This window comes from Chelonoidis abingdonii, chromosome 11, assembly GCF_003597395.2.
Source record: "Chelonoidis abingdonii isolate Lonesome George chromosome 11, CheloAbing_2.0, whole genome shotgun sequence".
Lineage (NCBI taxonomy): Eukaryota > Metazoa > Chordata > Testudines > Testudinidae > Chelonoidis > Chelonoidis abingdonii.
In genome coordinates, this window is record NC_133779.1 from 44,828,133 (window position 1) to 44,884,487 (window position 56,355).

The window sequence follows — 56,355 nt, forward strand, 5'->3', positions numbered from 1 at the left end:
CTAAACAGAGACTGGGAATGGTTGGGTCATTACACTAATTGAATCTATTTCCCTATGTTAAGTTCTCCTCACACCTTCTATGGGTCATCTTAATTATCACTTCAAAAGTTTTTTTTCTCCTGCTGATGATAGCTCATCTCAATTGATTAGACTCCTCCTGTTGGTATGGGTACTTCCACCTTTTCATGTTCTCTGTATGTATAAATATCTTCTGTCTGCGTGTTCCATTCTATGCATCCGAAGAAGTGAGCTGTAGCTCACAAAAGCTTATGCTGAAATAAATTTGTTAGTCTCCAAGGTGCCACAAGTACTCTTGTTCTTTTTTCATTGATTAGCTGATACTCGTTGATATAAATGTCTCCATCGCCCAATGCTCTATAGCCCCATAATTCCTAGCACAGATTATTTCAAGGCAGACTGTACATCAGTCCTGCGTGGGAAATAGAGGCGCTGTTGGGTTTTAAGAATAACAAATAAGCACTAAATGAAACAGGATTGTTTCAATTTACAGAATGATCACAAGCAATAAAAACCTGAACCAATCTAGGGCTTGATTCTTCCCTGCCCTGCACCTTGTGGAGTGATTTACACGAGTGCAAAGTGGGTGTGATGTGCTCCATCCACCCCTCTGCCCTGGTCAGAAGAGGAGCAGAACAAGAAGCAATAGTCTCAAGTTGCAGTGGGGGAGGTCTAGGTTGGATAGTAGGAAACACTATTTCACGAGGAGGGTGGTGAAGCACTGGAATGGGTTACCTAGGGAGGTGGTAAAATCCCCATCCTGAGAGGTTTTTAAGGCCCTGCTTGACAAAGCCCTGGCTGGGATGATTTAGTTGGGGTTGGTCCTGCTTTGAGCAGGGGTTGGACTAGATGACCTCCTGAGGTCCCTTCCAACCCTGATATTCTCTGAGTCTATGATTTTACCCCTCACTTGCCAGTGTTGCCAATTCTTGTAATTTTATCATGAGTCACATGATACTTGGTGTCTGTCTCAGATCCCCAGCCCCCAGTCACATGGGAACCTTTGCTTTCATTTTTTATGCCAAGGAAGAGAATCAGTTACATTGGATCTAAAGCACAAGGTCCCGATCCTGCAAAGACCAATGCACCTGCTTAGCTTTACTACTGTGCAGGGTCCCAGATGAAATCAGTGGAACTGCTCCTGGTAGCACAGTTAATGCACATGGAGGTCTTTGCAGCACTGGGGCATCAATGTGTACTTATGAGTTACAAAGTCTAAAAAATTATGGGTTCATTACATTTACATTTCTATATCACTGGTTTTGTTACAGTCAGACCAAGGACACATTTATGACTTGCCCAGAAGGTGCTGACTGCAATATACCAGGAATCACCAAGCAGACCTCCTACAGATAGTCAAACAAGTTCTGTTAATCTGAATGAAAATGCTGTTGGAGCTTAGGAAAATGCTCACTGTTAGCTGTAATGCAATTATTTTTCGAAACTACCAGTAAAGTCTGCTTAGTGCCTTAGGCCCAGTCCTGCAGTGAGCTCCATGCAGAGGATTCCTGAGCAATCCCAGTGTGGGTCCAGCCACACATAATGCAGAACTGCAGCTTTACCTTCTCTGTCTGAATTACCTGTCAGGTGCAACTACTGCCTACCAGTTATCCCCATGCAAACCAACACAAAATGACATGGTGTCAAAAACATTACACTGACCACCTTACCCTTCAGGTGGAAAAAACATTCCTTACACCATTACACTTTCTGCCACTCATACTGTATTCAAAGTAGTTGCTGTCTAGATATTTTGCTCTCCTTGCCAGATGGTAAATTACATACAACTATTTACAGGAAAAAACAACGCAACAGACACGAACAGTCTGTTCTATGCCACTAGTTTTCATACTAATACAATTAAGAAGGGTTTCACCTTATGAGATGGAGAATCCGCAGTATTTGAGGGATTAAGCTGTTTTTTAATCAGGATGGATGAGTCCGCCTCCATGTTCCTAGAAAGTGACTTGGGGAAAAAAACGATGGGGTGATTAGTTTTTGTTTTGTCTTTTTCAAATAGAAATTTTATTAAGAACTGAAAGCAGCAGCAGCAGCAGCTCTTCTCTGCTCAGCGCAGAGGGGGAGCCATAGAAATTAGAGATAGTCCGTGTGGTAAACGTCTGTCTCAGATCTGGACTTTAGCGTCCAAAATCTGGGTGCTTACCTGAACCTCCCCCAAGCTCACTACCAGCTTGGATTTTACTTCGCTGCCACCAGATAAGATTTAGGCTCTTATCAGCCTGGGTTCCCCAAATACTCCTGGGGGACCCCCTCTGTGGCCTCCCCAACTTCCTTTGGGAAGACCCCCCACGACTCAGAAATCTGAGTCTACCGGTAAGGGAAAAATCCCCCTCCCTTCCCTCTCTCCGGCGTCCTGCTCTGAGCCACTGGAGGGAATTGATGCAATCTCCTTTACATCACAATACCAAGAAAACCTTGTCTCCTTTCTCTCCAAAGAGACAGTTTCAAACACAGGGAAACTAAAGTGATTCTTTCTCTCTTTCCCCGTAGCCTGTTTCCGCCCTGGGGACGATAGGAAAATAACCCACAGCCTGGCTTTTCCTTCCCTTTGCCTCACTAGGAAAGAAACTTCCACAAGTGTTAAAAAGAAAACTTTATATAAAAAGAAAGAAAATACAGAACAATAATACTGCATTAAGAGATCAATACAGGCTCTTGCTTATAGGAAAATATGAATAACCAGTCTGATTTAAAAATTAGCCAATTCAAATCAGTCCAGCAAATCAACATTCAGGTCAATACAAATCAAAGCACATCACAGCCGATTACTTTGTTTCCTTTTGTACTCACAGACTTTTAGTAGAATATTTGAGATAAGATGGAGTTAGAAGAAAAGCTTGTTTTCTCACAGCCCTCCAGAGGTTCCCACCCTTACTTTTGAAAAATCCGGTTTCCTGATTGGTCCTCTGGTCAGGTGTTTGGTTCCCTTTGTAAACCCTTTACAGTAAAAGAAAATTAACCCTTACCTTACCTATCTACTTATGACAGTCCGTTAGCACCTTCCCGTAGAATTCTTTGTTGTCACTAACCTAGGGCGTGAGCACCCTTTACTCTTACTGAATCTGACGGCATTCTGCACTTTGCAGACTACTAACAATGCTGGCAATGCAGTGCAAGGTCAGAGGGCCCTTGAATCCAAAACGAGCAACTCAACCAGCTAATTAAAGGGAGAATCCTCCTTAGCTGCCAGCACTTACTACTTTTGCCCTCTCCAGACTGACCATTACACAGCCCTTCCCGTGGAGATGTTGAAGTGGGGTCCCCTTTTCCCTTCTGTAGCAGGTGTCTGGCTAGAAGTTAAAGGCAGTTGAGTATCCACAGAACTTTAATCTTGCTTCTTTGTCTCTTGAGGAATAAGGCAGGTCAGGCCTAGATGCTATTTTCCTCTGGGCTGGCCCTCAATATTAGGATTCACTCAATTCAGCAGTAAATAAAATATTCATGAAAGTGCATTCTTCCTAAAGCTGTCTTGTAGCCAATGTGCACTATTAAATAGAAGCATGCGTGCTACTCACAAGTGAAATGGCCCCTTGCCAAGACGTCTATTTCTTGCCCTAATGGATGACACCTATAAGTAAAACCCACTTATTGTCTAAATGACTCTATTTTAGGAAGAGCTACGCTCTCAGGGATATTGAACATTCCCATGGCCCTCTTCAAAAAACACTCCAGGGATAACCCAGTTTTCCAGTCCAACATTATCACTCTCAGTAAAACAGGCTCCCATAGAGAAGGATGAACCTGAGAGCATCCGCTCTAATACCTAGGGGTATACCTCTAATGCATGAGGCTGGACTGAACCTCATCTCCAGCACTAAATCCAGGGCTGCTCCCTTGTGACCCCTCAGGCTGAGTACAGGCTCAGTTTTAGGCACAGGGAGCTGCCTGCCTACATTTCTCCTGGCTGTTTCATAACATTTGGATGAAACATTATGACACAATGCCCGATCATCAGAATGTACTTTGTGTGATGAGATTCTGAGATCTCATGACACTCTCTCTGAACCCCAGGGCTGGTTCATGAGAAGATGCTGGGCCCCTATCCTCCAGAAAGACATTTATTCATTTCAGCTGCCCCTGAAAAGTCACAGATCCAATGTGTGACTCTCTACATTGGGAGGAGAAGAGATATCAGTCTCACAGAAGAGAAAGGATAGGGAGAGAGGCACATCCAGAACTGGGGCATCTACTGGCAGAAGTTCAGGGAAGAGAGAATGGAAGTTTCCTTTTAAATAGGCACTGGGGAGGGGAATAGACTGCAACATTTCCCAGCCAGGACCTCAATAAAGGCGGAGACATCAGATTACAGAGGCCAGGGGCCAGAGGAGACATAAGTTCCTGTTTTGCAGAACTCTGGATCAGCAGCAAGAAACCACGTAGCAGATAATTAACAAAAATAGTCTGTCCACAGACTTCCTCATAGGCCACGGCAACTGGCTTTTATAGAGTTTAAGGCAGGGGTTCTCAAACTGGGGGTCAGGACCCCTCAGAGGGTCACAAGGTTATTACATGGTGGGTCATGAGCTGTCAGCCTCCACCCCAAACCCCACTTCACCTCCAGCATTTATAATGGTGTTAAATATATAAAAGAGTGTTTTTAATGGGTTGGGGGGGTCACACTCAGAGGCTTGCTGTGTGAAAGGGGTCATCAGTACAAAAGTCTGAGAACCCCTGGTTTAAGGCAAGGGAGGCCCATTATGGTCATGTAGTCTGACCTCTAGGATAACACAGGCCAGAAAAGCCCACTGTGTAACTTACATCCTGCCCCAAGAGGTATTCTATTCCTCATACACATCGATCCTATCTGATGTAAATCTGGGTGTTCTTATTCATACGTCTGATCCCTATCTGCATCCTTAGTGCATTCATTTGTAAGACATATGTCTCTGTTGGCCATTCACTTCTGAGGCTCCAGAAAAAGACCAAGAAACATCTGACAGCTTTAAAAGCTACCGTTAACCTGCCATCAACCTGTCACGTTGCATGGCCCCTGAGGCAGGGGAAGGCTAGTAGCACATCTCTGAGGTATGGGGGAGTGCAACCCCAGGCAGGTTCCAGTTGGGTGGGGGGCAAGCACATTCCCATGGGGGCTGAAGGAGGGTAGCAGAGTGCAGTGGACCGTGGGAGTGAGGAGCATAGGGTTGCTATCCGGGTTTGACTGAGATCATCCCTTTTTGGAAGTGGCTCTCCTGGGAAATCTGTCAGGATGCTCCCTACGCATTCCCAACAGGCCAGTTTTATGGGCTCAGCATCATTGCACATGTTCCTTTTTCTGTACCTCAGAAATGGCACCCAACAGTAGGGTGAAGCCCATCCATCAAAGGATGGGTGTCTCATGAGGTGCAGGGAAAGAGGGGGTATTCTGGGGGGTCTGTTCCTGTGGGGGATCCCTAAGGGAAGGGGAAATATGCCAGTTCCGGGGGGGATCCCTGAGGGGAATGGGGATATTCGGGGGGGTCCCCCTGAAGGGAAGGGGAAATATATCCCAGTTCCAGGGGGATCCCGAGGAGAATGGGGATTTTCGGCGGGTCCCCTGAAGGGAAGGGGAATATCGTTTCCAGGGGAGAGATCCCTGAGGGGAATGGGATAGTTCGGGGGGTCCCGCCTGAAGGGAGGGGAAATATGCCAGTTCCGGGGGATCCCTGAGGGGAAATGGGGATATTTGGGGGGGTTTGGTCCCCTGAAGGGAAGGGAATATATGCAGTTCGGGGGGGATCGCCTGAGGGGAATGGGATAGTATGGGAGGTCCCCCGTGAAGGGAAGGGGAATATGCAGTTCCCGGGTGGGAATCCCTGAGGGGAATGGGATATTTGGGGGGGGTCCCTGAAAGGGAAGGGGAAATATGCCAGTTCGGGGGGATCCCTGAGGGGAATGGGGATAATTCGGCGGGGGTCCCCACTGAAGGGAAGGGGAAATATCCCAGTTCCAGGGGGGATCCCTGAGGAGAAAATGGGGATATTCGGGGGTCCCCCCTGAAGGGAAGGGGGAAAATATGCAGTATCCAGGGGGATCCCTGAGGGGAATGGGGATATTCGGCGGGGGGTCCCCCGAAGGGAAGCGGGAAATATGCCAGTTTCCCGGGCGGGGATCCCTGAGGGGGAATGGGGATATTCAGGGGGGGTCCCCTGAAGCGGAACGGGGAAATATGCCAGTTCCGGGGGGATCCTGAAGGGGAATCGGGGATAGTCATGGGGGTCCACTTAAGGGAGGCGGGATATGGCAGTTTCCGGGGGGGAATCCCTGAGGGGAACTGGGGATATTTGGGGGGGTCCCCCTGAAGGGAAGGGGAAATTATGCAGTTCTGGGCGGGAATCCCTGAGGGGAATGGGGATATTCCGGGGGGGTCCCCCTGAAGGGAAAGGGGAAATATGACCAGGTTCCGGGGGGGATCCCTGAGGGAATGGGGATATTCGCGGGGGTTCCCCCTGAAGGGAAGGGGAATATGCCAGTTCCGGGGGGATCCCTGAGGGAATGGGAATATTCCGCGGGGGGGTCTCCTGAAGGGAAAGGGGAATATGCCAGTTCCGGGGGGATCCCTGAGGGAAGGATATTTCGGGGGCCCTGAAGGGAAAGCGGGGAAATATGCCAGTTTCCGGCGGGAATCCCTGAGGGGACAATGGGGATAATTCGGGGGGGGGTCGCCCCTGAAGGGAAAGGGGAAATATGCAGTTCCGGGGGGATCCTGAGGGGAATGGGGATATTCCGGGGGGGGTCCACCTGAAGGGAAGGGGAAAATGCCAGTTCGGGGGGACCCTGAGGGGAATGGGATATTCGGGGGGTCCCGCTGAAGGGAAGGGGAAGTACCCGCGGGGGGTGGTGGGTCAGTTTGGGGGGGTCCCTGAGAAGAAGGGGAGTATCCTGGGGTTGGAGGGTCCTGTTTGGTCAAGGTCCATGGGAGGAGGAAATGGGTGTCAGGGGGTGTCCAGATGGTGGGGGCCCCTGAGGGAGAAGGGGGCTCCGGACGGGGGGGGGGAGTCCCATGCGGGGCACGAGCGCAGAGCCAACCCGCCCCCTCAGATCAGGCAGGCGCCTGTGGAGTCACGTGGTTTGCCCGCTCCCGCCCTCGTCGCGCTGTGACGCCATCAGCCTGCGCCAGGCACCGCGGCGCTGAGGAGAAGCGGGGTCTCCGGAGGGGGAGGGGAAGAAGGCGCAGGCGAGCCCCGGCGGGCAGCGGCCTCTCCAGCCACTCGGGCCCGAGCCCCAGGGACGGACGCGGCGCAGCGGTGAGTAGGCGCGGGCGGGGGGCCCGACCCGGCGGAGGGGGCTGGGAGGAGAAGCGGGAAGCGCCTCGGGGCAGCGCGTGCGCAGAGTGGGGCGGCATGGCGGGGGCGGCAACATGGCGCGGGTGGCCAGCGAGGGCCACACAATAAGGAGGGGGCTCGTACCGTCCCCCCCCGGCGCCCCGCAGCACGTGCGCGGGGGGGTCAGATCCCTGGCCCTCGGGTTCCAGCGCCCTGAGCAGTAACCGGGGTGGGGGGGCATCATGCTGAGTTCCTTCTGGCCTGCCCCCCGCCGGGGCTGCCTGGCCTGTTCGCGCCGCGGACCCCGGCCCGGACCCGGCGACTGGGGGGAGCAGCGCCCGCGGGGCGCGAGTGTCAGAGCCTTGTGCGCACTGAGCCTGCGCAGCGCGGTCTCGGCGCCCGTCCTGGGCCGGGCCCTGCACCGGGCCTTATTGCTGCGCCGCTTCGCTCCTCGCGGGCGGCTCTGCGCCGCCCCCCCCTGAGGTAGTGAATCCTGCGCCGCCTGGGTGTGAATCCTGCGCTGCTTGGCAGCTCAGACACACACTCACAATCCAAGCTGTGTGTACAGACTTTCCCTAGCCGCTTTCTTCTGAACTTTGCTCCTCGCCGGCTGGCTGTGCGCCGGCCTGGGTGTGAATCCTGCGCCGGCCTGGGTGTGAATCCTGCGCCGGCCTGGGTGTGAATCCTGCGCTGCTGGCAGCTCAGACACACTCACAAGCTGTGTGTACAGACTTTCCCTAGCCGCTTTCTTCTGAACTTCGCTACTTTCCGGCTACTGTAGCTGCTTTTCCTGTGAAAGTGGCGGCTGTTTGGCTAATGTTCCTGTTTCTACCCTCAGCTGTGTTCGCTCTTCGTGCTCACCATTGCTGCAGGCCTGCAATGTCGTCAGAGCTCTCATTTTACTGCAAGTAGTGTTGCCAAACTGTGAAGTTAGATCTGATCATTCTTGGACAGTGGTGGGGAATTTACATTCACTTCTCTAATGGTCCCGTTTCTGCTAAAAGACGGGGTGGGGGTGAATGGCTAAATTCTCCTGGATAAATACTCCCAGGGAATCGTCTGATACCATTAAAAGGTCTTCCTTCTCTGCTAGGAGTGAGGACACTTAAAATGATATTGTGAGATGTCCAAGTCAGATGCTGCCTAGTTCAGAGTGTGACTGTTACATAACCTACCAGGCAGACTTAAATGTTCGACTGCCACACTTTTATACTAACTTTTAGAGGGAGAGGAGGCCTGTCTGCTGGTCAGAATGACTGCCTGAGCGGCCGTATCTGTTGTGATACCTTTTTACACAGTGTAGGAGGATGCTTTTCAGGGGGACTTAGAGGGAGAAAGTGACTTTTTATTTCTCAAAGGTCCCAGCATCTTGAAAGGATGAATGGAAGGCTAGCGATTTTCTCTGTTGGGGGTATACAAGTGAACTTAGCAGGCAAGGGCATTAGTGGATCTCTTGCTTGGTTGGGGTAGAAAGGAAGGCCTGGAGTTTAAAGCCCTGGAAGAGAGTTTGATTTATGAGATGGGAGCAGATGATGTGGTCCATCTTCCTGAATGTACATAACTGTTTTCATTTGTTTGGAGATATTTTGGTTCCATGAATGTAATAGACCTGTAAGTTATGAATGCTGACAGAGTATGGGAAACCTAAAAAGAACTTTGGGGCAGAAGTATTGAACACCTATAGCTCTCACTAACTTTGACTGCTGATGTTGGATGCTGACCATCTCTGGTTGTCATGGAGATTCAGGGCCTGATTTTTAGTGTTATAAAGGTCAGGTAAACCTACATACCCAATTTTACAATATTTTGTTTCATGATCGCCACACAAGCTGCTCAAAGTAGTGCCTTCCTAGGTGAGCAGTAACCACCGGGAAACGTGCTGCCTATCATAGCCCATTGTTCAGATATTTATCTGTAATGGAAACTCGTATACATCAACACAGTTATTTTCATCTGAAAAGACTGGGAGATACTGTCACTTTCTACCTGATGTGGAAGCTTTCAGGAAGCAAGCGCAGTGTTTGGCTGGGAAACCAGGACCTCTCTCTTCAAGTGGCTTTAGTAGACACGGATTAGCTAAGTGTTACCTGTTGCAATGGGATGTGGTCCTTCTAAAGTTCGGGTTTTTTGTTTGTTTTAGACTACAAAATGAACAGATGGTGGCAGTGTAGGACTGATTATATGGCATGTGCTTTTTAAAAGGGCTAAGACATTTTTTCTATCTAGATAGTGTTGTGGCCTCCATCACTCTCATGTTTGTCAGGCGCTCAGATACTGAAGAATTCTCTTCACAACACCTTTGTGAGTCAGCAAAGCATTACTATCCTCAGTAATGATGGCTGGTCTGAAAGAGAAGAGTTCTTTGGTGAATCCATTAGCTTCAGTAGCAAATATGCGTGAAGACAGTTTGTAATTAAAGAGGAACACATTTGCTCATAGTGAGATAATCAGATACTGACTCCTTTCGAGGACGAATATAGATGATATGTTGCTTGAGGCCTAGATCAGCAGTTATTTCCAAGGCTAGTACATGTTGGTGACCACAAGTAGAAGTCGTATGTGTTGTACACTGCACATAATTTGTTACTCATGTAACTTGATCATTCTTAAATTATCAGCTATGTAGAACAAAACACAGAGGGCTTGCTAAAATACATAGCTGATATATTGAGCACTGGTGCTCAGCGTGTCAGAGAACATGCTACAGGAAAACTGCTGCACTGACCCAGGCCTGGTGGTAGGATTGGGGGAAGACAAGATGCGTCTTGATTGTTTGTCCAGCTCTAACTTCTGTATTATGTGCAGCTGCTTTGTGGTAACTAAGATAGATATCTGTAGTGCTGCTTGCCTCCCAAGCTCCACCCTGTTTGTGAAAAACTGGAGCTGGCAGACATACAATTGAAGTGAGAGTAAAAGCAAGCTGGGAAAACAAAAATGACTTTGAACCACAGCTCTAGGAGGCTGAGCTGGACACAGAAGGGGATTTATTCCTGCCCTTTGTAAAGGGCATGTTAAATTGGTTTAGAAACAGTTTGGGAATGGGACAGTGAAATCTGCTGGCTCTTCTGCATTCTCTCTCTTTTGGTCAGAGCCGTAGCCAGCAGCTTTGAGGTTTGTTTCTCCCAGTGATCAACTGAAGAAATCATTTTGTCAGTGAGGATGACGTTTTGGTCTTGACTTAAACAGGGATTTTCCCCAAAGTGTATCTAGCTGGAAGGGCCTGTGTGTCTGTTATGAATAGAGTTTCGGTGACTGGGTAGGGTAGACAGAGGAGACCTATTGCAGGAGGAGTCTTCCAAGTCATGTGGTTCTTATTGATGGGCGCTTCTGACCAATAGCGGATTTGCCATGGTGCCAGGCCCACGAGCTGAAAGGGCCCAGGGCGGCCCCTGCTCTTTAGCGCTGCCAGCGCTGGGCTCCTACTGTGTAGCGGCCCCTCAGCCAGTGCTGTGGCCGATCAGCTGCTCCCAGCAGCAGGAGGAGGAGAGGTGGGGCTCCAGGTGGGGCTCCTGGGAGGAGGAGAGGTGGGGCTGGGCCTTGGGGAAGGAGGAGAATGGGGCTGTGGGGCCCAAGAGCCATCAGCTGTTCAGGGGGAGGGGGGGATCATTGCAGAGCCACCAATCAAGGAAGTTTTTCCGGCTCTGAGTTGCTGAGTAGCCTGTCCGGCAGGAACACCTCCAGTTTTTGGCTGCCCTAGGCGCCCCCGACCTGGGCGGCTGAAGATCTGGTCACCTCCCCCCAATGTTAGCGCAGTGGCCTAATGGGTTGCGCCAGCCCTTCTGGCTGGGCTAGTGGGCAGAGCTGTTTAGGTGTGTTTTGCCCACCAGCCAATCAGCGAGGGGAACTCTGCTCCTGGAGCAGGGGCTGAGCGACCCCCACAGGTGCAGCCTCTCCTCCTCCTACCTGCTTCTCATGGGCAGCTGCTGTCTGTGGCTCTGCTGCTGAGCAGCTCCCAGCCTTGCTCAGCCTCTCAGCCAACTAAAGGCAGCCCGTAGCAGCAGCTGAGATGGTAAGTGTATTTCAAAGGGGGTCTTGGGGTGAGGGTGGCTGGGGGGGCTGAAACCCCTTCCCAGGGGGCTGTGCTGAGAGTTGGCTGCTGGTGGGGTGGCTGTCTGCATGGTGGGGGGCACCAGCTGCCACCCAGCTCTCTGCATTTGGCAGGTGGCTTAGCCAAAGGCATCTCCAAAAACATCCCCTGCACCCCCGCAGCACAGAGAGACTGAGAGTACCAGCCCCTGCTGAGCAGCTGGACCAGGATGGGCATGGTGGGCGGGGGGGGGCAGGGCTTCTCCCCGGTCTGCCCTGCTTGCCCTCCCTGCCCAGGCAGAGACGCCTGCCTCTCAGAGACAGTGGCCATGTCCATGTAGTGCGCTTGGTTCCTCTCCCTGGCATCTGGGTGACTGCCTCTTAGGGGGTGGAAGGGAAGAGGGATGGGGTGGGGGAGGGTAGGAAAGTGAAACTGAGGTTATCAGGGGAAGCCATCCTAGCAGTGCAATCTCTGCCCTGGGGTGTGGATGGAATTGTCTCCCAAGGGAAGGGCTAGTGATCATGGGGGGGGGGGTGGCATTTCTGAGTCCAGGGGCTGAGTAATTCTCTGGTGATGGGCATTGAATTGCTAATTGTCATTCACTTGCTGCACAGTGGCTGGTGATGGTTGTTTAACACCCACCCAGCCATTTGGTCAAGTGTCTTGTTTCTGGGGAGTTGCCTTCTGGGCTACTCCCAAATTTGCCGCATATTTCATTCACACCGTACAGCACAATCTCATAACTTTATACACTTTAGTGATATACATATTTTGACAGAACAGTGGGTTTCAGCAAATGACAGCCTTTCCCATGATATCTTACATGGCCTGCTTTATATGAAATATAAATAATCAATACAAATGATGAATATGGGGCTTGCAATGCACAGCATGCTGCTTCCCCAAGGTATAGAGGAGTGGCTCTCAAACTTTTGTACTGGTGACCCTTTTCACATAGCAAGCCTCTGAGTGTGACTCCCCCTTATAAATTAAAAACACTTTATATATATTTAACACCATTATAAATGCTGGAGGCATTTGGGGTGGAGGTTGACAGCTTGTGACCTCCCAAGTAATAACCTCGTGACCCCCTGAGGGGTCCCAACCCCCAGTTTGAGACCCCCTGGTGTAGAGTGTCACAGCTAGAAACTCCAAGGCTTGGGACTTTTAAAAGGAGACTGGACAAAACATGCATTGGCAGGGAGATGGACTGGGCCAGGACGATCCCAGGGGGCTTTTTCCCCTGTAACTTCTATCACTCCATCCCACTCTTCTGGCAGTACAAATTCTGGTACTAAAGACCTGGTGCCTGGATCCCATATCACTTTGCACTGGGATTGGGAATTAGTGCCCTGATGTGCGGCGACTCCTCTTGGGCCAGTGTAGATCCTGCAATTAGTACAGCTCTTTGCAGGTGCCCTTGTGTTTAGCTGAACCCTTGGACTCAGTCCCTGAGTGTCTTCCTGCTAAACTGACACTACTGCACTATCCTGCTGTGTGGATCCCAGGGGGCTTGTACTGTGAATTTTTGGCATGCACATGTGGCTGTATTTATCTCCTGCTGGTAGTGCTACTTCCTTGGTGTGGTGATGACATTACGCTAAGATGAATCCTGAAAATAGTGTCCTGGTGTGATGGTCACTCTGTGCTGTTCATGTGAATCCTCCATTTTTGTATGCTGTGTTGTAGCCCTGTTGTTCCCAGGAAATTAGAGCAACAGAAGGTGAATGAGGTAATATCTTTTACTGGTGAGAGAGAGAGACCAGCTTTGGAGCTTTCACAGAGTTCTTCCTGAAGAAGAGTTCTGTGAAAGCTCAAAAGCTTGTCCCTCACCCACAGAAGCTGGTCCCAAAAAATATATTACCTCACCCACCTTTTTTCTCTAATGTGTATAAATATGCTGAAAATAGCCTCCCTGCTCGGCTGAGAGGGCGGAGAGGAGCCAGCAGTGGGCCGGGGGTGGGGCCTAGGGAGGGCACCCACCAGCAAAACCAAGTCAGCACCTATGCATCCAGCCCCTTGCTGTGAATACCCCACGACCTGATCCCACACACCCAGCCCCCCCCGCCCACATTCCCACCTCCACCCTGAGCACCAAACGGGAGCTGCCCAGGTAAGCACTCCACATCCCAACCCCGAGCCCCCTCCCTCACTGAGGGCTGGTCTACACTACGGGGGGAAATCGATCTTAGATACACAATATCTAAGATCGGATTACTCACCCGTCCTCACCACACAGGATCGATGTCCACGGCTCCCCCTGTAGATTCCAGAACTCCGTTGGGGTTGGTGGAGTTCCGGAATTGATATAAGCGCGCTCAGGGGTCAATATATCGCGTCTAGATGAGAGACGATATATCGATCCCCGAGCAATTGATTTTAACCCGCTGATACAGCGGGTAGTCTAGATGTAGCCCAACTCTAAATCCATTGCTGGCTATCACATCACTTGGGCTGGGGATACTGTGTCAGCTGAATCCCCCCCCCAGTCTCCAACCCACCTGGGCAGTACAGCAGACATGGCCCTGCCCACTAGCTCCTCTCCACTCCCCAGCCCACCCACGACTTGCTGCCCCCTGCTTAAGGCTTAGCCCTCTCACTTTTACAAATGATTGCTTGCCCCTCCCCTACCCCCAGGCTTTCCTGGCAGCCACTGCAAATGCTGACCATAATGAACGTGTACATTTGCAGCCAGTCTTTCCAAATCTCTTTGTTGTGCTGCGCATTTACCTGACACTACCAGTCTCAAACCACAGTGGTGAAAGGTCTTTTTCACATTTAAAAAGGCTAAAAAGTGCTTTATGTGCTACAGTGGTTCAAGAAAGGCTTAACAGTCTTACTCTGTTATCCATTGAATCTGAGATGGTAAGTTCTATAGACTTCTCTGGATTAATTGAAATGTTTGCTGCAGCAAAGACACATCAAAAAATCTGAATAAAACTTTCAGACGTTTTATTTACAGCATCATACTAGTCTTGCTTCAGATAAGTAATTTGTGTGTTACATAGCAAGCATTAATGTGAGTAACTTACTCAATCAAACCACTTAGTGTAGCTATTGGTAATAAAACCTGTGGAGCTATGTGCTATCTCAGACAATTTCTGTGTTGATCTCCTGTCTTTTACAATCATTCCCCGGGGAGGCCCACAAATATGTTTGGCACCAGGCCCACAAAAAGTTAATCCGGCCCTGGGTCTGACTGTTATGTTCTCCCAGCATCTCTCTCCTTGTTACTAGGAGGAAAAGTCCAGCTCTCCAAGCTGCTGCACCTGAGAGCGGGATGTCCCGCCAGCAGAGCGCTCAGAGCCGCAGCCGGTTTGCATGGACAGGGGCAGGCGGTGCTATGCTGAGCAGGAGAGAGCAGCGACTGCTTCCCCACTTGGCTTCTCCACTCAGTCCTGTGTTTGGGGGGGTGTCGTGTGCATTGCGTGTCATTGCTCCTGGCCAGGGCTCCCTCCACACAAGAGAGGCGGCTTTGCTGGCGGTGGCAGCCAAGGGGGGTAAGGAGGCCGCTGGGGTGGGGGAGGAGCCAAGCTCCTCTAGCCCCATTGTAATCCCAGGATCCACAGGGGGGCATTGGAGCCCCTCCCCCTTGTTCATTCCGCCCCACTCATTCTCCCACCCTGGTGTATGGCACCCCTCCCTCTCGCTCATTCTCCCCCCCCCAGCCCATGGCACCCCTCCCCCTCGCTCATTCTTCTCCCTGCCCCCCGCCCCAGTGCATGGCACCCCTCCCCCTTGCTCATTCTCTTCCCTGGCCCTGGTGCGTGGCACCCCTCTCCCCCAGCCTCTGTGCATGGCACCCCCCGCTTGCTCATTCTCCCCCCGGCCCCAGTGCATGGCACCCCTCCCCCTTGCTCATTCACACACCCCATGCTCATTCTCCCCCATGGTCCCGGTGCATGACCCCCCTGCTCATTCTCCCCCCCTCTGGCCCCGGTGCATGGCACCCCTCCCCTTGCTCGTTTCCCTCTCCCCTCCCACCGCTTTGCGCCCCACCGGGCCCTGAGGGAGCCCACATATACTTACCTGTGAGGGAAGGAGCATGTTCCTGGGTTTTCACACACGCGGCGGGGCGCACAGATCAGTAGAAGTGGCGCAGATACATTTACTGTCACCGGATTGTGCCTAACGTAGCAGGTCAAGTCGTTAAGAACAGTGATGTGGGACCAAGGCTGGGAAAAGGCTTTGATTTGAAGAGCTTCCTGCTCTTTCCTTTTGAAATGCCCCTGAGGGACTGCCATGTGACCACATTCATTCACTAGCACAGCCTCCCTCCTCACCAAACACATCAGCTCAGAGAAAGGATGCTGCAGGAGAGATGAACTGTCCCCCCAGGTTGCTGAGGGACAAGACTGATGTGCACTTGAGCAAGTGGTAGGTTAGCGATTGGCTCAGCCAGCTCTCACAAAGGAGTGGAGTGGAGGTAGATGGAGAGCCCTAGACATCGTCATTCCACTGAAAGAGAGAGCCCCTTTCCTAATCCAGAGGGAAATGTAGCTGCTTTCCACCCCAAGAGTAATTTATAAATGTCTGTTGCAAGGCTTCATGTTTTCACTTAGTTTCTTACCACAAGAACAAGGAGAAATTCAATGCAATTAAAAAGCCACATACCTTACAAATGGTAAAAGAACATCTTTTTTACATCAATATTAAATTGCAGAACTTGCTGGGATAATATTGATTCAGATAGTTTAGCAGGATTAAAACAGGATTAGATGTTTATATAAAAATCAAACACTTAACGTTACACTAACTAAGGTAAAATTTGCAGGGCCATTGATCTTGCTTCAGAGCATAAATTGTGGTCTGGATGAAATTTCAACCCTTGTTTAACCGGGAAGGTTTACTGAGAGCAGGGTTAGGCTGATGTCACACAGGATTCAGAACCAATGGACCAGCGATCTGGTGTGACAGTTCCTATGTGCCTGCGATCTCTCAAGAATTTAGGAGAGCAAATCATCTGCCAGCCTGTGTGCTCACTGGAAGGGAGAAGAATGAATAAATTGTAGAGGGAAAATAAAGTTCCCTCCTCTGCACCCCACAGTTGCCAATAGGGAAGTGATCCCTACACTTTTTACCTCTTGTCCCCCCTTACCCCTGTGCACCCAACCGCCGGGCTCTGGGAGAGGCACGGCGACAGGGGTAAGGGGCCGGGGCAGGACAGGGGCCAAGGCTGGCAGCCACGTGGTGCCCTGGGCGAAGGGCCAGGGCTGGCCCAGGAGCGGAGCTGGGTGGCGCTTCATCCCCGCCCCCCATGGGCCTAGCCCAGGCCCCAGCTGTGCCCCCTCCGAACATTCCTCTGCACCTCCCTAGGGGATAGCGTCTAGGGGCCTCAGCTGAGATCAAAGGCTTGTTGTGCAGACACTGCATGCAGACGGTAAGAGAGCTTAGGGTCCAGACAGACAAGACAGAGGGTAGAAAGGCGGCATAGACAGGGGAAGGGACTTGTCCAGGGTCACACAGCAGGTCATTGGTTCTCCTGACTCACAGCCCAGTGCTCTGCCCACTTGATCCATTGCCTCCCCAACGGAAAGGCTGGCAGAATCCCAGGCTCTTGAAATTGCTGACAATCCAGGCTGAGCATCAGGGATAAGAAGTAGCTTTATAGTGACAAATGGAAGTAGTGGACATAGAGCGTATCCATCAGTGCTGTACAGGTAGACATGCCCTTAAAAACTACCAGTGTAATTAACGCTCTTGATGCTCATGATCTTCAAAGCTTCGTACAAACAATAGATAATGAATTCTCACAACACTTCTGTCAGCTAGGGGAGTCATACAGCCAGGGAGTCTAGCTCTGAGCCCCTCTGTACACTACAATTACTTTGGTGTAATTTATGATGCTCAGGGATGTGAATAATCAAGACCCCTGAGCACCGTAAGTTACACCGAGTCAAGTGTTGGTGTAGACTGTGCTGTGTCGCCGGGGGAGCTTCTCCTGCCCACATAGCTACCGCCTCTTGCGGAGGCAGACGGTATTAAGCCAAGGGCAGAGCTGTCTTCCGTCAGTTTAGAACGTCTTCACCAGAAGTGCCGGAGCAGCGCAGTTGTAAATGATGTAGTGTAGACATACCCTGAGAGAAGCAATTTCCTCAAGGCCACAGAGGAAGTCTGAGGGGTTCAGCCCATAGCATCCCTGCCAGAGGCTAGTCAGCTTCACACCACCATTCCCGAGCCACAGGTGTGAATGTCCTGGGAATGGAGAGAAATGTTCTCAGTAATCAGATTTATGGCTTTAAATTCCTGCAGAACAAAATCTTCCACCAAAGAGCTCTTTTCAAGTCTCATTCCCGCCTCCCCCACTGCTGCCACTTGGAAGCGCAGTGGAGAAATGCACACCCTTCCTCTTGTTAGAAGGCGGTGAAAGGGAAACTAGAACCACCTGTCTTGAGGGCCAGTTCTCGACTGCAGAGTCACTGCCTAGTACAGGGGGTAGCTGGGTTAGTCTGTATCGACAAAAACAACAAGAGCTGCTCAAAGAAATCTGTTAGTCTTTAAGGTGCCCCCTCGTTTTTGTGTAGTTCAGTTCGGTAAGAAGTTTGTAAGCCACCGTTTAAACCAGAGCCAGCTGCAGCAGGAGATGGGTAGAAGGGGGCATATGTGTGGGCACTGCATGAAAGGGTTCCCCATTCTTTCCTGGAGGGCTCCTGGAAAGAGACCCGCCCTGGTGAAACAGGACACCGGGCAACACAGAGAAGTGAGAGTTAGCTGGGAGAAAATGAAAGCGAAACTTAACTTGGAGCCATTTTAAGTTGATCGAGGGGATGATTACATTGTTAGCTCCATGCTGGGCAGAGGGGAAGGGGGGACTAGCCTGTTTCTGGTGTTTGTGAAAAGTACAGAGGTACCAAGCTTTTCTGTCTCTAGGAGCCATTTGTGAGCTCTGTCTTCGGCTGCCGTTGGTGTTTCAGTTGTTCAGCTCCTCCTAGCAGTGTGAGTCTGTGGTTAGAGAGACACGGTGGGGGAGGCGATATCTTTTGTTGGACCAACTTCTGTTGGGGGAGCGAGAGAAGCTTTTGAGTTACAGAGAGCTCTTCTTCAGGTCTGGGAAAGGCAGTGAGCGTGTCACAGCTAAGTACAAGATTGGGGAGAGAGTCAGCATAAGTAATCAGCACCTATTCTAAGGGACCACTCAAGGCCAAGTTGGGAACAGTTCTTTACCTTCTGATCAGTTAAATGAATTGTACTTGTCAGCCTGGGCAAAAACAAGGTAAGAGCAACTTCTAAACCCTCCCTTCCTCCTCCAGGCGTGTTGTGTGTTTGAAGGATTTCGTTTTAAACTTGGCCAGTGGACCAGATCTGAGTGTCCTGGTAACTAATAGGACCGTGATGGCAGGAAAAGAAATACTCACTCCCCTCTGCTAACAAGAAGGAGATGGAGCGCTCCTACCTGCTGCACTCAGAATCCAGAGCACATCACTTGGTGTCAGTGTGGGTTGAACCAGGGAACGTGTTTGGCCATGTCTGTACTAGCTCTTATGTCAACAGTGTTGCTCAGGGTGTGAAACACCACCCCTCCTCCCCCAACAACATAAGTTTTGCTGGCATAAGCAGTCGTGTGGACAGGACTGGTTTTATTGTGTCCATGGGAGCGCTCACTCTCTGTGCCGGTACAGCTGTGCCACTGTAAGCTTGTAAGTGTAGACCTGGCCTTTGATTCTCCACAGTAAGGCTGACGCTAAGTGGCATGGCTGGTGTCTAGGGTACTCTTGAGCTGAGTCCTTTTGCCAGCACTTACTGATTAGCTCACTTGCAGTGTCCTGTTTTTAAGGTGATGTAATTATCGATCCACTTACATCCCCCACATGGTCACTTTCTGTGTCTGGCTGTAAAGAATTAGTTATAGTCCTGCACAGGTTCCCTTAGAAAGATCTGGGGTATAAATGATCCGTTGGGGATATGGTTTCTGTCACTTTATGTTCACATTCGGCTGCTGTCATGCTTGGGTAGGATTAGAGCATCCCAGTCAATAGTGGTGGCTATCTTTTTTTTCTTTCATTTTAAAAAATGAAATGTATCATTGGTTCCAGGCTGATGGCTCAGACCAAAATTCACTTGTAATCAGGTGATGGTGCCACGATTGTGACTGCTGTGAGCTGGATCTGAACTGCAGCCCTAAAAGGCTTTGCATCCTATTACCAACCCTCTGCGCTATCTGGTTCCCGTGTATCTTATCTCTTTAAAACATCGTGAAATGAGAGAATTAGCTGTATAGGTCACACTCCATCAAGGGAGAAAGGGATGTTTGTGTGGACTGAGCCACAAGTTAGATGCTCTGCAGACTCACTGGGTGATGCTTGACAAGCCAGTTGACCTCTCTGGGCCTTAGTTTTCCCATATGTGAAATGGGAGAATTGTGCTTGGAAAGCGCGCTGAGATCCTTAGATGTAGGGGACAACGGAAGGGCAAACTATGATCATGATTGATCCAGCCTGAAATACCCAACAACCAGTGAGAGTGCTGAGTCTTACAAATGAAGTTGTTTCTGATTGTTAGGCTCGTTCAGAATTCCTTTCAGGTCAGTTTTGTGTTTGGGGCAGGGGCTTGGGCAAACGCGCTGTCAGTTTCATTTACCTGGCATGCATGAGTAGCATAGCGACAGGGCTTGTAGGCTGCAGGCAAGGTTAGCCAAGAAGGTGGTTATACATTGTCTTGGAGTGGAGAGGCTGGTCATACTGTAGCCCTGGGCTCCTCTGGGAGTGTAATTGAATTCTGAACCCTTGTTCTTTCCTTTTGGCAGGCCTGTGTGCAGCAATTGTGCGAGTGGAAAGCGAACCACAGCTGCCTCTCTTCTGGTGTGCAAGAGCCCAGATTCACACTTGCATTCCAGCAGCACGCTATGAACACAGGTTTTGGTCGAGGCAAAGGCTCTTATCAGACACCCCCAAAACATATCTACTGCAGTCCTAATCCAGCCTTTTTTAACAACTCTCTTGTCCCACAGGAAAATAATCGTGACAGATTCAGAAACCAGCAGGTACAGTTCCTCTTGGGGCAAATCACTGAAGCTCCCCTGTACCCTTTTTGGGAACAAAGGCCACAAGTAGAGCAGCACATCAGGGGTCCACGAGCTGCTGTACCAATTCCTAGAGGGAGTGGGCACAACAGCTGGGGCACAGCTGGGAGTTTTAGACCCCCCTATATCAGTCAGCAAACGCGAAGTTTATCGTCTTATCCCCCAGCTCAGTACAACTACAGAAAATCAGAAAGGGAATTTGACCATTTCAGCCTGAATTTCCAGAGACTGTCTGTTGCTGAGCAAAACAGGGAGCAAGAAATATTGACAATTTTAGGGCAGCTCAGGCAGGGGGAGTCCTGTACAGGTCGTGAACTCGCCCGTAAACTTAAAACCCAAAAGAAGGAAGTCAATCGTTATCTGTACAAACTTCTCCGGGAAGGTAAATTGCATAAAGAAGGAGAGACCCCCCCTTTCTGGCGGATTGTGGACAAATCTGGCTCTATAGGGGTAGTGTGCGAAGGAAGTGCTACCGCTCACAGGAGTCATTGGAGAGAGAGAGCTTCTGAGAGTCAAGAAACAGAAAGCTCCTCGGTTGACTCAGAAGACGGTACCGAGTCTCCCATCATGGCTGAAGTCAAGGAGAAAATCTGTAATTATTTGTTCAATGTCACAGACTCCACAGCATACAACCTTGCAAAAAACATTGGTTTTTCAAAGGCCAAGGATGTTAACACCACTCTCAGAGCCCTGGAAAATCTGGGAGAAGTCCACAAGGAGAACACAAACCCCCCCAAATGGTCCCTCACTGAAAAGAAACGGGAGAGGATGCAGATCAAGATAAAAGCCAATGAAGTAACAGAAATGCCACCTCCCGCCCCAGAGCCAGAGTTTCCAGCTGCCTGCATAGAGCCGGATCCACAGGAGAGCGTGTTGCCTTTCACAGAAGTAAAGATGGAAGAAGAAGAAAATGTAAAGAATGGACAGCAGGCCTCTGAGCAAACAGAACAGACTGACACCAGTGCTCCTGACCCAGGCCTGCGAGCCCGGAAGTCCAGATACCGCTTCATGAACTATGACAACTCTGAAAATGGCAAGTGGGCCACAGATGACATTCCAGATGACCTGAATGCCATCAATAAGCAGGCAGATGAGTTGAGATGCATCATGGAATCCCCCTCATCTCCCAGTTATGCTGCCCAGTTTGACACTGCGTTCCAGTGTACGCCCTTAGAAAAGCTGATTGCCTGTCAGGAGAAGAATCCGGTCAGCGGCCTCATCGAATATAGCCAGTACACTTACCAGCGCTGTGAATTTGCCCTTTTGGAGCAGAGTGGACCCTCACATGAACCAAGGTAAGAAAGAGAACATGGGTTTCTTTTGCTATTCTTTTCTGCTTAAAGAGATGTACGTAAGCTAAATTATGATTTAATTGGTATCACAGAGCCTTGGTGGGATAAGTCTCATGACTGGAATAGTGGTATAGAAGGGCATTAGCTTGTTCAGAAAGGACAGGCAGGGAGAAAAGGGAGGAGGGGGTTACATTTTACATAAAGGATATAGACACTTGTTCTGAGGCCCAGAAGGAGCTGGGAGGCAGACCAGTTGAGAGTCTCTGAGTAAAGATTAAAGGGTTAAGAAATAGGGGTGATGTCTTAGTCAGGTCTGCTATAGAGCACCCAATCAGGAGCGGAGTGGGTGAGGTATTTCTACAGCAAATAACAGATATATCCAAAACATAGGACCTAGTAGTAACGGGGGACTTCAACTAGGCAGACATCTGTCAGGAATGTAATAGGGCAAAACAGAAAATTTCCAGTACATTCTTGGAGACAAAGAAAGTGAGGACTCCCATTTTAGACTGGCTTCTGACCAACAGGGAGGAATTGGTAGTGAATCTGAAGGTGAAAGGCAGTGTGGGTGACAGTGATTGTGAAATAACAGATTTCATGAGTCTAGGGCAGTGGTCCCCAACGTGGTGCCCGCGGGTGCCATGGCGCCCACCAGGGTATTTATGTGTGCCCACCTGGTGCCCAGCAGGGGAAAGAAGCCATGGCCCTGTGCCTGCCGGGGACAGAGAACTCAGGCTGCAGGCGCAGTGTTCTCGGGACCCGCCTAGTGTCCAGCAGAGGAGAGAATCCGGGGCCCTGCGTCTGCTGGGGACAGAGTACTCCGGGGCTGCAGGCACCAGTGTTCTCTTTCCTTGCAGCTTTTCTCCGGCTTCTCTCTTGATTAATATATTACGTAATATTAAATATGATTTTTTTGTATTATTTAATGTACAAATACAAAATAAGTCTTGAAAAATTGTTGGTGCCCGCCACACTCTTCTGACAACATGAATGTGCTACTGGCCACAAAAAGGTTGGGGATCGCTGGTCTGGGAAAAGGAAGGAGTGAAAGCAGCAGAATAAAGCTACTGGACTTCTGAAAAGCTGACTTTAACAAACTCAGAGAACTGGTAGGTAAGGTCCCATGGGAAGAAAATCTAAGGGAAAAAGGAGTTCAGGAGAGCTGGCAATTCCTCAAGGAGACAGTATTAAAGGCACCACTGCAAACTATTCCAGTGCGAAGGAAAGATGATAAGAGTGGGAGGTCAACATGGCTTCATCAGGAGCTCTTTAATGACCTGGAAAGAAAAAGGAATCCAACAAAAAGTGGAAACATGGTCACATTGGTAAGGAGTACAAAAGAACAGCACAAGTGTGTAGGGACAAAATCAGAAAGGCGAAGGCACAAAATGAGTTCCACCTGACGAGACATAAACGGCAGTAAGTAATAAAAGGCGGTTCTTTAAATACATTAGGAGCAAGAGAAAGGTGAAGGAAAGTGTAGGTCCTCTACTTGGGAAAGGAGAGCTAATAACTGAGGACATCAAGAAAGCTGCGGTGCTGCGTGCCTATTTTGCCTCAGTCTTCACTAAAAAGGTTAATTATGACCAGATACTCAACACAAATAATATTAACAATGGGGGGAGGGAGTGCGAGTCAAAACAGGGAAAGAACGGGTTAAAGAATAATATTTGGATAAGTTAGATGTATTCATGTCATCCTAGAGTAGTTAAGGAACTAGCTGAAGCAATATAATAATTAGCAATTATTGAGAACTCCTGGAGGATGGGAGAGGTTCCAGAAAACTGGAGACGGGGAAAAGTAACACTTTTCTTAAAAAAGGGAAACAAGTAAGACCTGGGGAATTATAGACCAGTCAGCCTGACTTCAGTACCTGGAAAGATACTGGAGCGAATGATTAAGCAATCCATTTGTCAGCACCTAGAGGATAACAGGATTATAAGGAACAGTCAGCGTGGATTTGTCAAGAACAAATCATGCTAAACCACCTTAATTTCCTTCTTTGACAGGGTTACTGGCCTAGTGGATGGGGGAAAGCAGTAGATGTGATATACCTTGTTTTTAGTCAGGCTTTTGACACAGTCCCTCATGACACTCTCATAAGCAGACTAGGAAAATGTGGTGTAGATGACAGTAACGTGGGTGCACAGCTGGTTGAAAGACTGTACTCAAAGAGTCGTTATCAATGGTTTGCTGTCAAATTGGGAGGACATATCTAGGGGGGTTCTGCATTGGTCAGTCCTGGGTCTGATACTAGTCAATATTTTCATTAATGACTTGGATAATGGAGTGGAGAGCATGCTTATCAAATTCACAGATGGCTCCAAGCTGGGAGGGGTTACAAGCACTTTGGAGGGTGGGATTAGAATTCAAAATGACCTTCACAAATTGGAGAATTGGTCTGAGTTCAACATGATGAAATTCAAGTAAGACAAATGCCATGTACTTCACTTAGGAAGGAAAAATCAAATACACAACTATGAAATGGGGAATAACTGTGTGAGTGGTTATATTGCTAGAAAGAATCTGGGGGTTCTAGTGGATCATCCGTGGGATGCAGCTGCAAAAAGGCTAATATGGGTGTATTAACAGGCGTGTGGTAAGACAGACACAGGAGTTGATTGTCCCACTCTGCTTGGCACTGGTGAGGCCCGAGGGGGAGTCCTGTGTCCAGTTTTGGGCACCACAGTTTAAGAAAGATGGGGACAAATTGGAGAGAATCCAGAGGAGAGCACTAAAAATTATCAAAGGTTAAAAAACTGGGCATGTTCAGTCTTGAGAAAAGACGACCAAGGGGGGACTGGTAACATGTTGGAAGATTGTTAAGGGCCTATCATGAGGATGGTGATCAGTTGTTCTCCATGTCCCCTGAAGAGGAGACAAGAAGTCATGGGCTTCATCTTCAAGGGAGACTTAGATTAGATATTAGGAAAATCTTTCTAACTCGAAGAGGAGTTAAACTCTGGAATAGGCTTCAAGGGAGGCCATGGAGTCCCCATCACTGGAAACTTTTAAAAACAAGTTGGACCAACCCCTGTCAGGGATGATCTAGGTTTACTTGGCCCAAGACTTCTCAAGGTCTCTTTCAGCACAACATTTCTGTGATCCTGTTCTGCCTTAATTAACTTCCCATCTAATTGCCTCATCCTAGATTTGCAGGACCAGTGTGTCAATATTTGCTGTGCTTCCTCCTGTGACAGCCAGTTTAATCACCCGCAAGGTTCATGTGCCTCACCCAAAGGACTCAAGATCCCTTAACTAAAACAGAAAAGACCATTTACCAAAACAACCAGCTCTTTCCCTCAGAAACCCCCCAGTGAGCAGGACAGAAAAGGAACACACAGTGCTGTCCTTCCTGCTATTTCGTACTGCTGAATGGTTCAGCTGGAAAGGAAACCGAAAGCAGCCGAGAGTGTAAAGGACCAAATTCTGCTCTCAGTTGCACAGTCTTGAATCCCATTGACTCTAGAGTTGCCTCTGGAAGGACTGGAATAAGAGTAAAATGAGGGGAAGTCAGTAAAGGCAGGGGAAATAGAGGATCATAACCTCTAGAGCAGTGGTTCTCAAGCTATGGTACTGGTGACCCCTTTCACACAGCAAGCCTCTGAATTCAACCCGTTTATATATTTAACACCATTATAAATGCTGGAGGCAAAGCAGGGTTTGGGGTGGAGGCTGACAGCTCGTGCTCCCTCCAGATAATAACCTCACGACCCCCCACAGGGTCCCGACCCCCAGTTTGAGAACCCCTGCTCTAGAGAGAGAGTTCCCCCTGAATATGGATGAACAGCAGCTGATGTCTCTGCCCAGGACTGGGAAATCCTCTGCAGCAACTTACTGGGGCGAGGGGGAGAAATGTCCTTCAGGTTTCCTGTGGTTTCGGGCCCTTAGGTCTCTTTTCTGATCCCAACACCATTTGCACTGCTGGAATTTAACCTCATGGAGCCCCTTGTTAGCAGCTCTGCAGCTCGTCACTCGCTGCAAGCGTCTCATTGGTGTGGCAGTTCGAAGCATCCTCTGTCCCTATGAGCAAAGGCGGAGCACGGCACTTGCAGTCACAGAATGAGATTTTTTTCTGGGCCTTTATGATACTCTGTTGAGGATACTATTTGATATTGTGGCCATTCCTGGGCACGGATGTGACAGTGAAAGGCACCGTTTATGCCACACTGGAATACGTCAATAGGCCCACTAGATGGGAAAGCCGGCCTTCTTCCCAAAGACAAAATCCAAGCTTTCTCTTTAGGGAAAGGTCTGAATGGAGTTAGTCCCAACGGCCTGCCCCTAGATCCAGTTCAACCTGCTTTTTCCTGAGAGGAGTCCACCTCCGCAAAAGGCTGGGTGCCAAAAAGGAATCTAGCTGGCCTAAGCTGTCATTGGGGTCTGCCCCTGAGAGAGAGGCAGGCACATCTGTCAAAGACAAAAGATTTAAACGAGGAAGTGCCCGGCAAAGATGCTGTGCAGAGAGTTGGCAGGCAGCTCAGATCCTGTCTGAGGGACAAAGTGACTAGGCACAGATCTGACAATTCAGACTGCTGCCTGACCGGCTTTCAACCTTCCTTTCCCCTGTGCTGGAGACTGTCTTGGATTTGGACTCTGTGCGGCGAGAACAGCCAATGAGTTAATGACTCATGCGGCCTCTGGACCAAGGAGACTCATTCTGCAGCATTAGGGCTAAACTCACTGGGGTCTATGCCACCACATCTGCTATGGAAGGCTGTGTAAACTTCGAAATGAAGCCTCTGAAGGCCTGCACCAAAGTCTGGCACTTCTGCAGCTGTGACCCGTTTGCTTCCACACCATGGGGACCAGCAGCCCCTTCCCACTAGAGCTCCAAGAGCTAGGCTAGAGGCGTAGTGCAGGAGGGGCAGGCTGGTATCTGGAGTGACCGATCACGTTTGTCCTTGTCTCTTCCTCTACAAAGATTTAAGTTCCAAGCCATGATAAACGGGCGCCGGTTCCCACCAGCGGAAGCAGGTAGCAAAAAACTGGCCAAGCAAGAGGCAGCTGCCAATGCCATGAAAATCCTGATGCGTGAAGCTGAGAACCAAGGGGAGGATGGCATGGAAGGGGAGGAGTCATTTGTCCCAGACAGCTCGGAAGCAGAGTTGGTGAGTCCTACACTGTTTGTTCTGGGTGATCTTCAGGCTGAAATCAGTGCCTTGATGCCTGTGTTCATAGCCCTTCTCTCCCAGAAGAGCTGTCCTCTACTGCTGCTGAGATTTGCCATTCACAGACGCAGTGTCAAGACAGTATTTGGGGCAGGCTGGCCCAGCACTAGCTGTCAGGGGAGGGTGATGTAAAGGAGGTAGAGATTGTCCCTTCCCAAAAGGAAATGTGATTCCAAATTGAGTGTGGGGAAACTGTTTCAAGCCTGTATGAGGGCACCCTGCCTTTCTCTTTCTGGAATTGGCTCTCTCAGGTGCTATTTGGGGATTGCCCAGAATGGCTGGAACGTTCCACCAAAGGCCCCACACTTCTCTTGCTTGTCGCAAAAGTGGCTTTTTTTGAGTACACAAAGGGGTGCGGAAGCAGAACCACAGATGTGAAGCTGCCATGCTCTTGTTGCAGTGTGGTGCGCGTTCTCTTGGCCGGGTTGGCTTTGTCCTGTAGTTAGCATCTCTGAGTTGACAGAAGGTTGCAGCCCCTGGGCTAGTGCCTGACAACAGCAGCCTGTGAGTGGGAGCTCGGCTGAGATCTGTGCTTTAGTCACCTCTCCCTATCTCACCGTAGCCTGCACGCCCAGAACCAGAGCCTCCGTCTGCAGTGGCACAGCTACACTTGTCGTCCGGGAAGAACCCCATCAGCATATTAATGGAATATGGACAGAAATCAGGGAGCACATGTGAATTCCAGCTGCTGTCTCAGGAGGGACCACCCCATGACCCCAAGTATGGCACATAGTGTTAATTGGGGGGGTGGGTAGGGATTCTTCTCTTTATTTCCTCTCCAGTCAGAGGAACCAGCCACATTACCCCATCTCTCCAGGTTCCCATACACTTCACTGTTACCTGAGTGCTCATCTTGCTCAAGGACATCTGGACCTGGCTCCCCCGAGGCCCTGTGTGCCCCAGAGAGAGGTCAAGGAATGCCTTCCTCCTGGGAGGCTGGGCATCTGCAACCCAAGGACAGGTTCGGACTCAGGGGCCAGTCCTGAATACCATGCGTGGCAGTGCCACACCAGTGCTTTTGGAGCATCCAGACATTCTGGTGCTCTTAAACTGCTGATAACTTGGAAATGTTCCTTGTGCATCTTTAGCCCGACTTGACCTGGGAGCTGGTGCAAAGAGCAGACTGAAGCGGCTGCTTTAACATTCTTCTCATGGTGTAACATCCTGCCAGGTTCACATACTGCGTGAAGGTGGGTGAGCAGACATTCCCCGCGGTGGTAGCCAACAGCAAGAAGGGAGCAAAGCAGATGGCAGCTGAGGTTGCTGTGAAGATCCTCCGTGGGGAAGCTGGGGGGCAGTTCTTCCCAGAACAGGTAGAAACACCTTGCACCCTTTACTTCTCCCTCCAGTAGGATTTTACCCCAGGCTGGCTGTGGCAGTTACCCTGCTGTAGTACATACTACTAACTGTTTAACTGGCTCCTCTTGTCTAACTCTTCTTTAGCCCTCCGGAGAGATCCTGAGCGAGCCGTCCCTGGATCCGCCTGTTGCCCAGCCTCTGAATCTGGATGAGTCAAAGGCAGCAAAAGCCAAGGGCGTCGGGGAGCTGATCAAATACCTCAATGCCAATCCCATCAGTGGCCTGCTGGAATACGCCCGTTCCAACGGGTTTGCAGCAGAGTTCAAAATGGTCGATCAGACGGGACCGCCTCACGATCCGAAGTAAGTCACTGTGAATGTCCGTGACAAAACTGGCACCGTCTGTGCCATCCTGAAGTAGGTGCAGACTCCTGCCTAGAATAGCAAATTCCTGGTGAAAGCTGCAGGCAGGTAACAGAGCTAGCTACTGTCAGAGCGTCATCCACCTCCATACAGCTGGCAGGTACAAATAAAAACCACTTGGTTTTTAAACATTGCTCTCCCAGTGACATGCTGCTGCTCCCTCTGCAGGTTTGTCTACCAGGCCAAGGTGGGAGGCCGTTGGTTCCCAGCCGTGACTGCACACAACAAAAAGCAAGGCAAGCAGGAAGCAGCTGATGCAGCACTCAGAGTCCTGATTGGGGAAACGGAGAAGGCTGAGCGCACCGAAGGACCAAGCATCACAGAGGTAATTTCTCTCTCCCTAGAGCTAGGGTGTCACTTGTCCTTCTGTCCCAAAGCTACCCCCTGCCGATCAGCGACTTCTAAAGGTAGGGCCAAGCTGGGTCTGTTATCCTTTCCTGGCAGGTGCTAGACACACACCTACTCTGACCCTGCCTCCTGCCAGCATCTGGTGCTGGACTGAACTAGCCCCAAACTCTGATCCGTGAGCGCTGAAGCATGGTCCTGTGGGTAAGAGCAAGAGCACACAATGTGATTCCGCATTCCAAGTTCAGTCGGCCTTATGCTGCCTTGTGGCACCTTCAGATATCGCACTGCAGCTCCAAAGGGGCTGTGAACAAAACTCTAATTCTGGCAGAATTGCTGTCCCAGTTCTGTGCCATTCTGAGTCCTGCTTTGAGCTCTGCGATCTCCTAAGATGTGTGTTCCCTGCTGCAGAGCTGATCCCGGCAGATGAGATCTTGCCTAATAAAAGCGGATTCAGAGCAGTGCCCGAGAAGGAAGCCAGGTGCGCACCATACACTCTCCCTTCAAGCACCCAGAGGAAGAATTCCTTAGGCACTGGTGACAGAGAAATCCTACCAGCTAAGTCCCAGGGAGCTGGGGCAGAATTGTTTCTTACTGTTCAGTTTTAAACGTTCTCAGTGATGGGGTTTCCACTCCTTCCCTGGGGAGACTGTTCCTCACCCCAGTACACCTTGCTGTCAGGAAGCAAGACTATCCACTGATGCGGGGCTCAGAGCCAAGTGTGGATGCAGCAGAGTTCTCTAAAGAGGTGTCCCCTCCATGCCGTGGTAGTCTCTGTGTTTGCAGCCCAAAACTGCATTGGCCTTTTGTGCTGTTCTAGCCCATGGCAAACTCACCTGCTCTTTCCCTTGGCATTTGTGCGCTCTGGATTCTGCCCTCCCACTGAACAGCTGTCTCTCTGGTTGGCTTCCTTCTCGAGTCTTTATTTACATCAATGAAAAACCTGCTTGTGACCCTTCAGCAGTGCTGGTGTTGTGTGCCCCTTCCAGCTCCCAGTGAGCGGCAGTACCCTGCATGATCAGATAGCGATGCTGAGCCACCAGCGCTTCAACGCCCTCACTGCTCGCATCCAGCACAGCCTGCTCGGACGGAAGATCCTCGCTGCAATCATCATGAGGCGAGGAGAAGAAGGCCTGGGAGTTGTGGTCAGCATTGGCACAGGTATGAGCCACTGCTTCCAGCATGCATTGAACTCAGACTCCCTGGCTAGATATGTTTGTTACTAGAAGTAGGCGCTGGCCATTCCTATGGGCCCCTTCAGGAAGAGTGGGACACGGTCTCCTTTCAACATCCTATAGGGTTAAAGAATGTTCCCACGATGTCACCAGTGATCTAGTTACAAAAGGAGAAAACAAAGCGAATGTGTCTTCAGCGGTATCGCTCGTAATCTTTGCTTGCACTGCTACACGCTAGCCTGTGCATCAGCGCATGGATTTTCCCTCCTGGCGTCAAACAGCACGGGCTCCTAAGGCTTCCCTCAGCTTTAGATTTCTAAATCCCCCTCTCCTTAGGTAGTTGGCACTGCTTTGCCTCCCCTCAGAGGATGGGCAGCTGAGGCCTCCAGGTTTGAAGGGACACTAGCGTTAAGCTGGGTAGATTCTAGATTTGTGCTGCTCATAAAAGGAGGCAAGCGATTTCTGTGTGGAGTAGAATTCTGTCCTGTTCATTTCTAACGGACTTGGCCGGGATAATGATCCCTGGTAACTGGGGCCATGGTGCTCAGGAGCCCAGAGCAGTAAGACTTGGTGAGATCAAACACTGCCTTTTCAAAGGAGCCCACCCGTGCGTTGGCATTGTGAGACTCTTCCTCCCCTCCCCTCTAGGTAATCGCTGCGTGAAGGGGGAGGAGCTGAGCCTGAAGGGAGAGACTGTGAATGACTGCCATGCAGAAATCATTTCCCGACGAGGCTTCGTGAGGTGAGAGATGGGGGAATCTTTGTTCTCTGTTTGGAGGGAGTCTCAGGAGAAAGGCACGAAAGGAAACACCCAGCTGCCTGTATTGTCCCTGGCCTCTGCCTAGCAGGCAAACTCCTCTCCAGGAGCACAGCCAGTGTCAGTTTCTGCAGAGAACACTGGTGCCTAGGAGCCCTGGTTGCCAATATCTATCTGGCTGTGAAGCACAATTACAGTGTCTTACAAGGAAGGGTTTGTGTGACTGTAGCATCCCACGTTCTCCTACAAGTATCCCTCTCCACTGACCTGCGGAGAGTTTGAGCTCTGTTACCTGTTCAGCCCTTGGCTTCTGGGCTGAAACCTCTCCTGGGTTTCCTGCCCTCATGCGCCAAACCGACAGACAGAGCTAATCACATCATGTGTTTCACTGGAGCTCTTTTCCACCTTCGACAGAGACTGCGGTTGGGGCACTGCCTGTCCTGGTCACGTGTGGGGGTTTGAGTGGTTCTGACCTCTGGAACGAGGCCATCTTCTGACCCATCCTGTTTGTTTCCAGATTTCTCTACAGCGAGCTGATGAAGTACAATCCCACCGATCCCTCCTCCGCAGAACAGAGCATATTTGAGTCAGCAGGAGAAAACAGGCTCAAAATAAAAGATGACGTTACCTTTCACCTCTACGTCAGGTCTGCACGGCGCATAGCACTGCTAAGCTTTCCTGGGGCTGCCCCATTAATCTGCCCTGGCTGATCTGGATCTGCTGATGGGCGTGAGCCCCAGGCTGTTCCCTGTGCTTCCCAGTCCCCGTGTACCGATAGGTTTGGGTGCTGGATGGTAGGGGTTGCAGTGCCTTTCTGAGAGGGCTGCATGGTGCACGCTGTCATGGAATGATGCTGATGATACCTCACTCTTCTATAGCATTCAGAAGGCTTTAAATCTGTAATGTATGTGTCCTCCCACACCCCCGGGAGCTCGGGAAGTAAAGGTAAAGCTGCACGTATAGACAGGTCTGGAGTGGCAGTGACTAGAGCAAACCTCAGTAACACACTTCCCTGGTGCAGTAACTGTTGTGCCTAGCCAGCGGAGGAGTCTCGCATAGCCTGCGTTATTTCCAGGTCCTTTGGTTTACACTAACTTGACAGGGGCTGTTGGTTTGTTTCTAGCACGGCGCCGTGTGGAGATGGGGCCCTCTTCGATAAATCCTGCAGTGACCAGGCAAACATGGCGGGGGAGAGCCAGCATCAGCCTCTCTTTGAGAATCCCAAGCAGGGTAAACTGCGCACCAAGGTGGAGAACGGTGAGTCTTGCAAAGCCTCAAGAGCCCTTGTGCCGAGCGTGCTGCAGTGCTGAGAATGCGGGCGTCTGTTATCTTCCAGTCGCTGCGGGAAGTGCTCCCTGCTGATAACCCCTGGCCAGATGGGGGGCGTAGCTCCATTAAGCTCTTCCACATGGTAATGTGATTTGGAGAATGAGAGCCCTGGGGTCAAAGGCTAGGCGGTTCGCAGCTACCTCTGTAGGAGAGGACCAGACCCTCCGCTCTCCTGTGTCAGACAGAGAGCTGCAGGAGAGGGGAGAGGGAAGCTAGTATGGGGAGGGGGTTCGCGTGTATCCCCAGGAGTCTGAGCGCCCACGGGGTTAGGCACCGGAGAGGCCTGCAGGCCTTTCTCCCATTTGTGCTTGTTGCTGCCTGAGGATACAGTGGGTGAAGACCGAGAGGGTTAGAGGATGGGTGAAGTGGGTGGGCAAGGGGCCATGTAGGTGGAAAGTCACGCTCTGCCCTCAGTGCTTTTGTGTGAATCCAGCATCCATGCTCATGTGGCCCTGACCTCCTTTCCAAGCGCGAGCTAATTGGGCTTCAGCCGTGTGAAAACCTGCCTCTCTCTAGTCTACCCAGCTCTCTCTCTCTGCTTGGCATGAGAGCTTGCCCAGCAGAACCTGGCATGCAGGAGCATATCGTCCTCTGTCTGCGTGGGGTCATGGCGTCTCGGAGACGTGCATGTTCACTCCACGGCTCATGGAGCGTGGCCTGCGCCGTTGGTGGCAGGGAGGTTTGTAGCCGTGTGGGCTGGCTGGCTCTTTGCTAATTCACTTTCCTTTCCTCTCCCGCAGGGGAAGGCACCATTCCCGTGGAGTCGAGTGACATTGTGCCTACGTGGGATGGGATCCAGCATGGGGAGAGGCTGCGCACCATGTCCTGCAGTGACAAAATCCTGCGCTGGAATGTGCTTGGCCTGCAAGGGGCGTTGCTGTCGCATTTCATGCAGCCAGTGTACCTCAGCTCCGTTACGCTCGGTAGGAAACCCTGCGCACACTGTGCTCTCAGTGCATTCTGGAGCTGGGCTGCATACGCCAAGTGCCAGCAACCTCCTTACTGCAGTAATGGAAAAGAAATTCAGCAGGGGCGTGGGAACCAAAGGCTAAAATGTTGATTCCAGCAGAGGTGCACCATTAGGAAACTCATGGGACCTTGTGGATTTTAACCAGAGGGATACATGGGGATTTTCTCCTTGGGTCTTGGTTTGGATGTGTGAGGACAAGGGGGAGACCGAAGCTGCCTGTAAATGTTTTATGGCCACAGATGTTGCAATCGGTAAAACTGAACCCTTCACAAATTAATGACCAAGGATGTGTCTAGTCGTAGGAAAATTGCTGTCCTGAACCTTTCCCACCTCAGGCTTTCTGAGCAGAGCGGTGCATCTTCTCAGATTTCTGCCTGCACATTAACAATGCAGCTGCTCTGTTTCCTAATGCTTGCATGTGTCTTTTCCCAGGTTATCTATACAGCCAGGGTCACCTGACACGTGCAATCTGCTGCCGCATGTCGAGAGACGGGAGCACGTTTGAAGCAGGTCTCCAGGCTCCGTATCATGTTAAACATCCCGAGGTACTGTAGGTTGGCAGCTGTTAATGGCTCTGTTCTCTCCTCTTGCACAAGGGTCCAGCCGTCTGCACTGGTGCATTCTGTATTAGTGGGACTCGGTAGACTACCTGCCGGACAGTTAATGCTCAGTGACCTGCCACCTTCCAGCTGTAGCAAGAAAGTTTAACTTCCTTCTGGTATTTGTGGGACCAGAGACCTGGATCAGAACAGACAGATCATAGTGGCTGGTTCTGGGCTTCCCTATCTTTCAGCCCACTGCTACATCTGGCCAGGTGTGAACGGTTAATGAGACCTTTGTGCATACGATGGTGCCTGGGCACGACTCGGGGGACTCTCCGGAGTTCATGCATGCCAGGTCTAACCAGAGCCCCGGTGACCCATCTCTCTCGAGGGGCTGTCGCGGGACGATCTTTGAATTGGGGGTGCATGGCATAGCTGAGATTGAGAAACATCATAAATGCGTTGCCGGTGGGGGGAGCTAGAATGCAAAGCAATTGTCAGGCACTCCAGCTGGCAGGTCGCTAGTGGGGCCACAGGTGAGAGGCTTCAGCTGCATTACCTGCCTGCCAGTGCTGAGAACCGTGCACCCTCCCAGCTGTGTGCATGTGCCACACAGTCTGCTGGGCCAACCCGCGTGTCTCCCTCTGGCCGCCTAGGTGGGGAGAGTTAGCGTGTACGACTCCGCCAGGCAGACGGGCAAGACCAAAGAGTCGAGTGTGAACTGGTGTCTTGCCGACGGAAGCGAGGTGGAAGTCCTGGATGGCACAAAAGGCAAAGTTGACGGGTGAGCTTTGACGCCTTGCCAGAGGCTGGCTCTAGGGGAGCGTGTGAAGGGGCCGGTTCTCCGCGCTGTCCCTGCAGTGTGGGAGGACCTGGGGGACTGGAGCCCCAACCCCAGCTAAAATGGGGATTCATCGCAATCAGAACAGACTCTCCACCAGCTGGTCTCAGTCACTGGGCATGCGGCTCCAATCGCTCCCACGCACGGAGCAGTCCTGCCAGTGGGACCTTCATTTCCCAGCCCCGGTAACCAGAACACTCCGACAAGTCCAGTGGAAGCCATGGCGCGCAAGGGGCGGAGCGCTGTGCTTTCACTGCGGCAGCCGCTCTTTGTTGCTAGAGTGGAAACGTTTAGATAAACAGTTTGGAGGCACATTTTCCCTGTGAAATGTTCTTGTCGGTTGTGGACCAGGCCTATGTAGGGGGCCCAATTGTGCTGAACAGGCACAGAGCAAAAGACAGTCGCTGCCCCAGAGCGCGCCCTGTCTACACATGTGCCTCCTAAGTTCTGTTCCTGACTCTGCTGGTGATCTCTGGTGACCATTACCCTTCTGCCCACGTGCGAGGGTACCCCAGGCACTGCAAGGCGTAGCTGCTGTGTGATCCCGGCTGCTGCATCGCTTCGCTTGTTATTACCCTCAGGTACAGTTACAGCCCAGACTCTCCCTGCCTGGATCCGATGGCAGGACCGTGCCCTACATCCTCAGCAGCTGTTTGCCTCCTTGCCCCAGCTCCAGTCCCTGGGGTTCTCATTCTGTTCGTGTCCTTCCCCTTTCCAGACCAAAGCTCGAGGTGTCCCGCGTGTCCAAGAGGAGCATGTTTGCTCTGTTCCAGCAGCTTTGTGCCAAGGCTGAGCGCAAAGACCTGCAGAGCCTTGCACTGTACTCGGATGCCAAGGAGGCAGCCTCGGCCTACCAGGGAGCCAAGCAGCACTTCTTTACGGCGCTGGAGGAGATGAGCTATGGGAGCTGGATCTGCAAACCCCAGGAAGAGGAGAACTTCTCTCTCACCGAGGCGTAACGAGCTGCCCTCTGTGTGTGTGTCTGTGTGTTCCTTTTGTCTTTTTTTGTTGTTTTTTTAAATGGAGCCAGTAGCGTTGACTAGGATTGTGAATTCCCCGGGGTCTCTCCTCCTTTTGATTATCCTGGCAGCACATGTTGATTCTGCTGGAAGGGACTCCTGCGTTCATATTGCATTCTTTCGACGTGAGTGTACGCTCGGCACATGGTGGTGAGGAGATGCGAGCGTGTGAGTGTGTTTGGACGAGGGAATCCACACTGTCCACGCATCTAAATGAAACCACAGGCGAGCCTGCTCCTGTGTCCCTTCATCACAGCAGCTGGAGGGAACTCAGCTTTTCACTTGTCAAATGCGTTGTCTCAATTGGATCGTTTTAAACAGTATGTGGGTACTTCCCAGCCTCATATCCTCTCCCTCAACACTTCCCTCTGATTTGCAAGATGATTCCTGCAGCTATTGGCAAACACCCCGGGACTTTTTCTTCCCAGCAGTCCTGCTGGGTGGGCACAAATTGGTTTGAAGACAAGGTGATCTCTTGCAACTGCTATTTAATTCTGGGATCTGCCCTAGGGCATAGCACGAGCTGTGAGGAGCTCAGGGCTAGTGGCAGATTGCACGTATGACCTGATCTAGATCTCCACAGTTAGTAGGCATATTCCTGGCTCTGGTGTGGTAGCCTCATCTGAGATACCCTGTTGATTATGAGGGTTGGGTCTTGGTTTCTGGAGTCCTGCTGAGATGGGCCATTCTAAAACCCTGCCGGACACTACTCCCTGTGAGGGGGGCGAGTGGCACCCGAGGGTGGGGTGTCCCAGACTTGCCAGTTAGGGTGGCACCACTTTAAAACACTCATCAGTGAAGCGGAGCTTTTCCTCCTCACCCAAAACGGTCCTTCGGACCAGTTTCTTGACTAGCCCCCGGCTGGTTCGGCTGCAGCACAGCCCCTTTTACTGAAATGAGACCAGGGATCCTTTAGAGCCTGGCCTCTGTTTTTAAACCCTGCCTTGAAACGGTCATGAATTTTATCTTGTCCACAGGCCTCGGGCCCAGCCGGCCTCTCCTCTTGGTTGTTTGAGGAATCTAAGACACCTTCGTGGGTGATGGGATCTAAGGCAGGTTCTGTCTGCGCTGGGAACGCTGATTGGTGGCTGTGCGCCTGCCTGCCCTCTCTGCAGGCCTGTGTCTGGGCAGCCCTGGGGAATGGTGGGCGTGGGGCTGCCTGCCGGCACTGTGCTAGCAGGGCCAGCAAATTTCTTCTTCCTTTTTGGAGGAAGCACAGGCCTCTCAGCTAATGGACCCAGTCCCATCGAGCCTGCCTGGACCTAGAATCCCAGGCCCCGGGCCGTGGGGTCAGCTTGCTCCGGAGGTCGGTTGTGTTTGGCCTGAGCTGGCCTGGGCTTTGTCAGAAGCTAGTCTGGGTTAGCCTGGTCCTGGGGGAAGGGGCGAATGGATTGCTCCGGAACTGAGTGGCGCTGTGAGCGGTCAAGTATGTTGCAGTGCAGGAGACAGGGGGCAGGCCAGGGGGCGGGCTGCCCCTCTGAAGTAATTTAAGAGAGACCCAGATCTGATCTTACTCCACAGTTCTGGCATCTTCTTGTGCTGTCTCCACCTCGCCCCCATTTATTTTATTTGTCAGCGGATCGGAGCAATTCCTGTTGTGCATCATTTGGGGACTGTCTCCTGCAAACTCATCCTACCCTCACCCCCTTTCTTTTCTGTAGTGTCGGATTCCTTCTCTTGTCGCACTGGCTCCGGGGAGCTGAATGGAAACAAATGTAAATTTATTCATGGGAGAACTGTAACCCTCCTTTTTATTTTATTTTAATTTTTGTAAGTCTGCTTTTAAGTGCCCCTTGGTATCGATGATTTGAAGTCCTAACATTCCGCATAAAAATTAAAAAAAATTCTGGATTGTTAGACAGCTCTGCCCTGTGGGTTGTTTAATTCCTGGGACACGAACAGGGGGGCCAAAGCTGGTGTTAAATGGCAGCGAGCATGGAGATGGAGTCGCTCAGAAGAGAAAGAGTGGAGTTATTTGATCGTCAGCTGGACAAGTACTGACGGCTGCACAATGTCCTGCGCTGATTTCATAACCAGGTGGGGCTCTGCCCCTGGACGGCAGGTCTGTGCTGAGCAGCAGCTCTGCCGGGGCAGATTAAATCTCTCTCCCCTCAAAGTTCTCAGGTGAATTCTGAAGTGACGTCGTCCCTGGCCCCAGGCCTGCTCTGCCATCACTGGAGCTAGGGGCACCCTTCTGCCCATCCCTGGGCACTTACTTGCATAGCCCCAGGGAATAACCCCCCCACCCCACCACACACACAGGGGAGACAGTTGGCAATTCATGGATTTAAAGGCCAGACGGGACCATCCAGTCTGACCTCCTGGGTGACACAGGCCAGGCAGTGTCAGTCCAGTGACTCGTGTCTGGCTAATGCATGGCAAGCTGGGTCTGAAGCCCTCAGCAGATCGACTCCACCTCTCCCCTGGTTCCAGTGGCTGATCACCCTCCACGTTAACAATCTGCCCCTAAACTTGCCCGGCTGCCTTGGGGATTGGCTGAGGGGTTGGGCTCCCCCCTCCCGGAGAGGGGGGCGGGGAGTAATTCTCTAACTCCTGGAGCAGTGTCAGAGTGGGCGACCCCAGGGCCCTTGGGGCATGGGGCCTTGTCAGGCAGCCCCCCGGCTAGATGTGAAGGAACTCTGACCGTGTGAGTCGCGCCCTGTGGGTTTCGTCGTGCTGGGAGTGCTGCTAACAGACGTCTCCATGAGGTGCCGCGCGCAGCTGGCCGACCGTCCTGGTAACGGAGAGGCTGGGAGGGCAGCGCCTGCCCCGCATGGCCCCGTAGCACAGGTTGCTGTTACATTTGAGCTCAAGCTTATTTAAGACGGAGACTGTCCTGCCCAAGAACAGTTTTATTACATGTCAGAACAGTTACAGCCTCCCTTCAAAACAGACCCCTTCCTGCAGCACCGCTGGTTCTCGCTTGGCTCGGAGCAGGACGAAGATGCTGGTGACCAGGCGTGCCAGCAATGGACGCTTAGGCCATTTGGAAAACCAAGGAAAACAGCAAAACTGCTGACGCCTGGGGCTCCTGGCCACAGCCAGCTGGAGCAGAAGGGTCACTCGACCCCCTGCAGGGCCCACGGCTATTGCTGTGCAGTAGAGTTTTGCCTCGTGGCCGCCCAGCAGCCACTCTTGTATTTTTAATGGGGTCCCACTGTAACCACTGGGAAACCAGGTGCCTTCAGAGCTAAGCAAGGGGGACTTGAAAATGACTCGGTGAAAACATGATGCAAAGAGGCTAAAGAGACTCCTTCAAAGTGCCCAGTCATTGCACGTGCAGAGTTCACCCTGCTCACCATCCATTGCGTGGTGCTGCTCATGCCATGAAGGGACCCTGTTACATACCTGGTGAGTAAAGGCTTGGCGCTGCACCCTCCCATGTCGGGGGGGTTAGAAGCAGAACCCAAAAGCACGACTGATCAGCAGTTTAAAGCGAAGGGGTGGGAGTAGGCAGAGAACAGGTGCTGGCTTCATGCATCCAGTCTAGCGCACATGCGGGCAGCATCCCACCTGGCTGCCTAGTGCTGCTGCCGTCTTTCCAGGCGCTGTGTGCAATAGCTGTGCTGCACCTGGAGGTGAGGCTGGATTTCCGCCCCTGAATGCTAGGCTGGCATTGCAGGGCTCTGCTCCAGCTGGGCCCCAAGACTTTGGATTCTACCACCTTGCGCAGCAGAACCCTGGGCTGAGCGGTTGGGGGGTGGGACCGTCATCCTGACCGCTCAGTGGGTAGCTGACCAGCAAGGCCAGTGTTTTCCGGCCTGTGGGGGCTCATCTGGCACAGGTGTTTCATATTCAAACATCTTTAGATTTGAAATATCACTAAAATCTAGTCCTGCTCCCCTGGAGAGCAAAGCTGGGTCCAGTGTAAGTGGCAATCTACCAGCGGCCGGCTGTTCGGGAGCAGGCTGGGACCCTCTATGCCTGGCTGGGGGGAAAGCTGAGAAATTACTGGCTGATTGTTTACAGAGGAGCAGCGGGATGTGCTCAGCCTGTCCCCCTGCTCCATGCCCTTCCACGCAGCCTGGAGGATTAGCGCTATTTATAGGAGATGCTTGATTTCAAATTTCCCCCAGGGAGGCTAATTCTTGCCTGCCTAGGGACCGTGGCCAAGCCTTGTATTTCCATATTGCACATGGACTGTTCATCTCCCTCCATCCCACATCAGCTCCAGGGCACCAGCCAAGGGCCTGGACACAGTTTCTAATTGTGCTGCAGCTGTATCTGCTGCCTCTCGCCCCCCAGCAGAGCTGGAACCCGTGAGGGGACGGCCCAAGGGCTCCGTCGGAAGGAGCAGGCAGTGGGATCTTTCACCCACGGACTGACAGTCATACTGAGATCTGACGAGCCACCCTCGGAGTCTTGCAGAACAACCTGGGCCACGTGCAACTCCTGGGTGTGTCTGCAAGGATCCCGATCGAGCTGGCACGTGGCTGTAATGATAACTGTCTCGCTCTATGGAGGTCCCAGTGCATCAGCTAAACCTGGCTCCCCTTTGCCCCATGCGCCGCCTCGCAGCACGATGCACTTTAACACCCTCTGCGACACTGGTGGAATCCAGCTTTGCTGCATGTTCACGCCTGTGTTTCACTGACATCTTCCACCAGCATTGGCACTGATGCCGCAGCCTGGTGCAGCCCGATCACAAGAGCCCTTGCCGGGGGATGGCCAGGTGCAGGGCTCCCATATGTGCTCTAGCTCAGATTTAACTGTGTAAATTGCAACGAGAAAGGGACACTGCTTGGGCCGTGACAGAGGTGCCTGCATAAGCAGGGGTGCAGGAACCACCCTCGCTGGGCTCGGAGATCTTGTGCCTGCAACCAGAATGAGGAGCTGCTGCTCCACTTGGCAATCCCTGGGCCCAGCAACCTGCTGAGCTCTTGCTCCCACCTGACCCAGGATTCTGCCCCCGACTGTTTCCACTGGAACAAGAAGGGGAGGTGCCTGCTCAGCCCCAGGGCAGCCTGGCTCTGTCCCTGCAGGGCTCGCTCCCTGTGTCCACACTGGGCTGTGTCTTTGCCTTTAAGAGGGTCAGATCTCCCCTTTCCCTGTGTTAAAGTTCCCAGCCCGCCTGGAGAACTGCAGCCCTTGTGCCTTCCCAGCCCTGCTTCTCCCCTGCTCCGGGGCGCCCCATGATGAGGGGGCTTAGAAATAAAAGGGGGTCAAATTAAACCAGGTTTTAAACAAATCTCCCCTGCCCCCCAATTCCGTGTGATTATTTATTGGGCTGCGCTGACATTGGAAGCAGAAGCGGACGTCTGAGGCTGCCCAGGGCAGCGTCGCCCCCCCGGCCCCTGAGCTTCCAGGGACACAGTTGGCTGAACACAGCGTCGGGCTCCAGGCTCAGTGCAGAGGACGTGTCTGGGGCCCGTTCAGCCCCAGCTGCTGCCTGCACCCTGCCCTGCTGAGCTGGAGCATCCTCAGCCAGCCCTGCCCCCAGCCGCATGCGACCTGGCAGCAGCTTCACGGCAGAGACCGAGGGCCCCACTCCTCTCACGCCTTGCTACTGTGGGGACTGTTTGGCCTCGCTGATCTCTAGGGGGAAGGGAGCCCTCCTTGCCCCCCAAGCGCAGTTGCTGGAGCAGTCCTGTCCCCCGCCAGGAAGGGCTGGGGCACCTCGAGCTGCACCTGGCCTCAAGTCTGGGGCTAGAGCTGCGGCCGGCCTGTCTCCTCCATTAGCTCCTGGGACTTTGCTCTCAATGGGGCAGACGTGGAGCACCCCACCCCCCCAGCAGCGGGAGCCAGGACACCTTCGGGCGGAGGCAGCACTGAAAACAGCAGCAAGGCCCTGAGACCCCTCTCCCCAGACTCCCCCAGGCCTGCATGCTCCAGCCACACGCACCAGGCCGCTGTCTGCGTGGGGTGATGGCTCTGTGCACACGGGGCAGGGCCACCTGCCTTCCCCAGCCCTATTTGGAGCTAGGCGGGCCGTGGTTGAGCTGCAGCAGGGAGTTGGTGGCGTAGTTCTGGAAGAGTGGCTGGAGGAACATGCCGATGGTCCCGAAGACGCAGACAAAGACGAAGATCCACAGGAAGAGGCGGTCGATCACCATGGCCACGTATTTCCAGTCCTCGCTCACCTGGAAGGAGACAGTGTGTTCAGGATCCGGGACACGACCGCCCCACACACTGGACCTAGGTTCCCTCACCAGCCGTGCAAGCTGCATCAGCTGCTCTGACCCCTGCCCATACGGCAGCATTAGGCCTGGCCAGGCGCTCCTGTCCTGTGCTGCTTTCCCCTCTTGCTATGGGTCTGGGAAAGAGCAATTTCATGCCTGAGTCGTGCTCTCATTTCTATCCTTGGCCAACAACATCGGCTTTGCAGGGAGCCTGGCTGAGACATGACAGATGGGATCTCAGCACAGCTTGGAGCAGGGACAGGCAGGGAATGAATTAGTTCTGCTGCCTAGAGATCACAGCAAGACCCAAAAATCAGCATGTGCTGGAGGCAGGGACACGAGGAGCCCAGTAACCTGCGTTCATCCTTCGCTTCCACCAGGCCCTGGGACCGGCAGCTTCCTCCTCTGGGCTGGATTTGTGCTAAGGGAGGCAGAGCTGCAGGTCCTGGCTAGTGGCGAACCCGGCCCAGGCAGAGGCAGTGCAGCCACATGGCAGGAGCAGGTGGGCTCAGCTCGCTCCTGGCACTGTGTAGCTCTGGCACTGCCACCTCTGCCCTGGACCTGCCACATAACTTCCGGGAAGTGACTTCCCCTGCAGAGGCCTCTTTGTTCCCCTCCGGGCTACTAGGATGATCCGAGGAATGGAAAACCTGCCTTATGAAAGGAGACTCAAAGAGCTTGGCTTGTTTAGCCTGGCCAAAAGAAGGCTCCGGGGGGATATGCTTGCTCTATATAAATATATCAGGGGGATTAACGTTAGGGAGGGAGAGGAATTATTTAAGCTTAGTACTAATGTAGGCACAAGGACAAATGGGTACAAACTGGATATTAGGAAGTTTAGACTTGAAATTAGACGAAGGTTTCTAACCATTAGGGGAGTGAAGTTCTGGAACAGCCTTCCGAGGGAAGTAGTGGGGGCAAAAGACTTATCTGGCTTTAAGACTAAGCTTGATAAGTATATGGAGGGGATGTTATGATGGGATAGTTTAATTTGGGCAATTGATTTTGGATTATCGGCAGATAAGTCTGCTCGATGGTCTGTGAGGGGATGTTGGATGGGATGGGAACTGAGTTACTGCAGAGAATTCTTTCTTGGGTGCTGGCTGGTGAGTCTTGCCCACATGCTCAGGGTTTAGCTGATCGCCATATTTGGGGTCGGGAAGGAATTTTCCTCCAGGGCGGATTGGCAGAGGCCCTGGAGGTTTTTCGCCTTCCTCTGCAGCGTGGGGCATGGGTCGCTTGCTGGTGGATTCTCTGCAGCTTGAGGTCTTCAAATCACAATTTTGAGGATTTCAATAACTCAGTCATGGGTTAGGGGTTGTTATAAATGTGTATGGGTAGGGTTTTGTGGCCTGCCTTGTGCAGGAGGTCAGACTAGATGATCATATTGGTCCCTTCTGACCTATGAGTCTATGAGTAAAGTAGGGATCGTTCCAGGAATGTGGAACTCGACCCATGGGCCACACAGCAAGGGCTGCGCTGGCATCTCCCCCACCGCTCTGCCAAAGCCCCACGCTCCCCACCTGCAGCACACGCACCCCTGGATACCCTCGTACACGCAGCTCTGCTCACGGGCCTGCATCCCCTCCCCCCCCTTGCAAAGCCGCATGTGCCTAGAGCTCCCCTGCCAGGCCAGGGCTGCCCACGTCTCCCCCAAGTCCCAGAATCTCAGACTAGGCATTGTGCTGTCCCAGGGGCTGGTGCCCCTCTGAGCTGGGTCCCTGCCTGGATCTCTCCTGCCCACCCCTCATCCAAAAACTGCAGCACCTGAGCTGCTCTCATGAGAGACGGTTCTGGTTACTACAGCAACTCCTAAATCAAGGCCTGGCCTGCTCCTGGAGTGACTGGCTGGGGCAGGAGCTGACGGTCTGGAGGCCCAGGAGGAAGGGAAGGGGGATTGGGGGCTGGGCCTGCTGGAATCCCGCTGCAAGGTTACCCCGGCACTTGGCATATTTGCATTTCACAAGCCCTCACCCTCTATGTGTTGGCAGAAATCCCACAGCCACAGCCAGCCTCCCTGCCCCCTCCCCTGCCTGCATCTCCCCTGAATATTTCATAGGCTTCCACGGGGGCCCAGCCGAGCAGGAGGAGGATATTGATTTTGGACTTTGCCATTTGCGTTGAGAGCTCAGGGCCGGCGCCTTCCTGCCAGCCCTGCAGGCCGGGCTTGGAGGAGAGGGAAGCTCCTCCTGCCGCCCCTGTTGGGGTCGCCTCCCTCCAGGCCCCCAAGCACAGCACAGCCCCGCAGGGCACCGGGTGTGGGCACGCCTCACGGCTTGTCCCTGCAGGCTCGTGGGAACCTGGCAGTGCTGCTGTGCAAACATGTCGGTGAATTAGGGTCGACCCCCCGTCCCCTGCAGAGGGGTGGTAGGTAGGGGGGTCTCCCCTGCAGTTACACAGGAGCTGGGCCTAAGGGGCTGTACCCCAGGGCAGAGGGTCCACCCGGCTGTTGTACTGAGGGCTGCCAGCAGGGAGTGCAGCACTTTCACCACCTCCCTGGGGGCACCTGGCTGACTCCAGGGATGAAGTTTGCCCATCCCGGCTGGGGAAAGGCCGGTGCAGGGACCTGCTCTGAGCGGGCAGGTTTGCTGCACTGTCTCTGCCCCAGGCGTGGCAGCAAAGGGGGCAGAGGGAGCCCGCGCGTCTGGGGCAGGACTGTTCCATGCTCAGGCCTGAGCCCACCCTCCGTGGCCACGCATTGCCCAGGTAAGACGTCATGCAGCCACAGAGCAGAGCCCCTGGCCAGCAGCAGAGTCAGCAAAAGAAACCAACATGCACAGGGGTGGAGAGGGCAGTGCCAGGGACACACGTGCTTCTGTACACACACACACATACACAGCGGCTTGCACACACAATCCCAGCTGTGTGTGCAGCCACGTCCATGCACGCAACCTGCCATGGGTGATTGTGCACAAGCACAGCCTCACACACAGACGTGTCCATTCCCCCTTGCACACCCTCCCCCCACCTTCCCTCTCTGCCTCCGCCAGCTCCCCCGACTCACGCTCTGGTCATCGTCCTCGCTCCTCATGTGGTCTGCGATGAAGCACACCCCATCTACTGCCTCCTCCACTCCGCAGCAGCACTGCTGGCTGGGTGCCAGGGCCTGCCCCTGCCGCTCCCGGTAGCCATTGGCGCTGTCAGCCGCCTCGGTGAACTGCCGGTCGCCCCCCGTGCCAAACTTCGTGATGGTGGCCTGGTTGGCAAAGCAGGTGCAGGAGCGGGCGCTCTCCCTCAAGAAGCTGCTGCTGGTGTGCTGGTTCTGCCGGCGCTGGCGCAGCCGCTGGCGGGCACAGTTCTGGCGCGGCTGCTTCATGAAAAGGACAGTGGGCAGCTTGTCCAGGAAGACCACCTTGACCCAGGGCGGCATGGTGTGGGTGGTGGGCGAGCGGTGGTGCACGTTGAGCACACACACGCTGGTGACAATGGAGAAGGTCACCAGCACCATGGTGAACATCAGGTACTTGCCCACCAGCGGCACGTCCAGGGAGGTGGGTGGCACGATCTTGGAGATGAGCAGCAGGAAGACGGTGAGGGCTAGCAGCACGGAGATGCAGAGCGTCATCTTCTCACCGCAGTCAGAGGGCAGGTAGAAGACCAGGATGGCCAGCGAGGTGATGAGGATGCAGGGGATGATGAGGTTGATGGTGTAGAAGAGCGGCTTGCGGCGGATGATGAAGTCGTAGGTGATGTCCACGTAGGTGGAGTCGTCGGGATTCTCGTTCCGCCGCCCCGGCAGGGCGATGATGTCCCACTCGCCGCTGGGCGTGAAGTCATCCAGGCTGGCTACGTCGCTCTTCAATACCAGGTCGATCTCTGTCCGGTCGTAGGTCCACGAGCGGAACTTCATGGTGCAGTTCTGCTGGTCGAAGGGGAAGTGCTTGACCTCGATCTTGCAGGCACTCTTGTAGATGGCTGGGGGCAGCCAGAAGATGCTGCCGTCGTAGGAGACGACCGCGTTGGAGTAAAAGGAGACCTCGTACATCCCATCGGCACTGGGGGCAGGAGAAGGGCCGTGAGGCGGCAGGGCTCTCTTGCCCCACCAGGACTGTTCTGCTCAGCAGAGCTGGGCTCCGTCTCCCCAGGCAGCAGCTGCCAGGAGCAGGGGATAGGGGTGGAAAACACCCAGCTGGGTTCGCAGCTCCTCTGTGAGTCTGAGCAGAGCCCCTGGGATCTGGGACAGCTGGGAGTAGGGGAACAAGATGCTGCCTCTGCCCACCCCTGAGGCTCTCCCACAGATCAGGCTAAGTCCACTCTGGGCAGAACCCTCAGCCAAAGCGAGTGGGCTCAGAGGCTGAAGCCGCTGGGGGACAGGGGTCCTGGGGGGTGGCACCTACTTGTTGTAGAGGACAACGTCCGGCAGCCAGATGTGCTTGGAGGGCAGGCGCACCTTCCGCATGTTGTCAAAGTCCCCTGGCTTCCAGGTGAGGCGGTAATCCTCCCACTCCTGCGGAGAGTGCGGCACGGCCTCAGCACTGGCCTGGACCGATCCCTGCCGCCCAATGGGCCATGTCCGGCCCCTACATCCCAATCGGCCCTGCCTTTGGCCCTGCGCCTGCCACCCAAGTGGCCGTGCCCGGCCCCTGCCACCTAACTGGTCCTGCTCCAACTGCCACCCAACCGGCCCTGTCCCTACATCCCACCCGGCCCGGCCCCAGCCCCTGCCACCCAACCAGCCGTGCCCCTGTCCCTTCCACCCAGCTGGCCCTTCCCTTCCCCACCACCCAACCAGTCTCTGCCCCTTCTGCCCAACTGGCCATGCCCTGCTCCTACATCCCTGCTGGTCCTGCCCTTGCTCCTACCGCCCAACCAGCCCAGCCCCTGTCCCTGCCGCTCAACCAGCCGTGCCTGGCCCCTGCTGGGCCCCACGCCAGGCGTCTCACCTGTGTCAGCCACACGTTGGTCGTCATGATCTGTTCCCTCTCGTGCTGCAAACAGGACCAAGGCAGCGTTAGCAGGATCGGGGGCAGAGGGCAGGGCTGGGGCTGGCCGCTATGGGCAGAGGCAACCAGGCAGAGAGCTCAGAGAGGTCAAACCGCATCCCCTCTCCCCATGTGGGTAGCTCAGCAGCAGCCACAGGTGCAGCCCCGCCCCCAGTGCTCCACAGCAGCGCCGGAGCCACCTGTGCTGGCTGGGCAGGGGTGCGCCTGGCAGAGGCGGTTCCAGGAGGGGATTTGCTCTATGGGGCTGTTCTGGCAGCAGAGCTGGGCCAGACCCAGGCCATTGATCATGCATGTACCTGCGTGCAAAGCATGAGTGTGAACAGTGAGCCAGTGTCTCCCTGCACATGGGGTTGCACATGCACTGGTGTATCCCCCTGTGGTGGGTTTACACACGTGCCTGTCTGGGAGTGTTTGCAGCCCACGACTGGTGTGAGAGACTGATGCTCAGCACAGCCCAGGAAACCCCTTGTGCCCAGCCTCCCCTCCCGCCCCCAAGTGCCTTCACCCCTTCAGCACCTGGTCTCTGCCCAGGGCAGCAGGTGCAAGCCCCCCACCATGTTGCAGACCCAGCAAACTCACCACGCTGATGAGCTGGGCCAGCGACACCATGAGCTGCACGGTCACCAGCTCCGAGCCATTGGTGGCCGGACGGATCAGCTTGTTGTAGCGGGACGGGTCCAGGAGGTGCTCAACCAGCCGCTCCTCCGTGTCGGTGCCCAGGCTTCCTGAGGGCAAGGGGGGGATCAAGGGGTGAGACCCGAGTACCCACACAGCACCTCTTCCAGCCTGGTCTGCCCCACACTGGGTCCTGCCAGTGGGAGCTGAGCCACTGCTCTGGCCCCAAATATTCCTTCCTCCCGCTGCTGGAATGCCACCACCAGCTCTGAGATGGGCTTGTCTGGGTGCCCGGGGGGCCTAGTGCCTGGCTTGTCCAGCCCAGCATGGGGGGGATCCCAGCTCAGTCTGAGTGCAATGGCCATACCCCTGCTGCCCCAAGGGACAGGACCCCTGCCAAGTGCTGGGCACTGCCCTTGGGCGCCTGCCAGACAGGCAGCCCGGACAATAACACTCACCTGGCTGTTCCTGTGGAGGGTTTGTTCCAACTATGGGGGCCTGTCATGGAGTGTGGGGGAGTCAGGGTCCTGCACCCCCCACTTCCTGCGATTCACCATGACTCTCAGCCAGCCAGTAACACAGAAGGTTTATTAGATGACAGGAACACGGTCCCAAGCAGGGTTTGTAGGTACAACCAGAACCCTCAGCCAGGTCCCTCAGGGGGACAAGGAGCTTAGACCCCAGACTTGGGGTTCCCTGCCTCTTCCCAGCCAGCCCAAAACTGAAACCAAAAACCCCTCCAGCAGGCTCCCTCCCTTTGTCCAGCTTCCCAGGCAAAGGTGTCGACTCCCCCGCCCCCACCCCCGTTCCTGGCTCAGGTTACAGACTCAGGTACCGTCCCTCACCTAAATTCACCCCTGCTCTCCCCTCCCCCATGCAGACAGTCCCAGTAAAACTAAAGGACGTTCCCAGGTCAGTCCATCCCCCTCCCTCCTGCGTCATAGGGCCCTTCAGCCCTTCTTGGGGCACAGTCCCCTCATCACCAGTCCCACTCAGGGATGGCCGGACGTGGAGGGGTCCGAGTGGTTTTCAGTGAGCAGCAGGGTGTGACCCTGGTGTCCTGGCCAAAGCTCAGTGTGGGGTGTGACATTCACCCTCCCTAAACTGCCCTGACAGGCTCCCATAGATACAGGATTTGCCTTTCCTGTCAAACTCTTGGCAGCATTGCTGTGGGGCTGTTAAACAGCCCGCGCACCTCACCCCAGAGGCAGCTGCATCTCAGTGCCAGATGAGGAATCCTTGTATAACCAGCCCCTGCACCTCACCCCAGAGGCAGCTGCATCTCGGTGCCGGACGAGGAATCCTTGTATAACCAGCCCCCGCACCTCACCCTAGAGGCAGCTGCATCTCGGTGCCGGACGAGGAATCCTTGTATAACCAGCCCCCGCACCTCACCCTAGAGGCAGCTGCATCTCGGTGCCGGACGAGGAATCCTTGTATAACCAGCCCCCGCACCTCACCCCAGAGGCAGCTGCATCTCGGTGCCGGACGAGGAATCCTTGTATAACCAGCCCCCGCACCTCACCCCAGAGGTGGCTGCATCTTGGTGCTGGGTGAGCAGTTCCCTCTCTCAGTCTGTAAAGCAGTTTGGGGTGAAAGGGGTGTTAGAAACATGACCTATTCACATAACTGCAGTACTGGGTCCTGCAGCTAAGACAGACACACGGAGAGGAAGCAGACCTACAGACAGCCAGCAAGAAATGGAGCTTATTCTACAGCCCCCCAGCTTTGCCCCCTCCCTCCGGTCCCACATACCCCCAGCGCCTGGGGTCAGAGCCCCATGGCTGGGAATGCCCGCCCGCATGTGCACATGGATCCCGGCCCATCAGCCCCCATCCTCCTGTCTGAGCCAGGCCGGAGCCCTGGCTACTTGGGACGTTCGTCCCCAGAGCAGCTCAGCGCCCGCCCGCCCGTCCTTGGGGACGAAGGCGCTGGTGACTGACAGGCTGCTTCAAAGGGCCCTGTAATGAGCCTTGCCCATGGGGTCAGGCCCTGCGGAGGATTCTGGGGCTGGCACTCCAGTGCCGTCTCATCTTGCCTCCTCCTGGGCGCCGCTGATAGCTCTGTGCTCGCGGGCCCTCTGCCCCTCATTATGCACCGCCTTTGTAGCCATCCCGGCAGCCGGCTCCGTCCTTATCACTAATCACCAAGGAGCCAAGCCCAGCTGGAGCAGGTTTACACTGTGGGGGCTTTGGCCCAGTGAGTGCAGCTCACCACAGGCAGGGGGGTGCCAGGCTGAGTGCCAGGCAGGGTGGAGGCCTCATGCCGCTGATGTCCCCCCCACTCCAGTTCTGAGCCTCAGCAAGTGGGGGCTGCTGGGGGAGGGGAGCATGCAGGGGAGTGAGTGCCTGGTGGGGAGGGCCCAGCTGCAGGAGTGCTTGGGCCAAGTGCCGGCTCTGGTCCGGAGGCTGCCCTGTGCTCAGCCCCATGCTCAGCCGCACCCTCCCACTTCCCTGGACCCGTGGGTTTATTCCCTTGCTCCCATGTCCAGGGCTCTGCAGCCCCAGACGCCTCCCTGGGCTGGTGCAGGGTGTGACCGTCTGTCTGTCCATGCACCACCCTTGGCACTCTCCTGTTCTGAGCCCTGTCACCAACTCCGGGAGGGGAGAGCCGGGAGTCAGGGCTCAATAGCTGAAGGGGCCCAGCCTGCATCCCCCTCCCCCCAGCCTCAGCAACTGCTCCATCCTGCCCCACGTGGGGCTGAGGGGGCCGGTCTCACCAGCCTCCTGGGTCCCGGCCAGGGAAGGGGAGAGGGAGGCAGAGTAGGGGCCCACCCCTGCCAGGGGTCCAGCACTGCCCTCCCTTGGTGCCTGTCACTCTGCATCCCTCACACCCCTTGTCCCAGTCCTGGCAGCAGACTCGCTGCTTGTCAGTGTCAATCAGCTGCTCCTCTTGCCTCACCCCCCAGGATCTGCCCCAGCCGCTGCTGCAGCTGGATCCCGACTACCTCCCTGCCAGGCTGCAAAGGGTGCAGCGACTGCCGAGTTTCAAAATAAACCCTCTCAGCCAGGGGGGCACAGAGCTCACCCTGGGGCTGGCGGGTGAGTGCAGGGCTGCAGGTAAGACCCAGCACCCGCTGCACTAGAGACACCTCGTCCCCTCTTCCCCTCGCTGCTAGAGGGCATGGCAGCTCAGCGGGGGCAGCAGGGCGAGCTCCCGGGCCCCGGAGCTGAGCAGTGGCAGGGAGGGATGCAGGTCTGGGAGCTGGAGGGAATGGCTGTACCATGTGTAGATCTCAAAGCACTTGGCACAGGAGGCCAGTATCATTTTATAGGTGGGGAAACTGAGGCACAGAGACAGTAAGTGACTTGCCCCAGGTTCCTCAGCAGAGCCAGACATGGAACACCCCCTCCCCCACGTCTTCTGAGCGCTGGGCCAGGCCACTAAACCACAGGGCCCTTCCCCTTCCAGCTGACGCCCCGGTCCAAGCCTTGGCACAGCTCAGCTCAGCTGCCCCTGCCCCACTGGCTAACGCTCCATCACGCTCCCCTCTGAAGCCAGGACACAACACCTGCGTTTCCTGACAGTGTAACCGCGTCTCTAGGTTGGGGCTTAGGCAGGCTGCAAAGCGCAGCGAGGGCTTGAGCCCAAGAGCTCTGAAATATCGATCCAGCGACAACGCCAACCCTGAAAGTGCAGTTTCCAGGCAGAGCCAGGGGAGGGGCACAGAAACAAGCTCATAGACTCATAGACTTTAAGGTCAGAAGGGACCATTATGATCATCTGGTCTGATCTCCTGCACGATGCAGCCCACAGAATTTCACCCACCCACTCCTGTAACAAACCCCTAACCTATGTCTGAGTTATTGAAATACTCAAATTGTGGTGTGAAGACCTCAAGCTGGAGAGAATCCTCCAGCAAGTGAGGGGGCTGCTGTGCTGCAAATAGCCAAAGCAATCACTGAGCTGCAGCTACCAAAGGTACTGACTCTAGGAAACGTGCAGGTCATATTGGATGGCTTTGCTGCAATGGGATTCCCTAACTGTGGTGGGGTGATAGATGGAATCCATATCCCTATCTTGGCACCAGACCACCAGAGCAGCCACTACATAAACCGCAAGGGGTACTTTTCACTGGTGCTGCAAGCACTGGTGGATCATAAAGGACGCTTCACCAACATCAACGTAGGATGGCCGGGAAGGGTTCATGACGCTTGCGTGTTCAGGAACACAAGTCTGTTTAAATGGCTGCAGCAAGGGATTTACTTCCCAGACCAGAAAATAACTGTTAGGGATGTTGACATGCCTATAGTTATCCTTGGGGACTCAGTTTACCTCTTAATGCCATGGCTCATGAAGCTACGTTCCACAAACTCGTTTTTCTGCCAGCGCCGACCGGAGCTCGAAAATATGGGGCTGATCCGTGAGAGGCTGAGGATCGGGACTGGGACATGGGGCCTTTCCCCTGTAGGGGTCACGGTTCCGATTACAGCCCCAGGCAGGGGCTGGCTGGCTCGGGGAGCAAGACTGGGACATTGGGGCTTTCCCTAGGCTTGTCACCGGGTTCCGAGACAGCCCAGGGTAGGGACTGGTGGCTCGGGCAGGGACTGGGACATGGGGCCTTCCCCTGTAGAGCGTCACCGGTTCCGAAACTAGCCAGAGGCAGGGACTGGACTGGCTCGAGGGGGCCGACTGGGACATGGGGCTTCCCCATGTAGGGTGCACCGGCCCCGATCGCCCCCAGCGGGGACTGGCTGGCTCGGGGCAGGACCTGGACAGCGCCTTTCCCCTGTAGGGTCACCGGCCCCGCACTACAGGCCCAGGCACGGGATGGCGATGGCTCGGGGGCGAAATGGCGACATGGGGCCTTTCCCTGTAGGGGTCACCGGCTCCGATCGCCCGGGCAGGACTGGCTGTTTTGGGATGCAGGGGAATGCGACATGGGGCCTTTCCCCGTGTAGGTCACGGGCCTACAGACCCAGGGCAGTGACTGGCTGTCAGGGGCAGGGAATGGGACATGAGGTCCTTTCCCTGTGGTGTCACCGGCCCCGGCTCAGCCCCAGCGCAGGGCTGGCTGTTTGGGGGGCAGGGAATGGGACATGGGCTTTTCCACTTATGGCGTCCCGGCCCGATAAAGCCCAGGCGGGACTGGGCTGGTTTGGGGGCAGGGACTGGACATGGGAGCCGTCCCTGTAGGGTCACGGTTCGATACAGCCCCAGAGCGGATGGCTGGCTCGGGGGGCAGGGACTGGACATGCGGCCTTTTCCCTGTTAGGGGTCACCGGGCCGATACAGCCCGGGCGGGACTGGCTGGCTCGGGGGCAAGGATGAGGAACATGGGCCTTTCCCTGTAGCGGTACGGCTCCGTACACCCAGGGAGGACTGCCTTGGCTCGGGGGAGGATGGACATGGGCCTATTCCCTGTAGGGTTCACCGGCCCTATAAAGCCCCAGAGCGGGACTGGCGCTGGTTTGGGGGGCAGGAATGGACATGTGCCTTTCCTGTAGGGTCACCGGCGATACATCCCCAGGGCAGCGAGGAGTTGAGCGAGCGGGGCTGGGCTGGGCAGTTGGAGGGAGTCTGGATATCTGGAAGGATCCTGCCCCACTGGCAAGAGGAGGCTAACGCTGCGTCTAGGCCTGTGTGCTAACGAACGCAACCGTGGAGGGTTGTGCGCAGGAGAGCTGGAATGAGGGAGTTTCCAGGTAACCGGAAGGGCGAGAGACCGGCAGAGAGCATACGTTGGCTGCAGCCAACACACAGGGGCTGTTCTGAGGGCCCAGCCCTGTTCACCACATACCCCCCCCGTGTTGCCAGCTGGAGTAGAGCGAGGGTAAATGAGGCAGTGGGAGCCTATTGGGGGACCTAGGACCCTGCCCCCACAGGTGTCCTCAGCTGGCCCTTCCGATGAGTCCGCTTCTCCCGCGTGGGGCATGTTGTGTCACCACGAAGGGGCCCGGTCCCGCGTGGGGCCGTGTTGTGTCACACGACGGGGCCGGTCCCGCGTGGGGCCGTGTTGTGTCACACGAAGGGGCCGGTCCCGCGTGGGGCCGTGTTGTGTCACATGAAGGGGCCGGTCCCGCGTGGGGCTGTGTTGTGTCACACGACAGGGCCGGTCCCGCGTGGGGCCGTGTTGTGTCACACGAAGGGGCTGGGCCTGCGAGCCAGCTGGTCCCCCCAAAGCCAGGCTGCAGGATAGGGCTCTCAGAGGGAAGCAGCAGGTGCAGAACAAAGCCCAGCTGAGCTTTGCCCTCTCCCACAGCAAGGTGCCACTTTTCCTAGCTCCCCCCAAGTGCCTCTGGAAGCTCCTCCCCGAGCCGGGGCTTTGGTCCCAAGTGTCAAACCCCAGGAGATGAACGGCACCAGAAGCTCCCATTGATCCGAGGAAGGAACAGAAACCTCAGCAAAGCCGGGAGAGCCTTGCTGGTGCAATTGAGTTCAGCAGGGAGGAAGCTGATATTGCTCAACCCTACCCTTGCTGCTGCCAGCCTGCAAATCGCTTGAGAAGCAGATGTGGGTTTGCAGAAGAAAAGGCTGGTCCGTGAACTAGGGCCAAGCAGGAAGGACACGGTGTGAGACTGGGTGTATTTCAGCCAAGGGCCTCTCCAGGCTGCTTTGGGGGTCGCCAGGTTCCCAGGGCTCCTGGCTGCTGTCTGCTGCAGCTAAGCTAAAAGTTTCCATTAGTTACAAAAGGGTTTGGCGTTCCCTTAGTCTGTGTCAGCTGCAGCTCAGAGCAAGGGGACTCTCCCTCCACAGCCTGGGCTTAATTTCCAAGGTGTGAAATATCTAATCACGCGGAATCCCAGCTGCAGCCCCTGGCCCAGCTGCCTCACAGCCCTTCACGCTTCCAAGACGAATTGTGTCCTTCCGCTCTACTGCGTATTGAGTGAGAACTGAAACCCCGAGAGCCTCTCTGGCCCCTGCAGCACATTTCTGTAAGCACACTCTTCGCAGCAGCAGCCTCAGACCAAATTCCCCCTCCCCTCTGCACTGTGATGCTAGTTGGCTGCTGCTCTCTGCCCCAGACACAGCCGCATTTAACGTTCTTGGCGACCCTTTGGGCTGTGATGCTAGAGGAATTCACGTTTCACAGAGGTGGGGTGAAGGTCAGTTCTACATCCATCATCTCACTTCAAAAATGAGCTGCAAGTGCAGCTGCTTCTCGGAGAACAGTTCCGTTGAGCACTGCCGGCCTGTGCAGCACTTGGCAATGGATTAACCCTACATCCCCAGGAGGGCGCCACTCGTAGGCTGAGGGGGAACTAGTCAGCAGCTCCCGGGGCCGTGTTTGTAGCACCAGCCTGTGCTCTTTGACCAGCACTACGCTAAAGCCACTGGGGGCTTTTTCCCGGACTGCAGTGGACTTTGGATCAGCCCCACTAAGCCAGGCAAGAATCCAGCCTCCAGCAATGGAGCAAGGAGCCCCCAGCCCTGGGAACCAGCAAGAAGGCCTGGGGTGGAAGGAAGTGGGGTCAATCCAGCCACCCACCACCCACCAGAATTGCCATCCCCCACCAGCCTAGCTCACTCGCCTGTCAGCCGCAGTGCTGAGTCCCAAGGCGCAAGACGCCCCACAAGGTGTGGGGGGAGTTTCCCAAAGGCAAAGTACATTTTCCCTGTCCCCGTCAGTGAGCAGGTGGCTCATGCAAAAGAGTTTAGGGCCCTTCTGCACTATTTTTATCCTGTCTAATGTAATGGCAGCTGCTGTCATCATGCAATGCAGTGTCCAATCCTGCTAAACATTCCAGTGTGGTTATATCTTGTGGCAAAGAGTTCCACAGACTATATCTGCATTGTGAAAAAAGCTTTCGTCTCTCAGTTTTACATTTCTGGGCATTCAATTCCAAGTGCATGCATGTGTGTGTTCACACCTAGCCCCACACACCTGGGGCTCAGATTTCCAGCAGCTGCTTTGGTCACAGCTGGGGAGTGCTGGGTGTTGGACACCTATGAGGAAGCTGGCCAGACAATAAAGATGCACATGTGCACACACAATTGATGTCCAGCCAGAAGAGTGTTTAGCACTGCAAGCTATAACCTGCTTTGGGAGTGTAACCAAACCTCTGTCTCTGCTACAGCACAAGGCAGCCAGGGATGACTCAGGTACGGAAATCATTGAATTCAAAGTTGGCCCTGTATGGGGAGCTCCCCTGCAACCTGGGCCCGGCAGAGCTTGTCAGTAACTTTTTCTCTCTGTGTGGCCTGATGGCTGGATGCCTGTGACGTGTCACAGCAGTTGACACAAAGCCCCCGCTGTCACCGCTGGGGTGCCCAGGCTCAGCAGCTCCGGCTCTGTGACTAATGGGAGTCAGAGCAGTAAATCATGCTGAGCAGCCAGCATGGTGCAGAAAAGCTGGGGGCAGGGCACTGAGCTGGGGGGACATGTCTGGGGCTGAGCACCGCCCGGTTTGCACTGCACCACCCTGCACTGCAAGAGCTGCAGCTAGAATCTGCCTCTGGCACAACGTGAGGCCCAAACAGTGTCTGTCCGTCTCGCAAACCTCCATTCACCCCAGCCCCTGTCTGTCCGGCGGCAACACGTGCTGTGGGACCTGAGCACTATTTCCATCTGAAGCGGGAGGTGGGATCTGGAAGTGCCTGGCTAATAAGGGAGATTTGACTTTTTCTAATCTCCCTTGTTCCTCTGGAATTAATATGATCTCGCCCCTAACTGAACAGAGCTGGCCTGCTGCTGATTGTTGCCTAAGGTGAGCGTGAGTGTGTCTGGCGTGAGTGTGTGTGTGTGTGTGTGTGTGTGTGTGGTGAGTGTGTGGTGAGTGTACCTGGGGTGAGTGCGTGTGTGTGTGTCTGGGATGAGTGTGTCTGGGGTGACTGTGTGTGTGTGTGGTGAGTGTGTCTGGGGTGAGTGTGTGTGTGTGTGTGTGGTGAGTGTATCTGGGATGAGTGTGTGTGTGTGTGTCTGGGGTGACTGTGTCGGGTGTGCATGAGTGCATCTGAGGTCAGTGTGTGTATCTGTGGGCGTGGGTGTGCACCCGCTAGACACACAGGCTCTAGAACTGGAAAGATTCCCTGCCAGTCCCTTCTCCTGCACGGCTGAACGGCCGGTAATGTGCAGCCATTCTCTCTAGCAACGGGCAGGCAGCTAAGGGGAGCAGCAGTTCTGGGGTGCCCAGCTCTGAGCCCAGGGGAGCTCCAGGGCCCTTCACACCAGCTGAGACCCCCCCACCCCTGAAGCCAGGGGGAGGCAGAGGGTGCCCCGGCCCTCTTAGCCCGGCCTGCGGGGGGGGGG

General features: G+C 54.0%; 2 protein-coding genes across 4 annotated transcripts; one reads left to right on the forward strand and one right to left on the reverse strand.

Annotated features, from left to right (window-relative positions):
- Window positions 1-7,118: 7,118 nt before the first annotated feature.
- On the forward strand, window positions 7,119-37,345 carry ADAR (adenosine deaminase RNA specific). Of its 3 annotated transcripts, none has more exons than XM_075071003.1 (15): window positions 7,119-7,262; window positions 20,051-21,621; window positions 26,543-26,729; window positions 27,352-27,509; window positions 27,961-28,102; window positions 28,233-28,450; window positions 28,679-28,835; window positions 29,845-30,016; window positions 30,679-30,772; window positions 31,305-31,433; window positions 31,911-32,044; window positions 32,857-33,039; window positions 33,519-33,631; window positions 34,285-34,412; window positions 35,188-37,345. In XM_075071003.1, exons 2-15 carry the CDS (start codon window positions 20,150-20,152, stop codon window positions 35,426-35,428), a joined length of 3,528 nt encoding a protein of 1,175 aa, XP_074927104.1. In that variant the 5' UTR covers window positions 7,119-7,262; window positions 20,051-20,149; the 3' UTR covers window positions 35,429-37,345. The 3 variants fall into 3 exon arrangements, with proteins under 3 accessions (XP_074927104.1, XP_074927105.1, XP_032645274.1); XM_075071004.1 differs by having other exon boundaries at window positions 7,163-7,262; window positions 20,255-21,621; XM_032789383.2 differs by lacking the exon at window positions 7,119-7,262 and adding an exon at window positions 18,065-18,520.
- Window positions 37,346-40,797: 3,452 nt separating this feature from the next.
- CHRNB2 (cholinergic receptor nicotinic beta 2 subunit) lies at window positions 40,798-47,272 on the reverse strand. The gene is made up of 5 exons (XM_032789398.1): window positions 47,130-47,272; window positions 46,491-46,535; window positions 45,945-46,054; window positions 44,612-45,602; window positions 40,798-41,568 (listed from the first exon to the last, which is right to left on the reverse strand). The coding sequence occupies exons 1-5, from the start codon at window positions 47,157-47,159 to the stop codon at window positions 41,398-41,400; spliced, it is 1,347 nt and encodes a 448-aa protein (XP_032645289.1). The 5' UTR covers window positions 47,160-47,272; the 3' UTR covers window positions 40,798-41,397.
- Between the last annotated feature and the right edge of the window lie 9,083 nt (window positions 47,273-56,355).

Coding starts and splice junctions, on each gene's coding strand:
- CHRNB2 (XM_032789398.1), bottom strand. CDS start 47,159: ATGGTGTCGCTGGCCCAGCTCATCAGCGTG. Junction 46,536..47,129: donor TGGCCCAGCTCATCAGCGTG/GTGAGTTTGCTG, acceptor TCCTGTTTGCAG/CACGAGAGGGAACAGATCAT. Junction 46,055..46,490: donor CCAACGTGTGGCTGACACAG/GTGAGACGCCTG, acceptor CACTCTCCGCAG/GAGTGGGAGGATTACCGCCT.
- ADAR (XM_075071003.1), top strand. CDS start 20,150: ATGAACACAGGTTTTGGTCGAGGCAAAGGCTCTTATCAGACACCCCCA. Junction 26,730..27,351: donor ACAGCTCGGAAGCAGAGTTG/GTGAGTCCTACA, acceptor ATCTCACCGTAG/CCTGCACGCCCAGAACCAGA. Junction 28,451..28,678: donor GGACCGCCTCACGATCCGAA/GTAAGTCACTGT, acceptor CTCCCTCTGCAG/GTTTGTCTACCAGGCCAAGG.